General features: G+C 37.9%; 5 protein-coding genes across 5 annotated transcripts; all 5 read right to left on the reverse strand.

Moving 5' to 3' along the window:
• Positions 1-2,953: 2,953 nt before the first annotated feature.
• LOC142098539 (gamma-crystallin 2-like) lies at positions 2,954-5,540 on the reverse strand. Its single transcript, XM_075181375.1, has 3 exons — positions 5,532-5,540; positions 3,580-3,885; positions 2,954-3,233 (listed from the first exon to the last, which is right to left on the reverse strand). The coding sequence occupies exons 1-3, from the start codon at positions 5,538-5,540 to the stop codon at positions 2,958-2,960; spliced, it is 591 nt and encodes a 196-aa protein (XP_075037476.1). The 3' UTR covers positions 2,954-2,957.
• A 19,150-nt stretch (positions 5,541-24,690) lies between these two features.
• Positions 24,691-27,078, reverse strand: LOC142097010 (gamma-crystallin-3-like). The gene is made up of 3 exons (XM_075178622.1): positions 27,021-27,078; positions 25,345-25,587; positions 24,691-25,015 (listed from the first exon to the last, which is right to left on the reverse strand). The coding sequence occupies exons 1-3, from the start codon at positions 27,027-27,029 to the stop codon at positions 24,740-24,742; spliced, it is 528 nt and encodes a 175-aa protein (XP_075034723.1). The 5' UTR covers positions 27,030-27,078; the 3' UTR covers positions 24,691-24,739.
• Positions 27,079-35,806: 8,728 nt separating this feature from the next.
• LOC142097011 (gamma-crystallin-3-like) lies at positions 35,807-38,419 on the reverse strand. The gene is made up of 3 exons (XM_075178623.1): positions 38,386-38,419; positions 37,113-37,355; positions 35,807-36,122 (listed from the first exon to the last, which is right to left on the reverse strand). Exons 1-3 carry the CDS (start codon positions 38,392-38,394, stop codon positions 35,847-35,849), a joined length of 528 nt encoding a protein of 175 aa, XP_075034724.1. The 5' UTR covers positions 38,395-38,419; the 3' UTR covers positions 35,807-35,846.
• A 22,386-nt stretch (positions 38,420-60,805) lies between these two features.
• LOC142097012 (gamma-crystallin 2-like) lies at positions 60,806-62,655 on the reverse strand. Its single transcript, XM_075178624.1, has 3 exons — positions 62,647-62,655; positions 62,164-62,406; positions 60,806-61,081 (listed from the first exon to the last, which is right to left on the reverse strand). The coding sequence occupies exons 1-3, from the start codon at positions 62,653-62,655 to the stop codon at positions 60,806-60,808; spliced, it is 528 nt and encodes a 175-aa protein (XP_075034725.1).
• Positions 62,656-68,544: 5,889 nt separating this feature from the next.
• On the reverse strand, positions 68,545-70,445 carry LOC142097013 (gamma-crystallin 2). Its single transcript, XM_075178626.1, has 3 exons — positions 70,419-70,445; positions 69,823-70,065; positions 68,545-68,876 (listed from the first exon to the last, which is right to left on the reverse strand). The coding sequence occupies exons 1-3, from the start codon at positions 70,425-70,427 to the stop codon at positions 68,601-68,603; spliced, it is 528 nt and encodes a 175-aa protein (XP_075034727.1). The 5' UTR covers positions 70,428-70,445; the 3' UTR covers positions 68,545-68,600.
• Between the last annotated feature and the right edge of the window lie 1,644 nt (positions 70,446-72,089).

Raw genomic sequence — 72,089 nt, forward strand, 5'->3', positions numbered from 1 at the left:
CTCCATTGTGCCGCTGGCTAAAAGAGCTTACGCTCCACCTTTCTCTATTGTGCCGCTGGCTAAAGAACTCACACTTCAGCTGTCTCTATTGTACCGCTGGCTAAAAGGATTATATCTCTTTTGTCTCCATTTGTGCCGCTGGCTTAAGAGCTAACGCTCCATCTGATTCAATTATTCCATTTGGCATCTGGCCTTCTTTTCCTGCCTCCATACAGCATCTTATTCTACTATCTCCCAATAGCGTCTTGACTGACACTCCTGCGGACGGACACAGCTAAGCCAAAACCACCTTGCGGTGGTCCCTGGTGAAAACCATCTGTCCTTTAGACTCTGCGCCTTACTGGAAATAGTGCTAAGTTGGGCAGACCTAAGAATCCAGTTTACCAAATCATGACACAAGGTCTGGAGTTTACTTTTCAAAGCAGCCACCATGAATGAGGATCTGCTTTCTAAACTAGCCACCACAATTAGTGGTCTGCTGTACACTAGCCACTATGATTTTTTTGGGATGCTAAACACTAGCTTCCAGGATTGTGGATTTCCTTTCTAAACTAGCTACCAAGATTGGAGTTTACCACACTAGACACCAGAATTTGGAATCTTCTTTATCGTAGTCGCCAGGATTGGAGGTCTGCTTTTTATGCTTGCTTCCAGGATTTGGGGTCTACTTTCCATATTTTTGAGAGACTTTGGAGGTCTACTTTACAGTATTATCCAGGACTGATGCTCTGCTTTTGAAAATTAGTCACTAGGATTGGGGTCTGCTTTCCATATTATTATTATTATTATTATTATTATTATTATTATTATTATTTATTTATATAGTACCAGTATATTATGTAGATGTTTATAACTGGGAAATAACATAGTAATAAAATCAGTTGTTAACAGACAGACACAAAGGTAGAAGGCCCTGCTCAGAAGATTACAATCTAAAGGTGTTTGATACATGAGGTTAAGTGCCATAAATATTGCATATTATACCAGCCATTTTGCAAGGTTAAAACATGCTTTGTGGGGCTAAGTGATCCAGTCACACACCAATATTGGTCTATGGGTCAGAGGGTTCATTGAGTATAGAAAGATAACACATTGTTAACATCAGGCACCTCTGTCTGCCGAGCCGGTTGCTTACTAACAGCAATTGACTTTTCAGACCTATCAGGAGACAGCAGGCTCTGTCTTGATCTGAGCTGATTGCCAAATAATTGCAATCACCACCTTCCTATATGTATTACCAGCATCTAGCTTATCCTTTTCATTACAGTCTGCTGCACTGGTTCAGCTAATTAGGCCAATCTGTTCTCATTGTTCCCTCTATAAATAAAACCCCCTTCCTGTCTATCACTGTATTGGTGATAATATATTCTGATCTAGTGTGCTGTGAATACTAATCTGAATTGACCTATTGATGTGACCTGGAGGTACATTGGATTTCGCTGTTTTCTTCTAACTTTGACCATTGCCAGTTTTCTGGATCTTCCATTAACCTCTTTCTGCCCTGGCCTGTTAACTGGATTTAGCTCTAAATTATATTGAATGCAGCCAGCTCTGACCTAAGCTAGTAATTGACCTTGCTTTAGAACTCTGGCAGCCATGACCCTATGTTTATAATTTGGACTGTATCCTGTATCTTGCTGCTGTCTGCTACCTCCTTCCATGTCCTGAACAGCTCATTAGTAATATAAAGTTTAATAAACCATTACTAAAAATTAGTTAAAACCTTGGAAAGGGGACTGCTATAGGTGCAGACCTTGTCAAAAAGCATCTTGTGGTTTATAATCCCTTCAAATATTGCTCTAATTAGCATGTAAGATTTGTGATTCATTGTTTAGAGGAATTGTAATCAAGTAGAATAGCCGAGGTAGGTTAGGTGGATAATTTGGGAAGGTGGTAAGCTTGCCTGAAGAGGTGAGTTTTCATGGAACATTTAAGGGTTTTGAGGCCAGACGAAAGTCTTGTTGTGCAAGTGAGGGCATTTTACAAACTAGGTACATGCCCCCAAAAATTCTGTAACTGGAAGTGAGAGCAGGTGATGACAGATATAGATCTTTTGCAGAGAGGAGGAGTCAAGTTGGAGATAATTTGTAACAAGTTAAAGAGATGTATTTTGGTGTAGTGTTGTGTATGACTTTATATGTTAGTAGAAGCATTTTATATTGTTTTCAGGAAAATACAAGAAACCAATGTATGGAACTGACATAGCAGAGCAGATGATGAAGAATGTTTCACAAAGAAGATTAGTCAAGCAATTGCTTTCAAAATAGATTGCAATGGTGAGAGTTTGGTATGGGGATGACCAGTAAGTATAGAATATCAAAAATCAATACTTGATAGCTTATTTATACACTGAAATTTAAAGTTGATATTTGTGTGCTACATGAAAAAACAGTCAGTATTTAACTTATGTGCAAAACAGAATGCTAATTTGCACCCCTTCATTGTAACTTGGTTTTGTCCAGGAGACTGAAATAAGAAGTTTCTCAAGTTAAGATCCTTAATGAATCAGGCCCCATGTTTTTAATGGATCTGACTATTGCCAGTTACTCATTTAGCTTGCCCGTTGATACTATACTAGAGATCTGCTCTCTGGATACACAATTGCATCCAATGTAAAAGCAAGGTAGATCTGTGTTATGAAAATAAGAAACTCTTTTGGATCATTTATAAATTCCTTGCTGAAATGTATACAAGCTACCAGACAAACAAAGTAATGAATTTAGCATAGGTTGCAGAATGGCATACATAGGTCAATAAGCTGAAGTTGGGGGGGAAGTATAAAAACCCTTTAAAACAATACATGCGCCTATCTTAATAATCCAATGAGCCCAAAATACAGTAAAACAAATTTCTTTCGAATTATATTCTTTTTATTTGAGCTTCTTATCCGTAAAGCAAAAATAAAATATTTGAATATGTTCCATAAGCATAAGCGAAGTTTTGCAGCATGAACATCATCAGTATAAATCTGTGGCTCTCCTAAAAGAACCAACACGACTATTCATGGCTCCCCAGTCATTGTATCTCTTGTACTCTCCAGGTCTCAGGTAATATTGACGTCCCCTGTAGTTGGGCTCTTCATAGAAGATCCAGTAACCCTCAAGGACATGACAGGAGTGGATGTCATTGTAATGGAATTGCTCATGCACATATGGACAGTCCTCACTGAACTCCATCATCTGACCTCTGAAATCCTCTCTTTCATAAATTCTTAGTTTATATGATCCTCGGTGCTAAGAAGTACACAAAAATAAATAAATAACAAAAACTTGTTGGCCAGAGTACATGCATATGGCTTAACCTACTTAGAATTAAAAATACAGAAATACAGCATTAATAAAATAAATAGTAACTACAAGAAGACTTGCTAGGTATAGTAATTGCATCACATTTGTTAATTATGGGCAAATATTAAAGAAAGCTCAGAATAGCTCCTAAATTGTATTTAATTAAACCCCTTTATGGATATCTGCAGTTCCTTAGATAACTATGTTTCTCTTCATTATCTACATTCAAATAATAATAGTAATAATAATAATCATAATAATCCCATATGTCACCCTAAGTGGAAGAACTCACTTGAGGAGTTAAACGACAAGATCTGACGGAGTCATTAAAACCCATCCATTGCTGGAAATCAGGATATTCCCCCTTTCTCAGGAAGTATTGGTGTCCCTTGTAATTGGGGAATTCATACAGCATCCAGTTTCCATTCTCCACACGGATGGAATTGCACCGGCTAAAGTATGAGTGTAGGTCAGAACAATCAGCGCTGCACTCATAGAAGCGGCCCTGGAAGTTTTTGTCTTCATAGAAGATGATCTGAAATAATAGAAACAGGTCAAATACAGAGTTGAAAATACAATCTAGTTGGGTCACAATATTCTAAAAATAAAGTTAATATATTTACATTTACTAAGTAGTGAAAAATGATGCTGCTCGAAAACAGTAAAAACCCTACTAGTGTTATTTTAAATCACATTTACTTGATACAACAATATTTAGAATATCTGAAGAACATTTAGAGATATTGATGAACTCAATGATGTTTAGAAAACCTTACTATGTAGAAGAACTTAATTTGGTTTGATAAACAATTTCCAAGCATAGACCAAGTGCACTTACACATGCTTCGCACTCTGTTTGTAAACACATGGGAGCAAAGATGGAATAGTGGACACTGTAGAACAGGGTGCACAGATATTGGCAAAGAAAGAGCTATATGAACTGTCCAGATTATCTGCATTGATTAAGAGAACACTATCATCAAGTGTGTTGCAATAGGAATAAAAAGTTCAGTGTATACTTATTTTGGTAAGATGTTGATAAACATTTCTCATTTCTTGTTTTTAAATAGTCCACATGTATTACAATGATAAAATGATCCTCAAATCAGTATGTCTTGTAAATCTCCTTAGATAATAGTCATAAGTTGTCAATAAATTTGTAAACTACCTTTCTATTTTCTGTCCTGCACGTGTTACTTGATGAACAGTAGATTTCGGTAGATAGCAATGTCAGCAGGAATAGCCACAGATTATGTGATAGCAATGTCAGCAGGAATAGCCACAGATTATGTGATAGCAATGTCAGCAGGAATAGCAACAGGTTATGAGGACTACAATTAATTAAAATATTCATGCTGAGACCTATCAGCCACCTTGTCTATGCCAGAATTTCTCACTAGTTTAGAGTGCTGTGTGGAGCAGCTGAATCATAGGCCGTAGTAAGCTTGTTGGTAGTGGCACTCTGAGATGATACAAAGCATGTACTAAACAAACAAGAAACAGAAATATAATTGGTCTTCTTTATAAACCCTACTTACATTAATTACACTTATCTGTTAAACCTGCCAGGACACTGATGCTGTTCATGTGCCTCAATTACCATGAAATAATCAGAATTCTACACAAATATGTTACAGACATGAATTTCTCATAAATACAGAAAACAAAAGTAAGTCAGGAAGAATGGAAAATATCTGCATTGTACTTTGTTAACTTTTGTGGGGCCAAACTAAACAAACTTAAGAAAGTTAAAAAAAAGTCAATGTATGCTGATAGTTTTGAAAGCTAATTATGCAATTTTATATCTAGTTAGCTGCAAATCTTACCATGTTTAGATTTCTGATACTGATAAATATCTGATATTTGGGATTGTTATAATGTGCAGTCAGGTGATAACTATTTCACATCACCTGTCCTCACTTTTTGTACTCTATAGAATCCACTCACTCTTTCTAAGTGACGAACATCCGTACCTGTCCAATGTAGCTAAACACATGTGGAAATATAGTCATACTGTTGACCCAGCCCGTTGAACACCTTTATTTGGTTACTAAAGGATTTAGGTCCATATTTATATTTGGCACTTCTTAAAGAACAACAAATGGTTTGTGGAATAACATGCAATTTTAAGTTAATCAGCTAAAAAAATAGACCAAATATCATACTTCATTCTGGATTACATTAAATTTATATATTAGCATTTTATAATATATCTACATATGAGTATTTAAAACTCAACCTTACCTTTCCCATTTTGGCTCAGGACAGGTACACTGGAGCTGTAAAGTTTGTGCTGTGTGTTGTTCATGTATTCTGCAGCTGGATTTATATAGGTCCTCCAATGCTGTGTTTTGCAAATGTTAACTGTAAATACAGTATTTTTGCTAACAAAGACAAAACAATGATTAGGTCTATTCACTTGTGGTTCACATTGTTGATTTTGTAAAATGGTCATTGTCCTATTTGTGCACAGTATGGGTTTTCTATCGACCATTCTATCAGCACATCTTGAACAGAATGTATGTACCATTTTTATCTCAATGTGTGTATAAAACTATACTTTAGAAAAATACTGTATGAGAGACAAACTTTAATTTTGCTTGCACATGAAATAGTTTAAATCATTTTAAGTGCAAATCTGAAGTAAAAACATAAGTAAGAACTACTTTAGATAGAACGAAATATCATTTTTAATAAAATAACTATAAATTTTAGGTATTTGTATGTGAAGGGTTGCTATATTTTGTGGATGTCTTGTGACAATCCTCTTTGTCCTCCAAAAATCTTTAACCCACATTGATTATGTTCCCATCACTTACAGTAGTCTCCTGGTGCACCCAAATTACTCAAAAATAAGTGTGGATATTTTCCTATAACTGTTTTACATTTGGAACCTAATCGGATCCATGGGTTGATTGTATGGCCTGAACAAAGTTTAAGCTACCTAGGTGTCCCAGGATTTATTTATCAAATAATAAGATACATATATGACAGTGTTTTATTAGCCAACACATCCTAAATGCAATACTCTAGGTCCCAACCAGTTTGGTGTAGTGATACACTTCTGATACACGTCATGGTTTTTCTTGTGGTTATACATTTCTGGCATATGCCACAATGTTAAACTATTGTAATACTTGAAACAAAATCATGAATTAATAAAACATTAAAACGAAAAGAATTACAACTAATGTTTTTCATCTATAGTTAAATATGCTTCACAAATAATCCCAGTTTTAAATATTCAAATTATTTTGAGTGTTTTCCAAAGCAAGTAAAGTTAAACAAAAAATTACAGTATTCCCCATTTTGCTTTGCGATCCTGTGAAATAACTATTATGCACTGTATTTTTAAACTCCACATTTTGCGGAATTTATAGTCTCTAAATAAAGGTGGAATGACAACAATGTCATTTCATTCTCCTGTTATGTTCTTTGGATTTCAGGCAGGACAAAAAAATAGGATTCTGAATGGAACATTCAAAGAATGAGGTGAATATTCCGTAGAACAATTTTGTATCTTTCACACATCTCTAGTAACAAACAAGGTTGAATGCAATAAGATGCAGCATGTGTGCTGTTTAATTCCTCCTTGTAAGTTGAATCTCCCTGTATGTATGTTCATGTATAGAATACAATATGGTGTTTAGCACAATGTTTGGAGAGTGTTAATTTGTTTAAATGGTTTTGTTACACCTTTAACACTTTCTGGTATACAGGTGGCTGCCAATTCCCAATATGCCAGATGGTATCGCCGTAAAAAATCTGAGAAGAAGAGAAATGGGATAGGGCGCCAAAATAATGTAGTAGTTAAAGACGTAATCCAAAAAGTAAGGTGTTATTAATTAAGTGTACCATATTTCAACATCTTTCAGGCATGTCAGTGCATCACTTCAGAGCTTCCAGACCTGTTATCAGGCTCTGTGACACACAACAAGATAAAACAGAGAAAGACCAGATAGTGTAAAACCATTTAAGTGAACCAGATATATATGTGCACACCATTCCCATTCAAAAGTGCATATGCATACCAGATATGAATAAAGATGCGCTTATCTGTATATATTCCAGGTGTAGTTGTGCCTTTTATACTTGCTGGATACTTCCCAGGTATAGGGGCTTCCATCTAGCAAAGGTTGTATATGTATAGCGTAGGAGTACCTACAATCAGCATCATCTTCTTTCCTTGATCCAAAATAACAAAAATGATACAATTGCTAAATAAAGATAAAAACCCCTTTAAATACAGCCAGTTAACCCTCAAAAAGAACCTCATACAGAATCAAGCAATGATATATAGACCCTTTGTCTAGTATTCAGTTAGCCTAAGGTGTCAAATATTATCCAGGTCCCCACAGCTCAGGGAGGCTTTGAAGAGCCTCTAGCTTATCCTCACAGCCAAATGAGCATAGTGCAGTGTCCACGGCCTTATCATTGCAGTGTTAATGTTGTTTCAATGCATAGCAATGGTGTTTTATTTGCACAGTGATGGGATTGGGCCACACGGCCAAGATAACATCTTCCACCGACCTGTCAATTTGTAGAGTTACATGAACTGTCACCCCAGGACCAGTTCTTAAATTTAACTGGCGGATAGGGGGTTGACTTAATGCAGACACATAGGAGAATAATAAGGAAGGGACAGGAAGTAAGGGACAGTTAGATGCCCTGACATGTACCAAAAGTGTGAAAGAGGTTAATTTCAGGAGGGACTGGATTCTATCTAAGATTTGGAGGTGGAGAAAGCAAAGGATTACCCATTGTCTCCATCTCACCCACACCTCCAGACCTGAAGGCAGACAAGGAGGTGGGGTTGGACTACTTCTCTCCCCACAGTGCACATACACAGTTCTACCAAATGTCCCATCACTCACGTTCACATCTTTTGAAGTACATGCTATTCGCATTTTTAATCCATTCTCCCTACGTGTTGCGGTGATCTATCGTCCCCCTGGAGCACACCAACAATTTATTGAGGATTTCTCTGCATGGCTCCCTCACTTCTTATCTTCAGACATCCCCACCATCATCATGGGTGACTTCAACATCCCCATTGATAACCCACCTTCCAAAGCTGCTTCCAAACTACTCTCTCTAACTGTCCCGTAAAGCAGAACGTCACTGCGTAAATCTCGAAGCTCTAATGACTTCTTCACATATACTTCTGTCTACCACTCCTATCGAAATGCTCTGGACACTGCAAAACAAACATACTTTCAATCTCTTATCTATGCTCAGGCTTCTAACCCCAAACGCCTTTTCAATACATTTAATCATCTTCTCAATCCTCCCACCCCGAACCCTCCATCTACTATCAGTGCTCAGGATCTTGCTTCCTACTTCAAGGACAAGATTGACAAGATCAGACTAGAAATGGTATCCTCTTCCTCAACAAGCCATCAGCTCATTTCCTTCCCACTACCCTCTGACACCCTTTCTTCATTTGACCCCACAAATGAAGAGGAAATTTCTACGCTCTTCTTATCTTCCTACTCTACCTCCTGTCCTCTTGATCCTATTCCCTCGCAAATTGGTAGATCCCTGTCTTCTGTGCTCATTTCACCTCTAACTCAAATCTGTAATCTCTCACTCTCTACTGGCATCTTTCCATCACTATACAAGCATGCAGTGATTACTCCTATTCTAAAAAAACAAAACTCCGACCCAAACTCTCTCTCAAATTACCGTCCCATCTCTCAGCTCCCTTGCCCCTCCAAGCTTCTAGAGAGACTTGCCTACACTCGCCTCACACGCTTTCTTTCCGCAAACAACCTGTTGGATCCTCTTCAATCTGGCTTTCGTTCTCAACACTCCACAGAGACTGCGCTGACCAAGGTTGTTAATGATCTGATCACTGCTAAGACTGAACGCCATTACTCTCTCCTAATTCTCCTTGATCTCTCGGCTGCATTTGACACCGTTGACCACTCTCTTCTCATACAAACGCTGCAATCCCTAGGTCTTCAAGACACAGTTCTATCCTGGTTCTCATCTTACCTCTCTAATCGCTCTTTCACTGTTAATTTCTCTGGAGCCACCTCTGCTCCGCTTCCCCTATCAGTTGGAGTACCACAAGGCTCGGTGCTAGGTCCTCTGCTGTTCTCTATCTATACCGCTTCTCTTGGAAATCTAATAAGTTCCTTTGGCTTTCAGTATCATCTCTATGCGGATGATACCCAAATCTATCTATCCTCTCCTGATATCTCGACATCTGTGTTGTCCCGTGTAACTGACTGTCTTTCTGCCATTTCATCTTGGATGTCCTCTCGTCAACTCAAACTTAATCTTTCTAAAACAGAGTTAATAATATTCCCACCCGCCAACAAGAGCATACCTGACATTTCTATCTCTGTTGATAACATGACCATAAATCCCACCCCACAAGCTCGCTGCCTAGGTGTAATCCTTGATTCACGCCTATCCTTTGTTCCCCACATTGACTCTATATCTAAATCATGTTACATACATCTAAAGAACATTTCCAGAATCCGCACATATCTCACACAAGACACTGCTAAAACCTTAATTCATGCACTAATCATCTCCCGCATTGACTATTGCAATTCCCTCCTTACTGGTCTTCCCAAAAACAGACTCAAACCCCTAAAATCTATTTTGCATGCTTCGGCAAGACTGATTTTCCTTGCAAATAGCTATTCCTCTGTTGAATCACTCTGTATGTCTCTACACTGGCTGCCTGTCTTCTACCGAATCCAATATAAAATACTTTTACTAACCTACAAGGCCATCAACAAAGCTGCACCAACATACATCTCCTCTCTTGTCTCAAAATATCTCCCAACTCGGCAACTCCGTTCTGCAAAAGATCTGCGTCTCTCATCCACCCTCATTACATCCTCCCATTCCCGGTTACAGGACTTTTTTCGGGCTGCACCCACTCTATGGAACTCTCTCCCTCACACAATAAGACTCTCCTCTGTTCTACAAACTTTCAAGCGTTCTCTGAAAACCTACCTATTCAGACAAGCTTATAATATTCCTCAACCACCATCTTAACCTTACTACCTTTAGCCTGTTACACAATTTCACACAAGACAACTACCCCCGGACCAACATTGTTGTGTGACAGGATCATTTAGCTTATGAGTCACCTTACCTTTGCAGTCTGGCTGGACCAAGATGCAAAATGTATACTTAACCTCATGTGTCAATCTCCCATTGTCCCATAGATTGTAAGCTTGCGAGCAGGGCCTTCTCACCTCTTTATCTGTTTTACCCAGTTTGTTTATTATCTTATTACGTTTGTCCCCAATTGTAAAGCGCTACGGAATATGTTGGCGCTATATAAATAAATGATGATGATGATGATGATGATTGTCTTCTACATGACTGGCATGGACACAGCAGGCGTCGCCACTGTGGAAGGCTGACTCTTCTCCACTCCCACTCGAAACCCCTGGTCCAGCACCCACCAATGTTTACGAAGGAGTGACCCAGGGGAAGGAAAAACATTGTTGGAACCTCTGGAGCCATAATAATGACCCACCCTTCCCCCTGAGGGGGGGGGCGTTCTGAGGATTGATTTCCTGGAAGGTGCAGGGTTGACTGGTATTTATGTGCTCTAGCATTATCATGTGATCATCACTATCCTATGTCTTGGGAAGGAGGATGTTACTCCATCTGGGGACCTGTCATCACCTCACTCTATTGGGAGATACCTGCCAGGTTCTGTGTAAAATGATGCACCCACAGTAGTGGGGAGAGCGATACCTGGATCCCCATCATGCCGGTGGAGAGTTGGCCAAGTGGGAAAAGCAGTACTTCCTGAACCTCCTGTTGACAGACTTTTTTGCCCGTGGAACTGTTGTATGACTAAGGTGGATTGGGAACTTTGCTGGGACTCCTATTGACACTGGTGATACATTGACCTATTGTTTAAAGTGTACAGACTCATGCGATGTTGTGTTACTGTAGAAAAGGTAAAGAGAGTGTTGTATCTTTCGTTCTCCTCCTTGTCTGTATGATTATTGAACCTAAGAGGGTAGGGTAACCTAGCAATCGTCGGTTCAAAATACCTGATATCCTCACATTTTGGTAGTAGAGAGGGATCACTCAGTCCCAAGGTTGGGTAGAGTGCAGGGACTCATATTCTGGTACAATCAGTCTCTACGAGGACAATAGGCAACAGTATCGATAAAGGAACTAGTATGGATTCCCGCAGAGAGGGCCATGGAGTATGACATAAGCAGGGTTGCTGAGAGGAAGACAATGTCTGCAGGGATTGTGCAAGAGGTAAGTTATCACCTATGAAGACTCTGAAAACCGAGAGGTGCTGGTGGCCCGATTAATGGAGTGAAAGAGAGAAACCAGGCGGAGATGAAGAGTTAGGGGGAGGAGGAGGAATCGCTGACAGTGTAGTGACTGAAAAAACTACAGTCACTACACCCAGAGTGCCAAAAGATAGCCCAGCAGTATTTCAGAATTGGCTGTGAGTGCTGGGGGAAGGAGCAACCTCACAGGAAAGATCAGGAATCATACAGGTGGTGCTGGGGGTCTCAATCAGAGTGCCCCGAAGAGTGCAGGTGATGAGCCATGAGAAGATCCAGAAACGGCCTCAGCTGGGATATAGAGGTGTCCCAACCTTTTGTTTACAGCAAGATAGAAATTGACTCCCATCTGTAGGTCTTTGAGAACCTGATGAGTGTCCATGAGACTGTGAAAGGTGAATGGTCCAGGTATTTGGGACCGAGTCTGACTGGAAAAGCGCTGGATGCCTACCAGATATAGATACAGAGCGAGTAGCCCAGGTCCTTGTGCACATCTTGGATACAATCAGGAGGTAGTCACAGACCAGAAAAAACAATTCCAAGAGGATCTCGTCCAGATCCTGAGATAAAAACTACCTTTATCAGAATCTCCTATCATACAATTATTGTAATTTATTAACTTTGATACTTATATTCTCTGAAATCCCACCTCTTCAGAAAAACCTTCTTAACCTTCCTACGGTCACCTATTACCATCCTATTACTATCCCTTTACATAGTTCACACAAGACAACAACCTTCCTACCCCCTGACCAACCTTGTTGTGTGAGATTATATAGCCCACTGAGTACTTTTTACCTTTCCAATCTGGCTTTACCAATATGCAGCACTTGACCTCATGTATCGAACTCCTATTGACCTATAGATTGTAAACTTGTAAGCAGGACCCTCTAACCACTGTCAGTTTGTAATACCCAGTCTCATTTTGTTACTATGAATGTTCCCAATTGTAAATCGCTATGAAATATGTTGGCATTATATAAAAAATGTTAATAATAATAAAAATAATAATATGGACCAGTGATCTACAATGGTGCCTATTTTTATATATTAGCACACTCACAAATGATTGCCCCTTTCTATATTTATCTCAATATTGCAAATGGGGCATACACACTTTTATACACCTCATCTTCAACTGTAGAATGTCATTATATATGATGTATGATGACTTGCCTCATTTCTTCTGGGTCATGTACAGACTCCTCAGCTGTCCTTGATGTTGGCATATCTGAAATAAAATTTTAATTTACTTACTGTGGTATTTCATTAACTGCTTACACTTCAATAATAAATATAATTCAATTACCTCTTGAAGTTAGATTGGACTTCTTCCTCATGCTTCTGCTGCTAACCCTTTATTTTACTGCAGTAGCTAAAGAAAATTAAATAAAAAATAGATGTAATTATTTTCAAAACCCAAGAGAGAGTAAGGTTTTTAACAATTACATACATGTGGTGGGCTAAAGAATATACCTAAAAGAACCACCAAAAAATGTTTTTATGAAATACATTTGTATTACAATTGAAACAAGGCCATATTCCATAAGGAAGACAAGGGCAAAAGGGATAATTAAATTTACAGCATGGCAAAAATATGTTTTATTTCAGTATAAAGTGTATTTTACAGTTGGATTTACATTTGGGTTAAGGAATGTGCTAGATGGACTAGAAGTGTGAGTGTTAACATACAGTTAACAAGTTTTTTGTGTAATGCGAAGAAAATAGTATTTCTTATGTGTATAACAATAAAGATTTTAGCCACACTTGCATTTTAAAATGTGGTGTCTTGCACTGTATCCCTGTCTGACCCACCCTGCCAGGGGCAGACTGGGCTGGGGGGGCAGGTGGGCATCTGTCCCTCTGGGCCGGTCCCATAGTTGGCTACCTTGGTCTGGATCACTGTGCCACCTGCATTTTTTTTCCTTTAATATAGGCTGTTGAGTCGAGTCTTGCCCCGCGGGCTAATATTTGCCAGCCCTCTCCCATGACATTTTCTTTTCTATTTCTGTACCATTAAGATTTTAAATTGTAAATATAAATACTTATAGAAAATATATATGTCTTGTAGGAATGAAGCTGATTATTTTTTAACTAGTTTTTATAACATATGGAAAGCATGCTTAGCAATTTTAATTTAATTCATTAAAAGATTACCATGAGACTTGGGCTTTACTTTGGAGGTTTTCACTGGCAAAAGATCTTCATCAGATGTGTTGAGGTCATCACGCAACTTCTCCTGTCATTGGTTGAAGTGGACCTTGGGTCTCTTCTTACCGACGGACACTCGGCTGTCTTCAAATTTTCAACTTGGTGCTCTTCCGGCAGTCACAGAAACATTTCTTTGCTCTGAGGGGTGCAATGGACTGCAGAAACCGCTTTGGCGATGGAACTCTAGATCTTTGTTCTCTCGTGGCAGCTGGTCTTCATGCTCTTTTTGCCAAGCATCTTGTCCTTGACTCGCAGAACCTATATCAATTAATTAACAAAATTATAAAAGCAATAATAAAAGCAGGATTATTATTTTTTTATATACTGTATGCAGGATTTCCCCATTGCAGATAGGACTTTAAAACAACGTTTTTTCCAGTGGACAAAAGTTAATAGGATCAAGTGTAGTAGAGGCTCCATTGTTTTAAGAGATTACAGATATCAACAAAGTGTTTTGGGGTTAAAAAAAGGGTTTAACAGTTTAAAATAACACTTTAGTTAAGCAAGTATATAACAAGTCTGAACAACATATAGGGCCTGATTGAAAGAGGAAAGTAAAGCAAAAAAATGAGTAACTTTGCACCTTGGCAAAACCATGTTGCATTGGAGGGGGAGATACATTTTAAAATGTGGGGGCAGATTCATAGATAAGGAAGGGCATGTCCTAGATCAACTTTAATTTTCACTGTACAAATAAATCTATCAAGTGTTTGTGTGCTACATAAAAAAGCCAGTAATTAACTTATATGCCAAATAATAAACTACTATGCACCCATTGCATTGTCACACAGTTTTGTCCAGGAGAATTTTTTTTTAATTTTTTGCCTTACTTTTCTTAATTAATCAGGGCCATAATGTTTTATAATGACATAAAAATAAGATGATTACATTTTTTTAAAAGGAGCGAAAAAATTTGGTTTACTATTGAAAAAGTCAGAAGCAAATAAACGTATGTTTTAAAAATAAAAATATATCATATATGTTTAGAAAAAGTTGTGTATTACAGAGCAGAAAACATTTTGGACTGTTACTTGATAAAATAAACACAAAATAACATTTTCATATACAATCAACATGGCCATTAAACTATAGATAAGTGTTCATTAATAATTACTAGTGACTACAAGTATGGGTTTTGAAATGATAATTTTTAAAATATAAGTGACTTTTTATATAAACAAGATTAATGGAGAGTGGGAAAATATTTTTTTAAAGTACCTGCAAAACTAATATTTTATTTTCAGTCTCTGTAAAGCTAAGCCCATAATTGGAAACACTTGTTCCCTCATCTGGATCTTCCTCGGTGGAATCCTAGTCACCCATGTTCTGCTCCTCTTCTTCATCAGGAATGGCACCTGTTGCTGTAGCCGGTACAACTTTTTTCCCGGGGACAACCTATTCTTCCTCACTGGAATGTTGAACTTTTCACTCTTCCTCGGTCGGGTCCTGTGGGGAAACAAACCTCCTGCGCTCCCTAGACATACTGTATATTAAACAGTTAATGTAAAAAAATACAAATATTTGCTTTGAAAAAAGCAGTTGTGTATATGGGAAATCCTGTTGCGATTTAAGTTCAAACCAAAAAACGAATCAACACCAGGGAAGGACAATTCCTAGAACCAGGAACCGGGTCAACAAAGCCAGCACAATAGCCAGCAAGCCTGGCAAAATCATAGAAATGACAGCATGCAGATTCACGCCTAACATTTTTATAGGAGCTGGTCAGAGGAGCAAAATGTATCGATATTATGCTAATCGTTATCATCTCATAGGATACCATTAATATATTCCTATTTCAGTGGCGACATCAATGTGTTAGTACCACAACTACCTAGTCATCTTTTTACAGCTATTAATGTTCTTGAAAAAATATATAATTGTAATCAATTTTGAAAATTTTACTTATATTAAAAATTTTGCAAACAATTATTGTGATTTATACGTGGGTTTAATAACAATAAAAAAATAACATGTAATTGATTTGCTATCTTTAAGTAATATAAGGGAGTTGTATGAAAAAAATGGCTGCGATATTAGTATTTGGTTATGTGACACATCTGCAAACTGTTTAAGCATGACTATTGGACATCTATGCATTTTATAAATAATTTTAAAGTGGGGGTATAGATTACGATTTGTCAGTATTTATATTTGTAGGCAATGAAATAGTCTATTTTTTTGTAGGAACAATCTGTGTTGGGAATGTTGGTATGTCTGTTTTAAAATATGTAGGTATTTTTTTGGTTGTCTATATTTTTCAAGTCTATGTTATTGTGTTGTAGGAATTATAGGTGTTGCGATGTTATGTATGTCTTTTTTATGAACATTTCTGTATTTATAGTGTCGCTATGTATTGTGTCCATTTTTTAAATTTTGTAGGTATTGTGTTTGACTGAATTAATTAATGTCAGTGATATTTTCTTGTCTATTTTTTTGATGTCCTGATTTTTTTCTGGTCTCAAATATGGCATTCTGTAGTTTTGTTTCTGTATTTGTAACGTCGGAATTATCAGCGTCGGAATTATGACTACCACCGGATGTCACTTCCACCAATCACACATAGCATACATCTATATACATCAACTCATGTGATGTCCTCTTTGGCCAGGTATCTATCATGCTTCAATGCATAAAACTGGAAATCACAGCTATGGAGACCGGAATGTGATGAAAACATAAGATGTTTATTGAACAGGTTTAAATCAGAGAATATAGGGAATGGTGCAAATTGAATGCTGCAGGAACTTAACACGGATTTCATAGTGAAGCTGAAAGTAGCAAAAAATAATACAGCATATGCAGGTGGAATGGCTGAGTAGAGATAAATCCGGTGCAGAGATGTCAGAAGCAGCAGCATGTAAAAGTCCCAGAGCACAGGAGAAGCAGGAGAACACAATAATGCGGAACAGCAACATAACAACAATGACCAGCACAGGTAGCAGAGAGAGGTTAGTATAAATTTGGACACAAAAACAAAAAAACAGCGCTGAATACAGGAACCACTAGACTCTCAATAATACGGACATAGGACTGAAAATAAGTAAAAAAGCACAATTTATTAATTAAAACATCAATAAAATAAGATAAGACAAATAATATTTATATCCTAACAAAGTATACACCAGCTGATGACAATCTGTATCAGACCCAACACAATAAGCATAGACAAAAATAAAAAATAATTAAGACAACTTAGATCGTTGTTAATGAAGATCACTATAAGGTCTGTGGATACTAAATGATTGTGTTAAATCCGATGATAATTCTTTGAATGAATATAGAAACACTGTGTCTAAAAGTGTTCAGTAAATGCGATGGTAATTAAGAAAGTATGGAGCTCCATAATTGTAGAACAGTGTGTCTCTCAGCGTATAACTGTTCCAATAAAAGAGCTTCAGATTGTCAATGCTCCTACTAATAGTGAAGGGATCTCTGCCCAGCGGGACTCGATGTATATAGCAAACAATGCACATGATTGCTGTAGATGAATCGATTCCGTAATATCAATCCTGCTCCGCCAAGTGGGTGTGGCCACACTCCGAGATTCAGGGATATGAATCCGTATAATAGTCAATGAGAAATAGGTGTGCTGACAAGAATCACAGTCCAGATTGCGCTGTCTGCTGGCTCTCACAAGGAAGATGAGACTGCAGAGGCAATATAGCGATGTTCGGAAACACACAAGCTCTATAGTAGGCACAGCCGACATGAGTCTCCAATATCAGCTCAAAAGTGAATAGTATCAGCTGGTCACATGACTGACGTGTTTCATCACCAATCGGTGATTTCATCAGAGGAAGTGTATAGTATAAATATTGAGCCACCAGGTGCAGGTGATTAATTACTGCAACAGGTTAGAAAGAAGAAGCAAGGCACAATAGCAGCACCTCTGGTGGATTAGAAGTATTGCTAAATAATACATTCAATGTAAGTCCAAAAACAGTCCTGGAGGCAGGAACTGCCAATACAAAACAGCATGCAGATGCAATGCAACAGTACAAGTGGAGGCAGATTGTGACAGTATTCCCTGCTGAGCCTCCTGGCTTAATACATTAAATGGTGTTATTTGGGATATCAATCCTCTTTGGACAATTATTTTCCACCCATTTGATATAATTATGCCTACATGTTTACCACCTTTGGATATTTTGATCTCATATTCATCATCATCATCATCATTTATTTATATAGCGCCAACATATTCCGTAGCGCTTTACAATTGGGGACAAACGTAATAAACTAATAAACAAACTGGGTAAAACAGACAAAGAGGTGAGAAGGCCCTGCTCGCAAGCTTACAATCTATGGGACAATGGGAGATTGACACATGAGGTTAAGTATACATTTTGCATCTTGGCCCAGCCAGACTGCAAAGGTAGGGTGACTCATAAGCTAAATGATCCTGTCACACAACAATGTTATTCCGGGGGTAGTTGTCTTGTGTGAAATTGTGTAACAGGCTAAAGGTAGTGAGGTTAAGATGGTGGTTGAGGAATATTATAAGCTTGTCTGAATAGGTAGGTTTTCAGAGAACGCTTGAAAGTTTGTAGAACAGAGGAGAGTCTTATTGTGCGAGGGAGAGAGTTCCATAGAGTGGGTGCAGCCCGAAAAAAGTCCTGTAACCGGGAATGGGAGGATGTAATGAGGGTGGATGAGAGACGCAGATCTTTTGCAGAACGGAGTTGCCGAGTTGGGAGATATTTTGAGATAAGAGAGGAGATGTATGTTGGTGCAGCTTTGTTGATGGCCTTGTAGGTTAGTAAAAGTATTTTATATTGGATTCGGTAGAAGACAGGCAGCCAGTGTAGAGACATACAGAGTGATTCAACAGAGGAATAGCTATTTGCAAGGAAAATCAGTCTTGCCGAAGCATGTAAAATAGATTTTAGGGGTTTGAGTCTGTTTTTGGGAAGACCAGTAAGGAGGGAATTGCAATAGTCAATGCGGGAGATGATTAGTGCATGAATTAAGGTTTTAGCAGTGTCTTGTGTGAGATATGTGCGGATTCTGGAAATGTTCTTTAGATGTATGTAACATGATTTAGATATAGAGTCAATGTGGGGAACAAAGGATAGGCGTGAATCAAGGATTACACCTAGGCAGCGAGCTTGTGGGGTGGGATTTATGGTCATGTTATCAACAGAGATAGAAATGTCAGGTATGCTCTTGTTGGCGGGTGGGAATATTATTAACTCTGTTTTAGAAAGATTAAGTTTGAGTTGACGAGAGGACATCCAAGATGAAATGGCAGAAAGACAGTCAGTTACACGGGACAACACAGATGTCGAGATATCAGGAGAGGATAGATAGATTTGGGTATCATCCGCATAGAGATGATACTGAAAGCCAAAGGAACTTATTAGATTTCCAAGAGAAGCGGTATAGATAGAGAACAGCAGAGGACCTAGCACCGAGCCTTGTGGTACTCCAACTGATAGGGGAAGCGGAGCAGAGGTGGCTCCAGAGAAATTAACAGTGAAAGAGCGATTAGAGAGGTAAGATGAGAACCAGGATAGAACTGTGTCTTGAAGACCTAGGGATTGCAGCGTTTGTATGAGAAGAGAGTGGTCAACGGTGTCAAATGCAGCCGAGAGATCAAGGAGAATTAGGAGAGAGTAATGGCGTTCAGTCTTAGCAGTGATCAGATCATTAACAACCTTGGTCAGCGCAGTCTCTGTGGAGTGTTGAGAACGAAAGCCAGACTGAAGAGGATCCAACAGGTTGTTTGCGGAAAGAAAGCGTGTGAGGCGAGTGTAGGCAAGTCTCTCTAGAAGCTTGGAGGGGCAAGGGAGCTGAGAGATGGGACGGTAATTTGAGAGAGAGTTTGGGTCGGAGTTTTGTTTTTTTAGAATAGGAGTAATCACTGCATGCTTGTATAGTGATGGAAAGATGCCAGTAGAGAGTGAGAGATTACAGATTTGAGTTAGAGGTGAAATGAGCACAGAAGACAGGGATCTACCAATTTGCGAGGGAATAGGATCAAGAGGACAGGAGGTAGAGTAGGAAGATAAGAAGAGCGTAGAAATTTCCTCTTCATTTGTGGGGTCAAATGAAGAAAGGGTGTCAGAGGGTAGTGGGAAGGAAATGAGCTGATGGCTTGTTGAGGAAGAGGATACCATTTCTAGTCTGATCTTGTCAATCTTGTCCTTGAAGTAGGAAGCAAGATCCTGAGCACTGATAGTAGATGGAGGGTTCGGGGTGGGAGGATTGAGAAGATGATTAAATGTATTGAAAAGGCGTTTGGGGTTAGAAGCCTGAGCATAGATAAGAGATTGAAAGTATGTTTGTTTTGCAGTGTCCAGAGCATTTCGATAGGAGTGGTAGACAGAAGTATATGTGAAGAAGTCATTAGAGCTTCGAGATTTACGCCAGTGACGTTCTGCTTTACGGGACAGTTTTTGAAGATTTCGTGTTGCTTTGGTGTGCCACGGTTGACATCGAAGTCGACGTGTAGTATGAAGTGTCGCTGGAGCCACTTGATCAAGGGCCGTTGCTAAGGTTAGGTGAAAATGAGGTACTGCCATCTCAGGGGATGAGAATGTAGAGATAGGGGAGAGAAGGTGTTGGAGAGAGGTGGAAAATTGTTGAAGATTAATAGAATTCAGATTTCTACGAGTATGAGGAGGCTTGGTTGAGTCAGACAGTAGAGAGGTTAGAGCAGTGGGGGTGAGAGTGTAGCTGATAAGGTGATGATCCGCGAGGGGGAAGGGTGTATTAATAAAATTAGAAACTGAGCATAGTCTAGAGAAAACAAGATCAAGGCAGTGGCCATCCTTATGAGTAGATGATTCAATCCACTGGGAGAGGTCAAGTGAGGATGTTAGAGAGAGTAGTTTGGAAGCAGCTTTGGAAGGTGGGTTATCAATGGGGATGTTGAAGTCACCCATGATGATGGTGGGGATGTCTGAAGATAAGAAGTGAGGGAGCCATGCAGAGAAATCCTCAATAAATTGTTGGTGTGCTCCAGGGGGACGATAGATCACCGCAACACGTAGGGAGAATGGATTAAAAATGCGAATAGCATGTACTTCAAAAGATGTGAACGTGAGTGATGGGACATTTGGTAGAACTGTGTATGTGCACTGTGGGGAGAGAAGTAGTCCAACCCCACCCCCTTGTCTGCCTTCAGGTCTGGAGGTGTGGGTGAGATGGAGGCCACCATGTGAAAGTGCTGCAGGTGAGGCAGTGTCTGATTGCATAAGCCATGTTTCTGTTATTGCCAGAAGGTTGAGGTTTTTTGAGAGGAAGAGATCATGAACGGAGGTAAGTTTGTTACAAACAGAGCGTGCATTCCAAAGGGCACATTTAAAGGACTTGGGAAGAGAGGGGAGACAGGTGATGTGTTTGAGGTTTGCTATAGAACGGTAGTGTTCTGATGTATGTGTGTGTGAGGAGTGTGGGGGACCTGGATTAGGTGATATATCACCAGCTAATAGAAGCAGAGTGAGCGAAAGATAGGCAAGGGGATTGTAAGATGTGTGGCCTTTTATTTTCTGGCGACAGGTGGAGGCTGTACTTGTTAGAGATAATAAATAGGACAACAGTTCATGGGTGTTAAATAGAGGTGAGTGGAGTAATGCAGGTGCAATATGAACAAATTTGTGTGTTGGTGGAGGGGTGAAAGATGACACAGTCCTAAAGATCATGCCATGAAATGAGACTAAGAAAAGCAATTTGTGAAACATTGTGATAAAAGGGGTAAAAGCAAAAAGCAAGGGTATTTTAAGAATTACCTCTTAGCAGTATTCCATATAAATAGACAAGTAGTGCTGAAATAGGCTGTGGCAGATGTTGCTTATTGATGGGAGTAAAAGCAAGTCAAATGTAGTCCAATGTTTGTCCAACTGTGTTGTCTAACTGTGCATTTTCGTCCACTTTGTGAGAAAATCCCACTTAGTGCAGAAATCACACACGTCTAACCCCACATACGTCTCCCCATAGAATGAAGCTAAGATGTAGTCAGTCTAATTTAGGAATACACTACAGATGTGCTAATTGGTCAGCTAATCAAAGGAAAAGAAAACATTTGTGGGAAAGGATAGAGGCCAGATACCTATCATAAATTAGGCAGCAATAAAAGACTGTGCCAACCTAAGTTTAAACAGTTTAATCAGTTTTTCTTTGTACTGTACAAATCTGATTGAGGAACTCAGAACAAAAAAATTACTAAACAGGCAATGTTTGAAATAAGCTGTTAATGTTTTTTAAAATTATGGTCAGAAATATGAAATATCATCCCACATTCCCACCTGAATTGGAATAGGGGGTGGATTGGTCTTAGGCCTTAGGGACTTTCCCAGTAGGCTGCTAGACTTATGTGGCCACCTGAAAACTGCCTTATGTGTTTATATTTTAACTGTGGGGAGTAAAGGGGGGCTAGGCAGCCAGACTCATCAAAGCCAATCCTGACTAAAGGAAGCAGCCCCGGCAGTGAACATGCACTAACAGGCAGCGTAGCAATTTATCAGAATGAGAAAGCTGCATAATGATTTGCTGTCACACTGTCTCTTGTGGCTTAACCTTTAGTCTTGTGAAATGAGACAAACCTTATTTGGGTAGCACAGTGGCTTAGTGGTTAGCACTTCTGCCTCATCGCATCGGCGTCATGAGTTCAATTTCCGACCATGGACTTATCTGTGTGGAGTTTGTATGTTCTTTCCGTGTTTGCGTGGGTTTCCTCCTGGTTCTCCGTTTTTTTCCCACACTCCAAAAACATACTAGTAGATTAATTGGCTGCTATAAAATTGACTCTAGTCTCTCTTTAATGGGGCAGGCACTGATGTGAGTGAGTTCTCTGTGCAGCACTGCGGAATTAGTGATGCTGTATAAATAGCTGCTGCTGATGATGATGACAATGATGATGATTTTGCAAGATTAACAGTAAGATCCGACTTCATGCTCAAAATTCTACTCTGATGTACCATGACAATGCTCTCAGCAGCACAGGTACCTTGTAGGTATATGCATAACATGGAAGAGTATATACAGGTGTGGGATAGGGGCCATAATATGGGGGGGACATTAACACAGAGGATACATGGTATGGAGAGATACGGGAAAAGTCCATAAAGAGAGGACATGATATGAAGGAGAATGAATGCAGGGCTGTCATGATATGGGGAGAATCATTGCAGATATGGTAGTGCATGATTTGGAGATAATCAATATGGGGGCATGAAATAGAGAAGAAATAATTCATGTTGAGCATAATATAGAAAACATCAATCTGGGGTGCTATGATAAAAGAACCACAGAGCTGGAATTCCATAAGGGAAAAATAATTCAGGTCAGCATGACATGGGGGAGAATCAATACGGGGGAGAATCAATATGGGAGGGACAAGATATGGGGGGAATCAAAATGGGGGTTATGATCTGGGGGAGCATACATACAGGGGATCACAGATACAATGTATAACACGGAAAGGTTTGGGAGAATCCAAGCTTTCTGTAGTCTTTGTATTGGATGACATTCACTAGAATGCTTTTTGCATTGTGGGGCCATTACTAGAATGCTATTTGCATTGTATGGCTGTCAGAAGAATGCTCTCTGTATTGTATTGTGGTCACAAGAATGCACACTGCATTGTATGGCAGTCACTAGTATGCTCTCTGTATTGAAGATTGGCTACTAGTGTGCTAAATTACAGTAGGCAGATGCAATGTAATTTATTAGTTTTCTTTTATACTACAAGGAATACTTTAGAACTGATGAGAAATTGACAATGGATGAAGTCCCAGCTATCTGATGGTGGCCAGATATCATGCAATACCAAAGCCTTCCCTGACCCAACTACTATCATTTTAAACGTAACCCTGGGAATTCTCTATTGCTGTTTGAAGCTGCACCACTCACGTTACTACTCAATGTACTCTACCCACTGGTGTGCTGACTCTGTCTACTTGTGTTTGCACCTGCTACTAGTGCAATGTTTTGCCTACTTGAATGTTAGTTCCTACTGTGACATTCTTCATCTACCATTGTTGCATTGGCTTTGCCTACCACTGATAAGGCTCTGACTAACAGTGTGTTAACCCCACTTACTTTTGTGTTGGCCCTGCCTGCAGTTGATTTGTCTCTAACTACATGAAGCCACTTTTAGTGTTTTCTCCAGTACCTCTTTAAGTTCCAAATCTGTCAATATTTAATGGTCATAGATTACATTGCAAGATGAATTGTACTATAGCAAAATAACAAAGGAATGCTACTTTTTTTTTACTTTATGACATAAACTTGAAAATAATGGTAAATCAAGCTCTATCATAAAAGTGGATTGGAGATATCAGTCAAAGGACATGTCAATGAATATTATGCTATGGACAAATATCATACTATGAAACTGGAGAAACAAGTAAGGTTAAATTAAACGAATAGGGGCATATTCAATTGTTCGCGGGATGAGCGAAAATCCCGCGGACCGCTCAGGATTACCGTTATTACGGTAATCCTGCACGGAAAAAAACGTTAATTTAGTCGCTGGATTTCAGCTTGCAGCTCCCTGAAATCCAGCGAGAGATTACCGTATTAACGGTAATATTTTTTGAGCGCTCAAACTTTGGGACAATTGAATATGCCCCATAGAATATTAATTGATTTTTTTTACATATTTCACAAAACTTTGGGAACAATTATTGACACTAGACAGCAGTGGTGTTTAGTAACTATCTTCAGCAAAAAGTTGCTTAGCAGATTGAGAGAGAATACCCTGCGCAGACAACATATAGTGAAGATGCTTTTTCAAATTGATGTTATATGTGTACTCAAATCAAGTCATCGGCGGTAATCACTGGGTTTCTAAAAAACTTTTAAAAAAACATTATTACTTTAACTAGCAATACAGTTATTTTATTTGTACCTAATGATTAAAGGAAAAACAAATCAAACACATTTTTATGACATTGATGATTTTATTTATTGCAGCCATAACATTTTTTCTATGTTAAGTTAAAGGCATCAATAGAACTCCAGAACTCTCCTGAAGGAGCCAACTCTGGGGCTGCTTGCACCCCAATCAGAATATCTCCTATACTCGCCAGATCTCAGGTAGTATTGACGTCCTCTGTAGTTGGGTTCTTCATAAAAGACCCATTGGCCTTCAGGGATGCTGCAAGAGTGAATGTCATTGTAGCGGAACTGCTCATAGACATGTGGACAGTCTTCTGTGAATTCCATCATGTGACCTCCAAAATCTTCCTTCTCATAAACCCTGATTCTGAAGGTTCCACGGTGCTAGAAGACAGAATAACTTGTGCATTATTTCTGCATGTTCTTGAATGTATATTAAATGGACTGTTCTATTTACTGCTATAGGCTGCATAGGCTAGAGTGATCATTTTATTACAGTTATTTTCAAACCAACTGCCCATATATTTCTAATATCAAATAGTTTTTATTATTTGTGTACTTCTATTTTCTTGTTTAATAGATACATTTGTGCTTGGTCATCTCTACCTATTTAATATACAGTATGTTCCATCTTTTAAACTATGCAGAGCACAGATGCTAGTCATTCATACTAAATGCTTTGTTATATTTGCTATAGCAGAAAGATATCCTACTTGTGGGGTCAAACGACATGACTTGATGGAGTCATTGAAACCCAACCACTGTTGGAAGTCAGGGTATTCCCCTTTCTTCAGGAAGTACTGATGTCCTTTGTAGTTGGGATGTTCATAGATCATCCAATTTCCATTCTCCACACGAATGGAATTGCAGCGGTTAAAGAAGGAGTGCAAATCAGCAGAGTCACAGTTGCACTCATATGAGCGGCCCTGAAAGTTTTTGTCCTCGTAAAAGATGATCTGTAATGAGAAGTTAATTGTAATTTTAATATTACAAGGAAAATTTCAGTTTGAAGGCAATATACTAATTTATATCTATGTTACTACTACTACTAATATAAAGTATATAGCACAATTTGCAAAACAAAGTACACTACATGGTAAGATAATACTACCAGGGGTAAGCTGGCAAACCACCCCCACCCTCAACCCTTAACACACATACACTCTCATATCTTTAGTAATCTTTTTGGTAGCGATACTTTGGGAATTCCACCAGTATCTGCAATACAGGATTCAGTGCTAAGTATTGGCAGGAGATTTGTTTCAAATCTTTCAGGTCAGGTAATATTGGAGAGAGCCACAGTAATCTCATAAAAAGCTAAGTTTACACATTACTTCTGTCCATATTTAAGAGTGGCAATATAAGAGTGGGCCACCACCACATTGTTACGCAGAAGTGGGAACTTCTTTAAAGCAGTGGGAGTATCCCCTCTACTTTAATCCATCACCTGTCAGAGCTCTATAATTAATTAAATATCTCCAATTAATTCTTATTATTCATTTTTTAAATAATATTTTCTTCTGTACATATATTTATTATTATTATTATTAATTTTTATTTATAGGGCACCACAAAGTATCCGTAGCGCCGTACAAGGACAAACAATGGCACAGTACAAGGTGAAACAGCACAGTACAAGTAACAGTAAGCACTATAACTCTGGGGGCTCAGGCACAGCATGAAAGAGAGGGAGGGAGGGGAAAAGTGAGTACAGGCAGGTAACTATGGCCCAAGAGGGCGGGCACGGATGACAGGTTGAGACTCACTGAGGGGAGCGGAGAGAAGCGAGAGGAGACAGAGGGCAGAGGGACTGAGGATATTTAGAATAATGTAAATCACTGTACTATATGGTATCACTGTAATATATGCAGCATACTTGTCTTTGCCTTCTAAATTTAGATGCCAATCCATTTCTAATGTGTCTACGGTAATTCTTTTCATTACAAAAAAGAGTTAGGAAAAACATATTTTATTTTAAGGAATTGATGGGAAACATTTTTAAAGAATATTACTGGCTATAGGATAAAATAGAATGTTACTTCACAACATCATTTAGTTATAGTATTGTAAGGTGTATTAATAACTTAATTATCAGGAAGTACAGATTAATGCTCTGTTCATAGATAATTATCTAATATAGTTTCCCAAAATGTCTCATTGTAATAATAAATGTGAATACAGGATAAAAAGAATCCCTCTTCTTAATGCAGCAATGTTTAAGTAAACAATATGACAGATTAAATCTATATTTAGAGACACAATTATGCAGAGAAAATTACTATGTGCACAATATACAATACTTTTAAGTTGTATTTTATTTTATTTAAGCTAGAAGAAATAAATATAAAAGTGCACTTTTTAGACTACATGATTGTTTTCTTTTACTCACCTTCCCCATTTTGGATGGATTTCACAGACTGACCACAGTGCATCTGTGAATGTTCTCTGCTTCTATTTAAATGTACAACCACAAAGCAAGGATTTGCATATATTAGCAATTGTCAATAGTTTTCTTTTTTGGAATAGAATATACAGTATTTAGATATATATTTTTTTAGCTTGTTGTGTTTCTATACTACTATTGTTAAATTTGCTTGTGACAGCATCCCTAGCTTGTAATTGTTTGATAGGCCAATTAAATCCCAGTTGAAACTTTGTATAGTAAATCCTTCAAAAGAAAAAATTGCAAGCACATTCACTGTATACTGGATTGCAGTCTTTTCTACTGTTACAATGATACGTTATAATTTCATTGGGCTCTATTGAACTTGTTCTGTTGTACTAGACAGAAAATGCATGCACTGAAAGTGACCAGACCTTTCAGAAGGTCACATCAGGATAAATTCTATTAATTAGACAGCCTTAGTCAATAAAAAAACATTATTTCCTACATGTTGCAATGCATTTTTCATATATTATTTTATTAGTTATTATATTGAATAATGATTTATTATATATATGGTAGAAATTAGCAAAGTTCCTGCACTTTGCTCCATTAATTAATTAGAGTTTAATTAATTTATAACTCAATGATTATATTTTGGTTGAATCATTGAATCAATGGGGTGCAAGTTAGAAAATCACGTTTTTATGTCACCTCTTTTTTTATTTAATTTAAAGAAATGCTCAACACACATACACAAACATCTCAATGATCAGGATTTCAGGACATAGGATGCTACAATATATTTTACAGAGATGAAAACTTCTGAAATGTATTTAAAAAAAGTAATTTTTAAAATGGTTCCCCCTCATCTCTTCAAAATAGTGATTTAATTACATAAAACATGTGATTACATTTTGACATAAATATGTCCTTTTAAAAAAATATAATAGGACAAATTTATGGTTTGGTTATCACTGACAATTACAGCAACAATGGCAGTTATCACTTACTTGTACTGAGCAAAGCCCTATCGCTAGTGAAAACATCTGATTTTGTTGGCAATAGGGTCCTTTGTCAGGGGCAGTCAAGAGTAAGATGGGTACAGTAACAATGTGTTCACGTAAATGTAGACTGCACCCTTAAGATCCAACCTAATGAAACTTTGACACATCCCTAGATATGCTTCTTAGGATGCACAACTTTGTGGGTACAGAAGGCCTGGTGTAAATATACATGGTAATGATGATGATGACGACACTATCTACACTATTTAGCTGCTTCTGAATCGCTGCTTATGCATTGACCCCTCCAGTGGGCAGTATTTAATTAATCAGGGTCGTGGCTATGTTATATGAGGTTGTGTCTGTCAATTAAGACTTTAAGAAGATTGTGCGATTTTTATATTTAATTGCATTTTATATGGAAATTGTGAATTTCATATTTATTAATAACATTATCAAAACTTAATTCTCTCTTGTGTATAGGACACTTCATTACATTATATTGTGTATCGAAAGCAGGAGAGGGCTGACAAAGTTTAGCCCAGAGGGCAAGACTTGAAAAAACGTAAAAGAAATGCAGGTGGCGCTCTGACAAAGCCCAAGGTAGCCTACTGTGGGACCAGCACGGGAAGTAGATATCCCCCAGCCTCCCTGCCCAGCTTACCCCTGATTGATAGGGTAATGGGACTTTCCCACTTACTACTTAAAATGTCAAGCCTTGGTACACTGTCTGTCTGTCTGTCTGTCTGTGTGTGTGTTAGAGAATTTAGACTGTAAGCTCCAATGGGGCAGGGACTGATGTGAATGAGTTCTCAGTACAGCGCTGCGGAATCAGAGGCGCTATATAAATAAATGATGATGATTATGATGATGATGATGATATATTTATAACAATAAGAATTAACTGACAGAGTACTTTTGGCTTGCAAAACTGCAAAGTCTTAGGGATATCACTCTTATTGAAGATTAGTATTTAGTCATCATCAATGACATATTGGCCCAATTCTTAAAAGGCACTCCTCTTTTTCAAGATATCTGCCGTCCTTTAACCAAACTTTTCTAAATAGGTCATCTTTTAAATCCAAATCTCTTTAGTGTATACCGCACCACTCATTTTGAACACAGAACATTATATAAAATTGCAACAGGGTGTTGTTATAGCTTAGTTTGTACCAATCAGTCTCAAGTCAGAGTCACAAGCCAAAAGATCCAAATGTTTGTTTCATATATATATATATATATATATTATTATTACCATTTATTTATATAGCGCCACTAATTCCGCAGCGCTGTACAGAGAACTCACTCGCATCAGTCCCTGCCCCATTTGGGTTTACAGTCTAAATTCCCTAACACACACACACACACACACACACACAGACAGAGACAAACACAGACTAGGGTCAATTTGTCAGCAGCTAATAAACCTATCAGTTTGCTTTTGGAGTGTGGGAGGAAAGTGGAACATCTGTAGGAAACCCACACAAACATGGGGAGAACATACAAACTCCTCACAGATAAGGCCATGGTCGGGAATTAAACTCATGACCCCAGTGCTGTAAGGTAGAAGTGCTAACCACTTAGCTACCGTGCTGCTACCGTGCTGTCAATATATCTACTATATAAATGCCTAGTGGCGTGTGTGAAAAAAACAACAAGCTGCAGCGCCACCTGCTGGGCAGAGTTATACACTGACCTATATATTTCTTGAAGGAGAAGTGACAGTTGGGAGTGGTTGGTGGTTGCCGGGGGTGACAGTGGGGAGTTTTTAACACCTTAAGTAGCTTGATGAAGGATGTGGCGATTAAGATGAAGGATGAGGTGATGGAGAAAAATGATGAGGTGGTGACATGTGGACAAAACCACGTTAAAAAAGGACGCTTGCGTCGGGAAGTAACGCTCTTCCCCTGAGGACGCCTGGGCTAGGCCCAAATGCATGACAAGAACCTTTTTAACACCTTAAGTAGCTTGATTTGACTAGAATGCATGAGTATCATGCACGGGTTAACTTGTATATATATATATATATATATATATATATATATATATATATATATATAGTGACAGAGGCGCTGGGAAAGAAGTGAATGGCAGGTATATAAGTCCTGTCCTGGTGTTTTATATGGATAGAGTAGGATGGGCTCCATATGAAAGGCCTAGTCTGGGTCTTCTGGTCTGCAGGCTCATAGCAGACTAATTAGGAGCTGCTCCTGAGGGGTGTCTGTAAAAGGTTGCAGCTCTGCCTCAATCAGTCTCTCACTGTTTGGGAAGGAGGTCAGATGGGTCCCAAAGAAACTATAACTTTGTCTTTTGAGTTCCATTTGTTTGATTTAAATGAGGGACACTAGGCTCCTCACTCTAGACAGGGAATACCTTTGTATAAGCTAGTAGCTGGATGGCTAGAATGTTGTTTATGTTTTTGTTCTGTTTGCAAGCTGGTAAATAAACTTAGTTGAGGTTATTGAACCCGAAACACTGGAATTGTTTGATTTTCTGGCTGAAGTGCAACCGTCCACCCCAGAGGACGGCATCTACAATATGATTTTATCACATATGGTGGAGAATGCAAGCATTGCACTTTAATTTCAACCAAAAAAAAAACTGTGTGAAAATAAAAAGAGACAGGCACCATATATATATCACAAAACGTATGTACCTAATCCTGGATGTCATCACCTGATTTAAAAGGCCTAATGCTGCACATTTCTTGTACTAGGAGATATCATAGAAGATAAAGTCAAAGTGTTGATGCAAACTTCTGCGGTCCAGCAGGAAACCGGCAACAGCAGCCAGCTAATGCAGCTCAGCAGGAAGATAGATACCTGGGTGAGGCTACTAGCTATTGAAGAGACCGAGCGGAAACAACAGGCAGCCATTGAGGAGTCCCAGAGGCGACAACAGGGAGCCATGGAGAAGTCCCAAAGACAACCTCACCAAGAGCAAAACCATATTCCTATTTTTCGAACTACCCCTGTGAAAATGCTCTGTGCACCCTTTTTGGCTTTTTAGGTCCAAATGGTAATGTTACAGTCTAATTCCTTAAAACATACACACACACTGACAGAGACAGATGGACACACAGACTAGGGTCAATTTGTTAGCAGCCAATTAACCTACCAGTATGTTTTTGGAGTGTGGGAGGAAACCGGAGCACCCGGAGGAAACCTACGCAAACACGGAGAGAACACACAAACTCCTCACATGGTCGGGAATTGAACTCATGACCCCAGTGCTGTAAGGCAGAAGTGCTAACCACTTAGCCACCATGATGCCCATAATTACATGTCGCTATAATACATTTCATTGTTTATATTACAATGTTAGAACTACTGTTAGACGTGTGTCGGGAAGGTGTAAATGGTGTCCAATGTTTTGTATAAGCTAAGGCCTAGTTATACATTTCCAGTGAGATGTAAAAATGAAAGCAGAAACAAATAAGGCTCTGTGGCCACTTACAAACCTGGTAACATCATTTAAATGCACCCTCTACCAGGTTTTGTAAAATAAAATCTGTATGCGAAGGCCAATTCATTTATGAATATCCCTGATACTCCTAGCCCCTTCTATGAGAACATGCTAAAATCTGTGCACCCTCAGAAGCTGCCATTCTGGCAAGTAAACTTTACTTGCTTTGCATAAAAATAAGCACATTCATGCAAAAATAGACACAAAATGGTATTTGTCCAGTGTCTTTTAATATATTGTTTATTAAAATGTTATTAAATTAAATTGTCTTCATTAAATTATACATTTGCAACTACATTTTAGCCACAGCTGTTTCGATATCTGCATCAGAGAACAGTGAGAGAGTGTTTTTTTTACAAAGTGTTTTCACTTTAATTCGGCTTTCACACAGAATATCTTAATTAAGTGAACTTGTACGGGTGTGATACATATGTTCGACAGCTACATCATCGACATTGATATGGTCGACACCATACTATAGACAGGGTTGGAAAGCCAATAATAATGACATAGACAGTATTATTAAATCAACAATTAAAATGTAGACAGTATTATTAGGTCGACAATTCAAAGGTAGACAGTATTATTAGGTCAGAAATAATATCCTCAACCCTAACCCTTACCCTATCCCTAACACTAGCCATATAATACTGTCTACATTTGAATCATCGTTTTCTAGCTTCCATCTGTGTTTTTCACCAAAGACTTTAGGCCTGATTCATTAAGTTATGCAAAACAAAAATGTAAATTGCATTTTTTTAAAAAAAATGCATATAATCCAGGCATACGCTCATCTGTACTCACCAGCGAAAGGTTCTGAAAAAATGTCTCTTGTTGAATACAGGTCTAGGTGCTCTCTTCTCTGAAAGACAACACACTGCAGGATACTTGCAATACATATGTGAAGTATAAAGTCCTGACAGAATGCACAGAAAAAAAATACAGTTAATGTCATCGGTTAATAATATAGTCACTAATAACAAAACATTAAGTAAAACAAAACTTTTTTTTTCATATTTTTCCTCATAAAATACATTTATTAGGTTAAAAATGTCTACTGTACATAAAATTCATTTTTACAATTGATCTTGATGGAAATACATGGGGCATGATTCATTAAGGAAAGTAAGTAAAAAAAATGAGTAAGTTTTCCTGGACAAAACCATGTCACAATGCAAGGGGTGCAAATGAGTTTTTCATTTTCCACATAAGATATATATATATATATATATATATATATATATATATACTGTATATTTTTTCATGTAGCACACAAAATATTGATAGCTTATTTGCACACTGAAATTTAAAGTTGATCTAGGACATGCTCTACCCCAATTATAAATCTGTTCTCATATTTTAAATTGACCTCCCCCTCCAAAGCAACAAGGTTTTGCCAAGGTTCAAAGTTACTCAATTTTTTTGCTTTACTTTCCTTAATGAATCAGGCCCATGGTCTAGTTAGCATACGTGACTGTCATGGATATCAGCCATGGCAGTCTTGAATCTGGCCTGATGCTGGTTCAAGTGATAAAACAGAAAAACACGTCCATTTGAGATGCTAAACCTTGATTCGGACAATTAAGTTAGGCACGCACTTACAGAACATTTACTATGTTTATACGCCCAGTCCCCTCCCCGTTCTACCCATGAAATCATAGGCAGTCGTAAGGGTACTTTGCACTCAAAAATTAATTGGATTTTTCTGCATTCACTGGCGTATGGTTTGGTTCTGGGCATGCGCAGAGCAATTTTATTCAAAAAATGGCACATATCGACATTTATGTTCCATAATGAATCAGACCCTTTAAATCTACTACAGTTGCTAATTTTGAATTCCCTTTGGATAGAGTATAGTTCAGCTCTGCTCTGAGCATTGTGTCTATACTCTATGATTGATTATATTTAATACAAAGGTAACTTTTATTGCAGAAAAAGTTGCTGGAAATTAATATCTAATCATACATATAGTACACGTGCTAATTTAGATTTCTTACCCTTGAATATTACACACTTCAACTCTGCTCTGTGCATTGGATATGGATATATCCACAAAACCGATTTTTTTAACCCAATGGCATCTTCTGGTACTGTAAAAATTCTACAGGTAGGTATTCAATCATAAAGCACAAATTTAACACATTATTACATGTAATATATCCAGACCTAGTATTTTGCGTAATGAAAATAAACATTTTATAATTCTGTATATAAACAACCAGATAGATTCAATCTGAAGCTACTGTATTTCTGGTAGAGCCATTTCTTCTATGTGCAACAGATTTTCATGTCTGTAAACTTTTTAGAGAACTCCACAGGGAGTTATTTATGGTCTAAATTTGAAATCTGTAAAAGAGCATGTGCTGATCTGGATTGTGATATTACATACAATGTTAAATTCATTTAAGTGATGCTACGATAGGGCATTCATTTTGGGGTAAACATATGTCCTTAGTGTCCAGTGTTATTTCATGCATGATGTGAGCAACATTTCACTCCTAGAATTTCAGTCAGAGCACAAAAGAACAAGAATGTTGGAAGGAGTGCATGGACACAAGGCGTATGCACACACAACACAATGAAAATGCAGCATCTAAATAACTTGTACTAGCGCAGACAAATTGACAGAAAAAGGATGCTGATTTTACCTAAAAGACAAAAAGCTAAATAACAGGCCTGGATAGGGTATGTTTATTGTAAAATCACTCACTTCTAATACAAAAATTCCATTCTGCTTAAACTAGTTGGAAACATAAAGGGCCTGTTTCATCAAGGGACATATCTGGCCATTTTGTGTGAATCACAAGCAAAATTACTCTGCCAATGATCAGATCCGGCTTATACACCAGTGAACACAGCCACGTCCTATTCATCCTACTATAGCCTACGATATTTGGAGGAAACAGGGTGGGGAAGGGGCGTTCGCTCAAGGTCAATGTACAGTAAGCTTGGGTGAAATCTCAAGCACACGCAGCCAAGTCCGAATCAAGCTCTGGGCATCTCAAAGTTACTTGTTTTCTGCCGTTACTCTTGTTCCAGCTCCAGTGCTAGTATAATTCCTAATTACTAGTGATGACAGTCTCGTATGCATGCCATAACATGTATTTGCAATCAGGAGCAACTGTAAACATGTATTTTATGTTCTGTAGACATTTAAGAACATCCTAGTAAATGTAATTCATGGAGAGAAAAAATATAAAAAAAAACAATAATGCCCATATTACCAGGTGATATTCATTGAATAGGTTTTTTTCTGTGCGTTCTTTTAAGAATTTATATTCCACATAGGCATTGAATAATCCTGCAGTGTCTTGTGTAGTAAAGCAGAGCTGACCTTTACCCAAATTCATCAGGGAACGTATCTTCGGATCCATTCCTTGTTGAATTCAGACCTGAATCTGTGCGTTCTGAAACAAACGCACAATGGGCCTGATTCATTGAAGAAAGGAAAGCAAAGAAAATGAGTAACATTGCACCTTGGCAAAACCATGTTGTATTGGAGGGGGAGCTAAATTTAAATTGTATGAACAGATTTATAGTTGGGATAGGGCATGTCCTAGATCAACTTTAAATTTCAGTATAAAATATAAAGCTATCAAATATGTGTGTGCTACATGAAAAATCAGCCAGTATTTAACTTATGTGCTAAATAATAAACTAATTTGCACCCCTTGCATTGTAACATGGTTTTGTCCAGGAGAAAACTACCTCATTTTTTTTAGTTTACTTTCCTTAATAAATCAGGCCCCATGTGTTAACAGTTGCATGGTCAATTGACAATTTTACTGGGCTTCTAGATTACAATTATTATTTGAAATATTCAATAACCTTCTATTTAAAACAAATATTTATAAAGTAAATATATTTTAATCTTTTTTCTGAATGTGTATTTGGACAAAAAATGTTGCATGGTAATACTAAGAAAATATGTTACCATTTTCATGATAATTTAACTGGTATGAACACTTTCATTAGAATCTCATTTATATTTAATAGAAATTAAAAAGAAATTAACATTATATATGGAGCATACCATATACAAGGTATTTGACTGGGGATAAAAATCATACATTATATGTATATAAGCCTTGGTTCAAAATTAGTAATGGTTGTCTTTAAAGATTTAGAACACTCCCCTGCATTAAATTCATATCATATTCCACTCTCTATGGGCAGATAACAACGTTAAAAAAACAATAGGTGCCTCCATACTTTTAATGATAGTACAATGTGCATGCTATTGTGTTTTAGGAACAAAGAAATATGTGTTATTTAACTAATAAGTGTAAAGCAAAATTCACAAAAAATTTAATAGTGTTTCAATTGTTTATTTGCTTATATGCCAAAGGCAAAAGATCAGTGTTTAATAGAATTCCTGGACGCGTCTAAAGGAGCCGACTCTGGAGTTAGATGCTCCCCATTCACTGTATCTCCTGTACTCTCCAGGTCTCAGGTAATACTGGCGCCCTCTGTAGTTGGGCTCGTCATAGAAGATCCATTGACCTTCCAGAACATTGCAGGAGTGTATGTCAGGATGTCTGAATTCTTCATGCACATGGGGGCAGTCTTCAGTAAACTCCAACATTGCACCAATGAAGTCTTCCTTTTCATAGATTTTGATTCTAAATGTACCACGGTGCTGAAAAGAATAACAATACTTTTCATTTCTTGCATTAAGTCTCACACTACTTTGTTTAAAAAAACTTCTTAATACTGTAAATACTCAAATTTATATTTTATGTAATTGTTTTTCAGTCATGAACATATGACTATAAAATGACTTTTACAATATTGTTCCACCGTCCAATTGTTTGCTGTGTTGTCCAGCTATTACGCCTGGAGAATATACATTTTTTAAGGCTGATTAAAAGGTAGATGTATCATACCTTCTAAAAATGGAACGTAGAGGTGTTGTCCATAGCAACCAATCAGATTCTAGCTAGCATTTATCCAGTACATGCCAGAAAATGAGAGCTAGAATCTGATTGGTCGCTATGGGCAACACCTCCACTTTTCATTTTTAGAAGGTTTTATAAATCTACCCCGATGTGGCTGTAAGGATTACTTACCCTAGTCCTTTGCTGCTCTGTTAGTTAAAGAAGGGATTTTCATGCAAAAGGAAATTAGTTATCTTTTAAAAGTATCTGACGTATTCTGACAATTCTACTAAGCAAAAATAATTCACATGAATTGCACATTTATTCATGTAAAATAATAGATATCTCAAATTATTACTTTTTTGTTACTGATACATATGATTCATCTTACTAAAATTATCTCTATGTAACTTTATGTTGGATCTAGCAATTTTGCTTACTATTCTAGTCTTGACTATATAAAAGTATTCATTATCACTTACAGATCACAGACCTCATTTAACCCAAACTATCAAATTGAGCAAGTCAATCAGGTGCAGTGGCTGTAGGGATCCATTTCTATAAACCATGCGAATTCTGGTACACTTAATTAACAATGTTTTGTTTTGCTTCAACAAAATCGAGATGAGGGATGACTTAGGAAAGAAATAGGGAGATAAAGAAGAAAAAAATAAGAAAATCCTCCTCTGTACAACAGTTGACTAAACAATGTAGACTGCACTAACACCTGCCAAATAGTATCAAAAAGCTACCTGTGGAATTATGCGACAAGATCTTATGGAGTCATTGTGACTTGTCCAGTGAGAGAAGTCAGGATACTCTCCCCTTTTCAAAAAGTACTGGTTCCCTCTGTAGTTAGGGTGCTCATACAGCATCCAGTTTCCATTCTCCACACGAATGGAGTTGCAGCGACTAAAGAAGGAGTTCAGTTCAGAACAATCAGAGCTGCACTCGTAGGAGCGGCCCTGAAAGTTCCTGTCCTCGTAGAAGATAATCTAGAATGGAAGCAACAATAGACATAAATTAAATAACAATGCAGCAATAAAACAAAGTTCATTCCTATGTATCAAATGAGTTGGTAAGCTTGTTTTTTTTCGTTTGTGTTGTGTAAAAAATGGATTGGACTGAAATGTTCATTATTAAAGCCTCACAATTTATTTCAAATATATTAAATCCACTTGACTAGTTCATTTAGTTAGGTAACATTTGCTTCTCATTTTTTTAATTTATATATCCAGTATAAATACTATAAACATATAAAATGTAAATTACACTGTAGCTGGAAAGGGCAGCAGCAATGTTGCCTACTAATAAAGTACTACAAGTGTTAATCTTTGCAATAAGCTTCTGGCACAACTAGCAATTTTACAAATGTTTCAGTTATTGATAATGAATGGGATAAATGGGGCAAATAACCAAATAATTACAGACCTAATATCAGTTTGTTCCTTATATGGATTAATTAGAAATAACATTTTAACTTTCCATAGTTATAAGTCAGAATAAGCAATTTTGCACGAGATATTCACTAAAGACTAATTAGGAAAGCTGTTGCCACAATGAATACAACATTTTTTCATGTAGAAATAGGCTTTAATGAGCCAAATACACCTCGGGCCTGATTCATTAAGGAAAGTAAAGCAAAAAAAAGAGTAACGTTGCACCTTTGCAAAACCATGTTGCATTGGAGGGGGATGTAAATTTAAAATGTAATGGCAGATTTATAGTTGGGTTGGGGCACGTCCTAGATGAATTTAAAATTTCAGTGTACAAATAAGCTATCAAGTATTTGTGTGCTACATGAAAAACAGCTAGTATTTAATGTATGTGCAAAATAATAAACTAATTTGCATCCCTTGCATTGTAATATGGTTTTGTCCAGGAGAAAACTTTTGTTTTCCTTACTTTCCTTAATGAATCAGGCTCCTCCCATTTAAGTCTTGCTGTATCTCTTTAATTTTTTGAATTTTTGCACCCAGACTAAGTATGTATATGTGTGTATGTATGTGTATATATATTACTTACCTTGCCCATGGTGGTTTATAGTTAGGATTCTAAACCAAAGTGCAACAAATTGGAAGCTGAATCTTTCTTTATATAGTGATTTCTAATTTAATTATGAACCTACAGAATTTGCATAACAATGTGTGCTGATTGGTTCAATAAAGAAACTGTATATTCTGCTGTTTCGTTGCTGAACTAGGGTTGTGCTGACAACGTTTATTTCCTGTATTGAATGTACTGAGCCAGACAGCAAAGCCAATTTCACACAAGAGATAACATAAAGTGTAAGAAGCATATAAAGGAAATGCAATTGTAATACTTTGTGATTTTGCATGTTTCAGCTGTTTGTGTGACATAAAGAAAATATACTCATTAAAATTAATGAGTATACGTTTGATTGATTCATTTGAAATATAACATAATATAATGGTAATTGAATAAAATGTTTAAAATTTTTAAAAGTTGTTTAATTACAGCTTCTTCAGATATATTCTAAAATTAGAACTTTGATTAGAAATTAACAACTGTCACGTGTTCCAGATTTTCCAATTAATCTATATGAAAATATTTTATTTCTCTCTCAAAATAAAAAAAGATATTTGAAGACATTTGGGGGTAAATGTATCAAGCTGCGATTTTGCATTTCCAGAGATTTTCTCGGGCAAGTTTAAAATCACCGATTTATTAATCAGCGATTTGATGTAAAATCGCCAAAGATGTGTTTCTTTCAAAAGCGCCATTTTCAAAATCGCTACAAATCACAGTCCTGATTTTTTGCCACTCTAGGTATACAAGTCGCCAAATGTTTGAAGCTGCAATTTTGTAATCTTGCCCAAGTTTGAATTCAAAATCACCAGATAAAACACATTGCTTTCTATAAGCGAGATTGGCAAACACATCACTGTTACACTGCAGGGTAATGTTAATATAACAGGAGGCACAATGGGAGCTTCAATAAACCATTTATTTTGTTGTAAAGGGGCAAAAATGATTATGAATTTTCTTACGGGTGGGAAAATTTTTTACTAATATATTAGTGGCCCAAATGTAATTATAGATTAAATGCAAGTGTTGTTTTTTATAACAATGACTTTCTATTTCATCAGCAGTGGGGCAATATGTATATTTTTATGATATGTCAACACTTAAAACTTGTGAAAAGTATGATCAACATATTTTGAGGAACTTGTTTGCTTTTTTCTAAAAAGCCTGGGTTATCTGTGCTCAATTTAATAATTTACCACTGCCTACTGATGCCCAACTAGTACATTTAACTCTTAATTAAGCAGCATTATCCAAAATTTTATTTCACTCTCTCACACACCCATAGGCAAACCGAGGGGGGGTTTCCTAGTGCCTGTATACCCCCTCCCAGCATGTGGCACTGTATGCTTGAGGTGGCTTGCCCAGTGTATATGATGGGGATAGAATTGCCTGTGTATATGATGTGGATAGGAAGAGTTGGAGAGCAGTCAAGCATTGTCTAAAACTATAGCCACGCCCCCATGCATGCTGGTCACGCCCACCCATGGTGCAGCGTGGAAACCCCTCTCTACAAATCCTGCGTTTGCCCCTGACACCCTTCCTTTTTTCTTTTCCTTTTTCTTTTCTTCTACTTCTCCCCTTTTTTTTTTTCTTTCTCCCTCCTCTATATTAACCTTTCCCTTTCTTGTGAATTAAAATAAGAAACAGATATTAAAATTTTCCTTTCTTTTTTGTGCATTTACACTCATATATATCAGTGTATTGTAACAAACATTATCTTAACTTCTTAACTTCAATGATCGTCTGCGCAGTATGTTTATATTTGTTTTGATTGCATTTCTTTAATTCTGTTATTCATATTGTGATTCCTATTAAAAACATCTCTTTTTAAAACTGCTGAATGGTTGAAGGTAATTTGTAGTGATTGACAGGTCAGAAACCACTCTGTATGGATCTTGGTCCAACCACTGAGCCCAATAGCTGTCATTGACAAAGTTTCGGTCTTGGTTTACAAGCGATCCTGTTGGTAAACAACCACTATTTTGTCATGCCATTTATGAAGGCACTAGATATTAAGGCTCAAGCTTCTCTGCCATATATATATATATATATATATATATATATATATATATATATATATATTCATGCACATATCTGTCCAAAAAGGAAACACAAACTTTAATAAAAAATGAAAAAATTGTCGTTTTAAAGCTATAAATCTAAGTGTCGGGCTGTTCAGTGACGTCAATAAGAAAGGCGGCATTATGCTCCATTGCACTAAATACAAAGGTTGCTGGATATACTGTGTGCCTGTGTTGTAGTAAGTCTGTCTTCTATACATGTCTGACTTGTCACGATCATCATTTTTCTGTAGGCATATTTACTGTATTTGTTATTGTGGCCGGAAAAACGTACCCAACCCATTCAACCGGGTGCATCCTCTGCAGTTTGGAAGGATGTCTGATTGCACCTTAACTGATTACTAATTGCCCTGCTAGAACAGTGGGTCACACTCCGCTAAGCAGACCCCTGCCAGAACAGTGTGTAGCCTAGGTGAGTGTGTGGGGGAAGGCGGTTGGCACGGTAACCCATATGAAGGTAAACAACCCTTAAAACCTTGGAGGCTCATAGTTCATCAGGCATGATCCGAGGAACAAATTGGGAAAATCCACCATGCCCTCTCTAAATGTGACAAACAGCATAGACCTGGGTTACCGGGAGTCGGAAGGCTAGCTTGAGCAATGCACTAAGGCTTGTGCCTAATGCATTCCCATACAAAAGGGGGAAAAGGGATGACCATTCTAATGTCCTCCTCATCAGTCACCTGAGGTCCCTGTTTCCTGGAAAGAGGACTAATCATGGGCTAGACAGTGTCTATAGTCCCAGTACACATATGAGTGGCCCGTTATCCAAATCCAAGTTTTACAGTCAGGGATACATGGGTCAAAGAAAATAATGGGAAAAATGGTGGGTTCATGTGTATGCTAGGAGGGAGGGTACAAGATGGAAGAAAAAGTGGGGGCTGCGAGTAGGATGAGGGGATGAGGGGTGGTGCGGGGGAACAAGGGAAAGGCAAATTGGCCACCAGCTATGATGGCAGGGACACAATAGAGCTCTAAGGAAGGTGGCAGCTCTCATCCATTAAGCCGGCCCCTGCCAGAACAATGGGTTGTATAATCATAAGCATACCCCTGTCAGAACAGTGGGTGGTGCAGCATTAAGCGAACCCCTGCCAGAAGAGTGGGTTATACCCCATTAAGGGTAAGTCATAGCCATACACGCTATAATCGGCCACCGCTATAGCAGTGGGCCGTGTCGTCAATAAGCAGATCCTTCCAGAACATTGGATTGCACACTTATAAGTACAACCCTGCCAGAACAGTGGATGGTGCATTGTGAATTATACCCATGCCAGAACAGTGGGTAGCAGACCATTAAGCGAGCAATTACCAGAACAGTGGGTTGTATACTAATAAGCACATTTCTACCAGAACAGTGGGTAGCGCACCACTAAGCAGACCTCTGCCAGAACTGTGGTACACCTAGGTATGTCGGTGGGTATAACCCATATGAAGATAAAAAAAACATAAGCATCTTACAATATACATTAGATAGGTTTGTGGTGACAGAATATATGTGTCCATTATCTGGTGTATATGAGATATGAAACTGTGTCTTGGCCATGGTGGTATAGTTTTGACGGGAATGACATTCTACATATAGATGCTTTCCATCAGAGTCTCTTTTTCTTATATATAGTTTGTGTATTGGTCTGTGTACCTTTCATTAGTGAGGACCAGATCTCATAAGATGTATTATTGGCATTCCTACTGTGATGTGTTAATTTGCTTTTTGTTTCTACATGTTTTTTTATATGATTCAATATGTGTTTTTATAGGTTTTTATTGAAGTATTGCATACTCTTTATTAATGTCCACTTTTTATTTTTTATTTCATTTTTATGTGACATCGTTTCCCCATGTCCGGATGTGCATGATTTATAAAATTATTCACAACTAGATCTTGGTTGCAACAGAGGGCGGTGACGATCTGTAGCTTGGTGTTTAAGACACTGCTATTTCCTCATGCCAAGATGTCCGTTGTCCATAAAGTTTTTCTCATCCAAACCTCGTTTTGAATAAATGGTGGAGATGATCAGCTGTCCACGCTGGGAGGGACTTGTCAGCGTTGGGGAGTGATCAGATGGGGTTTGTGCATTATTTAAACCTGCACTTCAATGTGAAGAGTCATGCCTTGATAAAGACCCAGGATATTGGGTTGAAACGCGTTGGTGATGACCCGATGATCAAATGCCCAGGTGACATTATCGTGTACTTTGGACCTGAACTGCAGCAGTGTTTTATTGTATACAGGCACTTTTATCTTGGACATTTGGTATGGGGCCATTTTTATTGATTCTAATCATATTCATTGATTTTACTAGTTGCACTGTTTTATCAGGAATAAATGTATTTGTGAGATAATGCACCAGTGTGGTTGCTTTGTTTCCTTCTTTTGTATATTTCTATATGTTTGGAGTGGAGTGTGACAACACACGTGCTGAGACGTCTGTAAGGAAACGGAGAATTATTCTACAGGCCTATATTTGACTTCCTGAATGTAAGCTCATACCCTGAGGGGGAGGAAATTGGAGGAAGGATCACGGGTGCTGTATTGAAACTTATTATCATCACCAAGTTTTGAACACTCCATACATGCCCATAGTGGTGGTGGACTATACTTGATGTTTTACGTTATTATGCTATGTTGGTTTCTTTCTTTTTTATTATGTACCTCACATGATGAGAGGATTGAGGGAGTGTATCTCTCTGATTTAGAAGTTCTCTGTGTTTCAAGAACGGGAGCGCCAGTGTACGTACCATTTTGTGTATTACAATAAGACCTCGGAGGCTCATAGCTAATCAGGCCTAAAAGCAACAAAGAGCATAGACCTGGGTTCCCAAGGGAAGGGGGGGGTTTCGTAGCCTGAGCGTTACAGTAAGGCTTGGGTTTAATGCATTTTTTGTAAGCACCCCTTTAAGCTGCAGCAGTAGTTGCCCCAATCCAAAAGAAGATGGACACCATATAGGGATGGGTCTAGACCAAATACAAATCCAAGGAGACCTTGAACTGCTCATTAAGTTGAAATTTGGTGAGGTCCAACATCCTGGGCCAACCAACCATGTGTCAGCCCATGTGGGTCGAACCCCACCCATTTGAGAACACTGTGTCAATGGGGCAGACGGCAGGGTCGTCTGGATCCCTAAACTCCCAGCCAGGTGTTGGTTTTATCTACATCTGCCATCCATCGCCCTAGAAACCTAATTGCTGCGATAGATGAGCCCTTTTCAGCAGCAGCAGTAACCGCCCCAATCAAAGCAGAATGGGTGCCATAGAGAGCTGGGTCTAGACAGCATGGGAAAGCCCCCTACTGTTTAAATAAATCTTGTGTCTGTTAATATTTCATTCTGCAGTGGTTGATATTCCATTGAAAATCATAGTGTGGCCATTCTTAATGTTTTTTTTATTTTGCCAAGACGAATCATTTGGATTATTTTGGGGTCTTTTAGACTGAAGAAAAGAAGATTATTTTCAAGAACCCTTGGAATATATTTTGGGGTTAATTTTTTTTGGACTACAGAACCTTGGATTGTTTTTTGTTGGACACCTACAGGACCTGTGGAATATTATGTTTTTGTATGGTTGGTTTCAAGCATTATTGAATTAAAAACTATAAAATTGGATTGTTTACAGATGAAGACATCAGATGGTAAGTATATGGGTATTTATTATTTTTAATAAATATATATGGTTTTAACAAGGTATGTGGTTTCCTTTAGGGGTTTTATTATTTTTATTAAACTAATGGGGTTTAAAAGAGGGTTGTGTGATTTATTAACATTTTACTTTGTGGGACTACATGACTCTGCAGGCCATGGGTGCCAGGGCATGTTGGCATTTGTGGTTATCCAAGCACCAGCATGTCCAGATTGTTAATGGCAGTCTGGGCTGGCTGGGACTTGAACTTCCAGAAGGTAAAATAGTGTTTTCTACTTTTTCTTTATTTTTTTAAATTTTAATACTGTACACCCACCACCTCATGGGTGTAGGAAAAGTACTAGAGCTTTTAGCATGGGGCTCAGTATTCATAGAGAGGGGGGGTCTGCACATTTTTTCTGTGGACCCCACTCCATAGGGAATCCAGCCCTGTGCTGAACTGCATTGGTTTGGTTTGTCATTATAGCAGGGGGATCCCCTGCTGCTGCGTGTCCCACTGCTATAGTGTCACCAACCCCGGCTGGTTTGCCTAGTGCTGGTTTTCTTGAAATCACGGGGACCCAACGCTTCCCTCTTGCCCTGATTTTGTAGCAACCAGCATTATGCTGATAGCACTAGATGTAATAGCATTAGTAGGGGGGGACCCCACACATTTTTTTTTTAACTATGTTTTACAAGTGTATATTTTTTACAACTTGTACTTAGCCTTGCACCAATGCTAGAACAAGAGATACGGGCGAAAAACAAGTTTTCTTTCTTGACCTTAGAGCTTGCTACGGCCGTGGATTCGTGCACTCGAGTTTACACCCAATTGATCCACCCACAATTCCAGCAGACGGATCTGAAAATAAACTCTTAATATTTGTGCACTAAACTCACAGCTATTGCAATAAAAATTGTCTCCTTAACCCTGTCCAAACTTCTACAAACAATTTTCTGAGCACAGAATTGCAGCAAACTTTCTACCCACATACTAGATCACTTCTAACATTTTAGTTGAGAAAAGGGGGGGAGCTATATATAGAAGATATTGATCAAAAACTTGTGAGATCCCCTATCTTACCAGAAATGTAATTTTGCCTCAATTTCAGATCCAGATTTGGCATGAGAAACCGAGTCTTGACTCGGTTCACCTCAGAACTCCAAAATTCAAAAAGTTTTGTTGGATTTTTTCAAATCCAAACCACTCATCTCTATTTATTATGTATTTTTTTTTTGTAATAAAATTGTGTTTTATCTGTGTGTTTTAAAATTCATTTATTTCCTGATGTACTACAGGTCCCAGTGGAAGCTGGGTGCCAGGGTATGCTGGAACTTGTGTCAGCATGCCCAGGCAGCCATAGGTCTGCTGGGACTATAGTATATCATGGACAAAACATTTTTTTCATCTTTTTTTTATACTAATACCACACATCATAGTGCTTCTCAGCACAGGGCTGTTTATACCTGGGGGGACAGAGGCTGCATTTTTTTTTTTTGTGGATCTGACCTTCCTAGATTTTCCAGCCCTGTACTGAATGGTCTAGGTTTGGTTTGACAGTATAGCAGGGGGCTCCATGTTACAGGTTTCCCTGCCATAGAGCTGCTAGTCCTGGCTGCAAAACTGGCAAATTTATTGATACTAGTAAATTCAGGGGGACCCTATGCGTTTTGTCCCCCCCGATTTTGCTAGTACCAGCCTAGGCTGGCAGTACCAGGGATGGTTAAGTTGTCTGGAGCGGATATTCTGTTTTTTTATTATTTATTTATCGGCCTTACAAACCTGCGGCGAATGATCAGCTTAAAATGTTTCTGACACTGATAACGGATGATACACTTTAACCTTATCTACTGAAACTAATGCAATTTGTGTATTATTCTGAGTCACACATATCTTTTTAAATCTCAAAAGCTCAGAACTCTAAGCAAGTTACAGGATGCAATTTGCGTTTATGCTGTAAGCATAAATTGCATCCAACCCTACATGAGGCCCTGTATTTGTACATTTGAATATCAAGGAATTTATAGTTTATAAATTAAGCTAGGGCAACAACGGGCAATTCCTTATACTTGAGTGCTGTATTTAAGGTAGAATTAGCTTAATCCAGAATGAAAAATTTAAATCATATATAATCTACATGAAATTTATTGTTCACCTTAAATATTTTATTAATCTAGTATGTATAATTATCCCACTATTAAAAACAATAAATAACTTCACCTCCATGGTGGTCTTAAAATCAAGGCTTTATATATGATAGGAAAGATTTTCACTTGTGTGGGAAATCCTTGAACTTTGTTCTTTATTTCGTGTATTAAATTTACTCATTTGGTTTTGATCATAAAAAAATCTTGCTTTTGAGGCTTAGACCAGAGCACAAATACAAGTAGATTGTTATGCATAAAGAATCTTCTTATGGCCGGTGGTGGCGATATTGAAGACGCTGAATATGTCAACACTTATATTATCCACACCAAACTGGTGACAACTAGGCTGTGCCAGCCATGACTGGGACACTATAGCAGGGAATCCTTGTGTGCTGATTATGTATTATTGTTATTTTCCCGTAATATTCCTGTATGACAATGTATGATATTGTATGTAACCTTTCAAAGTTTGCTTTGCTGACTTACCTAAGTGGCCTGTGCAATTGACAAAAGTCTTTTTGAAATTAGCCAGGCCCAGGGACAGATAAGTATCTATAAGGAGTTTGTGTATACAGAAGATGTGGACCTGACCAGCCGGGCAGAATGAGTAGAGGTAAGAATCATGCCCTCTGAGATGCCAGACATATCTCAGGGATAGATAACTCTCTTTGAAAGCCCTGTGTCACTCTGGAAATCAATCTGTCCTGAAAATTTATTTTGCTATTAAAGGCACCATTTTGTGTTCATGTACTACAGGAGCCAGCAAGCCCATGCTGCCATTAGCAGCTTGGGCATGATGGTACTCATAGTACTAAAAACACCAACATACCTGTGGAGATGTGCACTGCTGTGCCCACGAAGAAGGCGAAGAAAGAAGGAGAGGAAAGTCACTCACCGATCCAGCGTTCCAGCGGTGAGTATTTCTTCCTACCTGCAGATTTTGGCAACAGAGGGTGGGTGAGCCAATCAGGGCTCACCTTCCCCTGCTGGCCAATAGGCGGCTGGATGAGTGAGCCAATCCTGGCTCACCTCCGGCTGTTTAAATTATTGGCGCTGCAGCGAGCCAATCAGCGCTCGTGGCGGCGCCTAGTGATGCCGTTGCGCTGGCGGTTATTTAAGCCGCTGGGCGACGCCATCTTGTCAGAAGTTCGCCGGCGGAGAGAAAAGAGGACGTCGTGGGACGTCTTTAGTGCTGGATCAAGAAAAAGACGGTGGAAGTGGCAGGGTGCCCTTGTCAGGGCAAAGACTACCCTGCCACTGAAAGAAAGCAGCGGAGACATCGGTGGGGAGCCCTTTCAAGGGTTAAGAGCTTCTCTGCCCAGAGAGCCGTCGGAAACCCCGCACTAAACAGGAGAAGCGGTGCCGCCGGCTGGAGGGTCTGGATACAGCAGCAAGTCTTAATCTTCCTGTGTGGTGAATACTGTATTGTGCGTTGTATTTGGTTGTGCTGTGTGTGTTTGTTTACAGGTGCAAGACGTAAGGCCCCCATTAAAGGTAGGCTTTTATTTCCTTACTGTTTACCTGTTAATAACCTGTGTCTGTGGGGACAAGGAGTAGTTAGGAGCACACACATACAGGTAGGGAAAAACACACTGTAGTCTTCCCGTCCCGTAGGTCCCTGGGGTTACACTGGTTTCCAGAGGCAATGATTGGGCAACTCACTGGCAGTGCAGCACAGCCCATTTGAGTTCCAGGGGGTGTCCCGTGATTCTATTTGGGTGTTCCAGTCTAAGTTTCAGCAGGGTCCCTGGCGGTTCCGGATTGGGGCGGTGTTCTGCTTGTGTGAAGGCGGCCGTTTCGAGTTCCGGTAGTGACTACTGGCATTTCCGTATGGAAGCTGACACTCCGGTGGTGCGTTGCTCCAGTGAGCCTCAGTCATGCCACGTGCGACTGGTCCTTGGGATTCCGTGTTTGACCCCATAGTGAATAGATAGTCTTCTCGGAACAGCCCTCCGGAGTAGAACGTGAACACCTGCTGGTGTTCCCCGTAGGTAGAAGGAGGAGGCTTATGAAGTACACTACCCCCAGTTTATAGTAAAGTTGCGTTCCTGACCATTAGTTAGTTTGTGTTAGGGTCGGGTCGTCTGTTATTAGTTAGTGTCATTGTGTAGGTTGTACATACTAGCCTCACTTGTAGAGCAGAAGGAGGCTGTGTTGTGTCTGTCTTCCACAGGTGACGGAGAGGAGCAGGAGAGCAGAGACCGGAAATTGGAGTGCCCGGTGAGTATAACACTCTATTCCTACTTCTGGTTAGGCCCTCACTGAGCGGTGAGTGGAGTATTTGGGGCGGGATTGTTCCTGGTCCCATGTACTCGTAGTCCAGCGCCCTTGGCAAGAACAAATCAAGGTGGTGGCAAGCGAGATTGATCTGAGTGTCTCTGCCGTGGTCTCAGACAGTCCTTAACTGGTAGACACTGCCTTAATTTCTGTTTCTTCCGTAGAGGGAAGTGTAGTGAGGTGACAGAGGTTCGGTTGCTGGTCTGCTGGGATAGGACAGCGGCTGGGGTGGCTCAGAAACAGACGGGAGGTGGCCATCATTTGAGAGGTTATTTATCTGTGTGCGTCTGTCCTGTTCCCCGCAGGTGTTGCATACCCATGGCTGCCATAGCATGCTGGCATTTGGTGAACCACATGTACCAGCATGCCCTGGCACCCAGAGCCTGCAGTGTCCCGTAGACGACCAACACAAAATGTAAATAAACCACACACCTCGTTTCACCAATAAATGTATTCATCTTTTAGAAAGCAATCTCTTAAAATTAAAATAAAAAATCCTAATAAAGGTAATCCCAATGATCCGTTGTTATCCATAAAAAACTAATAAAATTAATCCCAGGTTGGGAAAAAAAATCTTGTTTTCTTCCCGCTTGATAAACCGAAATACTTTACCGAAACATGCTTGTCAACATCAAAAACCCAATTCAGACGACACATACTAGCTTCTGACTGCAGGAGCTCCTGACACAGTCAGGAGCTAGCATTTGCCATCTGTGAGGGGTTTTTTTTATGTTGATAAGCATGTTCTAGTAGATTATTTGGGTTATTTAAGCTGGAAGAAAAGAATATTTTTTTTGCCAACCTGAAATTAATTGTATTGGGTGTTTATTTTGTGGACAACAACGGACCATTGGGATTGCTTTTATTAAGTATTTTTTTTTACAGCTTAAAAGATTAGAATTCTTACAGATGAAGAACCTGGTGATTGGTGAGTATTACTGTTTTTTTTTAAAAATAAATATATTGGTAAAGCGAAGTTTGTGATTTATTTACATTTTGTGTTGGTGCACTACTGGTCCCAGCGGACCCTGGGTGCCAGGTCATGCTGGCAGTTGCAGATCCCCAAATGCCAGCTTGTCCTGGCAGCCATAGATATGCTGGTGTTTGTAGTACTACAAGCAGCAAAATGCCTAAACTGTTAATGTCAGCCTGGGCTTGCTGGGACCTATAGTGCACCAACACAAAATGATGTCTTTAATATCAAAATATATTTTATTACCTCACATCCCTTGCCCCGGGGGTGTGGGAAGAGCCCTAGAGCTTTCAGCAGTTATGTTTTAACCCTTTGTGTGCCGGCAGCTGGCGAGTTTTGCAGCTGTATTGCTGCCAGGGCCGGACTGGGACTAAAAATCAGCCCTGGCATTTAAAGCACACAGGCCCACCTCTGTTGATAAGCTGGAAAAAAAAATGTGTGCCGCAGTGCAGTGGCGGTGCCGTCAAAGGCGTAGCTACATTATGTTGGGGGCGTGGTCAAAATGGTGCATTGATACATACATTATAATAAAACATTACATTTATCAGACCCTCCCCATCCACATTACGCCACCCCCCCAGATACATTATGACACCCCCAGCCAACTGTACTTATCTATGCTTCTGATGCTGCTGACATTCCTGTAGAGTGAGCAGGGAAGCTCTTAGTCTCATGAGATTAATAAATCTCGTGAGACTTAGAGCTCCGCTGCTTGCTCTGCAGGCTGTGCCCTGTCCGGGACGGAGCACAGATCCTCCTGCTGACCAACTGGATTAAGGCTCGGGGGGCCCGGGCACTTAAGTCAGGGGGGCTCCTATGATGCAATTTGGCTATTAGACAAATTTTTGACAAATACAAAGGCAATACAGTGTGCACTACTGTTAGGTGCACGCAGTTCTGCCTTAACAAGCAGTACAGTGTGAAGCAGGACATATCTCCCAACTGTCCTTGTAGTCAGACCAAATCCTGACTAAGTGGGACAGTCACCCATCAAATTCAGAACAGTTGGCAGACTGTCCTGGTCTCTCCTACCTGTCTTGTCATGGTCGCCACTTGTGGCTGCTGGTGTCTTTAGATCAGTTGCTGCTTGTCTGGATCCTGGAATGTTGGATGCCCTATTTGGAGAAAAAAATTAGCAGATGAAATTTAGCCCTGGTGTTAAATCAATATAGCATCCATGTTTTAAAATTAGGCCTCACTGCAGCCACAACATTAAAGTACTAGTATTCACATTTGATAAATACATCTATTTCCCTCCAACTAGCCCTGACATTAAATAGTATTCCCATTTAATAAATAAAACTATTTCCCTCTCTCCAAAGCACCCCAGCATTAAATTAAAAATCCAATCACCCGATCTGAAATTGATAAGCCCCACTATTAAATTGCCCCCATCTTCACCCCACAAATTGAATAGCACTGTCACACAAATAGATAGATACCCTGTCACACAAATAAATAGATACCCTGTCACACAAATAAATAGATACCCTGTCACACAAAAAAATAGATACCCTGTCACACAAATAAATAGATACCCTGTCACACAAATAAATAGATACCCTGTCACACATATAGATCCCCAGTCACACATATAGATCCCCAGTCACACATATAGATCCCCAGTCACACATATAGCTCCCCTGTCACACATATAGCTCCCCTGTCACACATATAGCTCCCCTGTCACACATATAGCTCCCCTGTCCACAAATAGCTCCCCTGTCCACATATAGCTCCCCTGTCACACATATAGCTTCCCTGTCACACATATAGCTCCCCTGTCACACATATAGCTCCCCTGTCACACATATAGCTCCCCTGTCCACATATAGCTCCCCTGTCCACATATAGCTCCCCTGTCCACATATAGCTTCCCTGTCCACATATAGCTCCTCTGTCCACATATAGCTTCCCTGTCACACATATAGCTTCCCTGTCACACATATAGCTCCCCTGTCCACATATAGCTCCCCTGTCACACATATAGCTCCCCTGTCACACATATAGCTCCCCTGTCACACATATAGCTCCCCTGTCCACATATAGCTCCCCTGTCACACATATAGCTCCCCTGTCACACATATAGCTCCCCTGTCACACATATAGCTCCCCTGTCCACATATAGCTCCCCTGTCACACATATAGCTCCCTTGTCCACATATAGCTCCCCTGTCACACATATAGCTCCCCTGTCCACATATAGCTCCCCTGTCGCACATATAGCTCCCCTGTCACACATATAGCTCCCCTGTCCACATATAGCTCCCCTGTCACACATATAGCTCCCCTGTCACACATATAGCTCCCCTGTCACACATATAGCTCCCCTGTCCACATATAGCTCCCCTGTCACACATATAGCTCCCCTGTCACACATATAGCTCCCCTGTCCACATATAGCTCCCCTGTCACACATATAGCTCCCCTGTCACACATATAGCTCCCCTGTCCACATATAGCTCCCCTGTCACACATATAGCTCCCCTGTCCACATGGCTCCTCACAGTGCTGCCGCGTCCAAGGCTCCTCACAGTGCTGCTGCGTCCGAGGCTCCTCCTACCACTGTCCAGTTCAAGCTGTGTGCCCAGTCCGGGCCTTCGGATGTATGTACTCAATCTGAGTTCTCCAAGCTCTGTGCCCAGTCCGGGCCTTCTGAGTCGGGTGCCCAGTACGAGGAAACAGCTGCTAACCCACATCCAAAGTCTTCAGAGTGCCCAGCCATAGATTCCTGTGCTATAATTGCCAAGGCTACCGCCTGTAACCTTCCCGTGTTTCAGCCTCTGCCTTTTGATGGGGACCTGGATCAATTTTGTGCTCTTACACGGCAGTGTTTCAATAATTTCCGTTTTAATCCTACTTATTATGCCAATAGCTTTAATCAAGTAGCTACCATACTAATGGGTTTTAAAGGAAAGGCTCTGGAGTGGGCGCTGTCCTTGATAGAATCTGATCACCCCATTCTCTATCATACCAGTATCTTCATCGGTGCAGTGGCAAAGAAATTTGGACCACCCTCTCTTTTTGACCCACCCTCTGATATCATAGAAACTTCTATGTCTTCACCGGAACCAACATTATCTCTAATGCAAGCTCCAGCATCTGCCGATATTTCAGATCCTGAAGCAGCTATATGCTCAGTTCCAGTCGGGAGATCTGCATCTGAAAAGAAAAATCATTGTTCCAAAGCCCGTAAGAAGAAAAAATCTGCTGTCTAGGTTGAGGAGAGAAAAAGAAAAAAGTGTCTGGAATCCGCTTTGTTTAAGGGGGCGTACTGTTATGGCCTGATGCTTTTCTGCACTAAGTCCCTACAGGTGCAGTTCTGCATTTTCACCACTAGTGGCCGCTATGTGGATTGTGTGTCCTCACTCAGCTGTTCAGTGTTATGCTGATCACCAGACCATAAAGACTGAACCGTGGCAATCATTCCCTGCTGGTTCATTGTTTGTGTTACTGCTCTGGATATCTGCATGTGTTTCAGCTCTGGAACCCTGTTTATGTTACAACTCTGGATTTTGCTATTTATAATTACCTGGACTTTGGACTCTGATTTCACTCTGACTTCACTCTGCATCTCTGGAGCCTGGCAAGTTTAAAAGACTTTTGTTTTGCATATTATTTCTGGACATTTTTGTTTCATCCCTTGCCTGGCCCTTCAGCCACTGAGATCCACCCCTGCCTGTATCCACAATAAATATTTAAGTTTACCAGCATCATTGTTTCTGTACATTAATATTGTGGAATATACCTGAGAGCCGTGACACACATCCTCCAAATACATCACAGTGTCTTCAGTACTTCCATTCTCAAGTACTTCCTAGACTAAAAGTCTTCCTCTCTTAGCTGATCAAAGACAAGAAATATTATTATTTAGGAATTGAAATTTGTGGCAGAACATGTAATTACATTACAAATTTCACAATAGCCTGTACTACTTTTAATACCTTGCACAGATAAAACTGAAGAACCAGACAATTCTTTATATCCAATGAGTTCCCTATTTTCTTCTGAGTCATGGACAGACTCCTCAATAATCATTGAAGTTGGCGTATCTGAAATTATATATTGTTTTGCTTGGAGGGTATTCAATTAACAGATTACAGATAAATAATAAATAAGGTACAATTACCCATTGAAATACACGTGCACTTATTCCTCATGCTTCTGCTGCAAACCCTTGACTTTCATTTTTTGTCTGCAAGAAATTAAAGAAGAAAAAAAAGCATTAATTGGAGGAAAATATTGTGAGTACTATGTTAAAGGTTGACAAACATGCTGAGGAGAACAGTAAGCCTAAATGTACCACAATAAATAAGATTTTGGCACATGAATAGTTGTTTTTACATAATATTCACACTAAGCAATATTTAGTAAGGGAAATAAATCCAATCTTGAGAATTACATTTGCAGATTGTGAAAAGTAGGTTATATGATCTGTATTTCTTCAACAGGTGGATATGGATTATATTTGTGGGCATGTCCAAGATGTACTGTAAATGTGAATGTAAAAATAGCATTGGTGCTAAAATAAAATATTTTAGAAAACAAAGCTGCATGAAACTGAAAATATTAGGAAATATTGCATTGTCATATGTGGTTTTATAAATAAATATAATATATTTTAAGACATTGCGTTACTTACTTTCCCTCATAGATAATGTATGTTTATCACTTTAAATGAAAGCAAGAAAAAGCTTACCATGAGACTGCAGTTTTCCTTTTGGAGTCTTCACAGGAGATATATCTTCATCCGCTGTGTTCAGGTGATCATGCAACTTCTCCTGCCATTGGTTCAAGGTGAGCTTGTGTCTCTCCTTACCATGGGAAACTCCGGATGTCTTCGCAATCTTGGACTTGGTAATCTTCCTACAATTACGGAACTTCATATTACAAGTTTCCTCAGTTCTATGGCTGCCATTGACCGTAGAAACTGCTTTGGGGATGGATCTCCAGATCTTGCTCTTCACATGATAGCTGGTCTTCATACCGTCTTTGCCAAGGATCTTCTTAAAACGCAAAACCAATAAAAAAGAAATTATATAAAGCAATTATTAATTTTTATTTTTTAAATAATGTAGGATTATACATTATTACACAACACTTATCTTCATTATTACTTTGTGAATGAGACTTAAGGTCTTTTATTTTGAGGGGGGTAAATTTAAGTACATTTAATAAGACAGTTGTTGTATTTACAAAGCCACAGGTAAAGTTCAAACACTCAAGATTAAGTAGATAGATGTGGGGGGAATTGACACTTGACTGAACAGATACAAGATGCAAAATAGGTCTATTGTAATCAGAATGGAAAAGCCATAAAGAACGTATTCAGCACAGCTAGAATTTATAAAGACCAGACTAAATAAATATATGTAATCTCCAGATTTTTATTTTGCGATAATTAGTTTAAATAAAAAGCCATTAACATGGCAAACCCCCAAAAACTTAATATATATATATAAATATATATATATTTATATATATATATATATATATATATATATATATATATATATATATATATATAAACAAAACATTTGTATTTCATTTAATGTATAAGTATGGTGACATAAAAAAACAGTCTACTTTAGGAAAGTTTGGTATTTAAAATGTCATAGGGCAGTATATGATAGGAGTATAAATAGAAGTAAAATCATAGGTGGTGAAATAATAGTGTTTAAGGCTTAGTTAGATATGGTTCACAAGCCAGCCCTTGCTACATGCAAGCCCCTATACCTGGGAGGTGAGCGCATCTGATTGTAACTTCATTTTAATGTTTTTTTAAAGGATGCTGAAATATAATTTGCATATATAGTGTACATGGATAGTAAAGTTTAATGAAAGTAAACATATGTGAGCGTTAATTCTGAGGTAAATTAAATTGAAGATTTTTCAAGGAAATTTTTAATATTAAATCTGACTGTTTATATGAACATTGGCAATGGTGTGTGTGCGGGGTAGGGTGGGGGGTGTTTAGGGGAATAAAAAAATATATCACTTTCTTACCTGGGAAACCAAAACTTTATTTTCAGAGTCTGCAATTTGATGTGCTGGGCCCCTCGCCAACATCATCATCCTTGGTCGAATCCTGATCACCCATGTCCTGTTCCTCATCTGGCTCAGGAATGGCGGTTGTTGATGGAGCTGGAAAAAGTTCGGGACTCAGGACCATTGCTTCCTCATCACTGGAGTCTTCAAGTTGTCGATCTTAATCGGCCTTTTCCTGTGAAGAACCACACCCCATACGCTCCCTAGACAAACTACAAAATAAGAAATTAGCTTTGCTTTGAAAAAAGCAGTTTTTGTGCTCAGGAATACGGTCTCGAATGAACCGCTATACAAACGGAAACTCTGCAACACGATTTCAGGAACCTGCAACGGGTCAGCAAAGCCAGGTCCACCACAACAGCCAGCAAGCTTGTTAGAATCATAGAAAGAGCAGAGTGCATATTCGCGCCAAAGATTTTTATAGTAGGGGCGTGAAATGTATCAATTTTATGTTAATCATATGCATCTGATAGGATGGCATTAATATATTCATATTTCTGTGACGTCCTCTGTGTATTAGGAATACAAGTACCTGTTGATTTATTTGAACAAATGTGACTTTATTGAAAAAAAAAATTAAATGGTGTGTTTCACTAATAATTGTGTTTCTAAATAAAAATTAAGTTAACTAAGAAAATGAGACTTATTTTATTGAATTATTAAAAAAATGGCGGCAATGTTTATTTTGACTTTTGGTTATACTGTTTCAAGATTTACGTGTGTAGGTATTTAATATTTCGGTATATTCTATATGTCATTTTTAATGTCTGTAATTTTTTGGGTGATGTCTGCTTTATTTGTGTCAATATTTATGTATGTCATGTTAATAAATATTTCGGTATTTGTGTAGTTAATTTGGTCTGGTAGGAATTAGCTAGCTCGTGATTTGTATTAGTAAGTATTTTGATGTTTTTGAAAAAAAAAAGTGTTGTTTTGTGTAGGTGTTTTACTTGTGTAGTGAATATATGTGTTGTCATTTTCATTGTAGACGTGTTTAAATGTCAGTGTTTTAATAGTGTCTCCGTTGACTGGGTCGGCTAATATATCGTGTCTAAATTTTAGCAATCGGTATTTTTGCATCTAAATTACTGACATTAGATTAATCAGCATTGCAAATATGACTACCACCACTCAAAAATACTATCTTTACTAACTGTGTCTTTCCCTAGACCTAGGCAAAGTTTGCCATTCCACAAGTGTCTGACATCTGTAACAAAAGTGCTTTCTTGTAGCACTTTTGACGCCATCTGACACCACTTGTTGCAAGAGCACCCTGCAGACATCAGCAACACGGACAACTTCTTGTTGCAAATCAAAATGGTGCATTATTGTTAAATCACAATATTGCATCAAACGTCAGGACGACACCAACTTCCATCTGGCTATACAGCAGTTTCCCTCTCAACCAGCTGGCCACTAACTGGAATCGGTTGCCATGCACACATGAATCACACAGTCTTTTATATTTGAGGCTCCTCCCACAGGCTTAGCTTGACAAAAATGCGACACTCTCATCTTGCCTTTAAAGGGAATTTCCTGCAGATGATCTGTAACCATGCACCAAGTTGAACCTTTGCAGAGATTTTCACTTAATGTTCCACCTCTGAACTCTGCAAAGCTTGAAAAATATATGAACAAATCACATCCATAGAGCTAAGATATGTTTACAAACTTTCATAAGATTGCGATTGTAAAAGAATGGTTTTGTTTTTTTCCCAGGTGACGAACAAATACCACTTGCCCTCTGTTGATCGAAAACAATCAAGAAATAAAATGTTGAAATCTTGCAAAAATAATATTTTACTTTTGATTTTGTGTTATTTAAATTTATTATAAAAAAATGTATATATAAAAAAATTGTGTCTGTATATTTTATTTTTGTAAAGAAAATGTGTACCAATGTACATTTGTACATTAGAGGTATGTTGCATATTCATTTTTTCCATCAGGCAATATTCAAGCAGCATATATACTGCATCAGACAAAGCGTTAATAAGCAGGGTTAGTATGGTAATTATGAAAATAACTATGATAATAAAACATGAGTGCAAGGAAGAAATTGCACACCTGTTTATGTTCTAAACTGAACATGGACGTGCGAATGCCTGATGTACATGCATTTTTTTTAAAAAACGTACAATTCATTTGTTTTGCGTTCCTTGATGAAACAGGCCAGAGACTGTAAGAAAAAAATAAAAATGTACTCTACTTTACGTCTTTTTGTAATGTTAGTGCTGTTGGACCACCTCATCCATCATGATTTATAGTTGCCTCAGAGTTCTTTCCTATAAGCTTTTCTTTTCTGTGACTGAAGACTTATCATTAAGTGTAGGACACAGGGCTCTCCAAACATATTCCATGCCTGAAAGATATAGAATCCAGCAACCCTCTGCCTGACATGTTTAATCTGCAGCCAGCCATCACCTGGAGTCTCTGAGGACCTCACAGAAGTGGTTGCACAATCCAGTTCTTTTCCACTCCAGCTCAGTTATTGGTTGTGCAGAGTGCAGACACCTCACGACCCAGAATCACACGTAGTTAGTGATTGCCAGGACGGTGCAGTGCATGTGCCGCCCCAGATGCACTATCAGTAACTGCAACATTAATTGCAGGGAGCCAAATTTTCACAAATCTTAAACAATTTTCGTGACCAACCAACACTATTTATTTAGTATTGTTTGGTTTATTATTGATGAAGTTATGTTGAAGTATACATTCGTGACTGGTATTTCTGCAGTGTCTCATAATGTTTCTACGGGGTCCTTTTTGTGGTAGTCATCATAATAATGCGGTGTAACATAGTTCAAGGTTAATAAGTTGCAATACCTATCTCTTCTCAAACTTCAGAGAAGTATTGTCCCAACTGTTGATTACCAAGTTCCTGAATAAGATCAAACTCTATGTTCAAGTTTCTGCCATAAGAGGCTAATCTGTCTTACCCCTTTTCTTTATCTTAAAGCTGTGTAATAGAGTCAGTGTATTCTAATTAACTCAGTATCAGTTTGTCAGACCTTTGTGTAATAAGAATGACAACAAGATGTATCTTTTCGCAGAATAGAGAGGACAGATAAAGCAATCTTTCTGAAGTCTAATGTTGTACCTAACACCTTTGCATTCTTATAGAATCTCTGTAGTTATAGTTTGTATCTGTGTTTGTATACCAGTCAAATTCTTATCTTATTGGCAGGAATAATGCTTTTGCTCCCATTATCACTTGTGAATATACCCTAGAGGATAAAGTTAAAATAGGCACTTGAACAATCATTAAGCCTCTCTCATACACTGGTCTCTCCCTCCTGCCTTAGGCTAGGTACACATTGGATAATTTTCCGACCAATCTGTTATCTACAACGATTGTACCTACGACTGAAGGTTCGACTGGTTGGGCGATTCATGCATACACACTACACACGATTTACCTTCAGAGCTGTGCTCTTCATCTGGTCTTATAGTCATTTAGAGAATGACAGCATAATATGCATTCATTCATTCATTGCTATTACACTGTTCAACCGCCTTGTTATAGCTATTCAAAATGTCCAAACGAATTTTGTTAGCTTCTGTGCCTCTGAAACAAAATAATTAGTCTCAGAACGAACTAACAAATTGTTCCTTCTACAGCACTCTCTACAATTAGTCACTATGACATTGTGGAAGTCAAATAATTGGATGAAGTAGGCAAAATTGATTAATACTGTTTTACCGTGGGATTGCGATTAGTATGCTACGTCATAACAGGGTGAATAACGCAATTGCCCGGTTGAACATCACACACTCACATTCACACTTACATTTTATAAATAGTAAACATTTTTAAAGTTCCAATCCACATTCATTTATTAGTAAATGTATTAGAGATTATTTATACATAGATAATACTACAGTAAATGTAACTATGGTTCAGATCCACAGAAATGGGTGGAGTTTGGACTCATATTAATCTATATTTTACTAGCTGAAATCTGGTGTCAATAGGGAAGTGATTGCATATTGCGATCACAAGTTATGAATTGTATTAGATTAATACTCAAAAGCACTTTGTTTAAACTGGTTTTTCGGTGGGAAGACACATAGGCAACAGTTGGAGTAAGTTGCCCCCTCCTTTGGAGAGAGATCAAATGAACTGACCTATGACCAGCAGTCTACTGAAACACCGTTAATTCTGGACCAATGAAGACCTCACTTAGAGTTATTTGTGTATTTTCGTGACATCATCACTGTTTATGGAAACTCAAATTGTATATAAGCACGCCCTGGGTCAGTATTAAATTCTATATGACTGCAGACTACAAGACTAAACCTGGGCCTAAGCCCAGAGAGCACTTGCGTAACGTATTCGGTTGTACTTTCCTAAATTATGTTATACCATTTTATGCATCATCATGGTTTGCTGTAATTCTGCTATCTTTTGGTATTAAATCTCTTTGTGCGTTGGAACCACATTAATCGAATTGGACAGTATTTATTGGAAATGACAAGATGAACATTACAACATGTTCATTGCCAGCATCGGCTGAAAATACCATGATTCTGTAAACTCTATGGAGATCGTGATCATGAATGCATACACACTACATGATCGGGAGGTGATTGGAAAGAGATTATTAAACAGTATGACCAACCAAATGAAACGACAATTGGCACTTTGGAACGACTGTCGTTCATTGTGTAAGTATACACACTAATGCGAAATATAGCTGCGCGGTCATTTATCGGGTGATTGTTCCGATAATTGATGAAAAACCTCCAGTGTGTACCTAGTGTTAGCTAATGATTGATTATAAATCTGTACCTGAGAATTGATAACATCACACATACTATACATTCAGGTATGTTTGGGATTTTTTAGGTTACTAAAAATGCATCTGTGGAATAGTGTTCAAGAGTATGACTCTAATATGTCCTGTTACCCCACAGTTGATAAATGTAAATAAGCAGTATATATGTGTTTGGGTGTATTAAGATTTGTATAAAATGTGTAGGGTTAGTAATTGAAAATGTGGTGGTGATTTCATTTGTGTGGGGAATAAGGGTTTGACTTCAATTTATAATTCACATATAATTCACATCAGGCAGCAAAATGGGTCAAATCTGCCCTGGCCTACATTAGAAATAACAGTGCTGTCAAATATTTCTAATTATAAGTTCCAACATTGTACTCTTCCAATAAATGAACAACCATTACAAATTGTTAATTAAGCAAATTTTTATTCACTTGTTTGTACTATAAGCATATATACTTTCCACCATTATCTAGAGGAAATTTATGACACGACGGAAAGAGCTCACTCTGCCATTTAATCCACCCCAGTCAATGTATCTCCTGTACTCTCCAGGTTTTAGGTAATACTGGCGTCCTCTGTAGTTGGGCTGCTCATAAAATATCCAGTATCCTTCCAGCACATTGCAGGAGTAAATGTCATGGTGATGGAATTTTTCAAACACATGAGGGCAGTCTTCACTGAACTCCATCATCTCACCTTTGAAGGTTTCCTTTTCGTGTAGCCTGATCCTGTAAGAATCATGATACTAAAACAAAAAAAATAAAAATGCAATAATTCAAATGGATGTTAGAATAAAGAAAATCCAAATTATTGATTAATACCAGACCTATTATAAAAAGATAATGAAATACATTTTATTATTAATATCCTCCATTTAATATACAAAGCATAGCCGTGCATTGGTAATTAACACGTTCTGCACTAAAAATAAACTTTCTTATCCCATTCTGCAGTTCTAAAAAATAAAAAAAAATAAAAAAAACCTTTGACCCTGTGTCTTACAACTTGTGGCTTGTGACTCCCTGAAACACTTTTGTAAATTGAAAGTGCCAGTTATGTAAAACAACATGCGTGAGTTTCATATTGGTAGTATTAGTGAACTAACACTCTACTTTGCAGTTTAGCTAGCTTGCTTTTTAGGTTACTCTATACCATTTCTATATTATACTATACTGTACTATATAGTCTATACTCTTGCATATTTACTTTATATATTTTATGGTGTACTATAGGGATAGGTGTAACAAGATTTCACTGCCAAATACAATGTTATGAAAACAATGAAACTGTAATTTAGCCAAAAGATAAATAGGTTAAATTGCAATATTTTAATACCATAAGTAAATTGTATTTTTTAAAAGGCATCCTCAAATAAACATTTTTATGATTAACCTTTTGTTAATTCAACCCCTCAAGTAGTCATAATTTGTCAATATTAATAATATTAATATATTAATATTAATATTCATTTTAATATTAATATTAAAATGAATAGAGCATAATAACATAATAATTTTGCTTGTAGTGCATTTCAATGCTCAGCATACATTGGGCTGGAGTAGGGTCAATAGTTTCATAAACATTTTCTTAACAGCCTAATTGATATTAGATTACATATGTTTCATAAGTTACTAAATTGTTGCAATTAATAGGGGGCTAATATTTTTTCATAACTTACATATATTCTCTTCCTCTTTATGTTAGAAATAAAAACAGTTAGAATATGCTCGCATACCAAATTCTTGAGATAAATCAATGTTATTTTTAATAGAACACAATATATATATAAATATACAAAAAAAATGAAAAATAATTTCCATATCATACCTGTGGGATTATGCGGCAGGACTTAATAGAGTCACTGTAACCCATCCAATTTTGGTAGTCTGGGTAATCGCCTCGTTTCAGGTAATACTGAAAACCTGTGTAACCTGCACGCTCATAAATTATCCAACAACCATTTAAAACTCGAGCTGAATTACATCGACTAAAGTAAGACCTTAAATCACTATGGTCACTGCTGCAGTCGTAGGAACGTCCTTGAAAGTCCCTCTCTTCATAGAAGATTATCTAAAATGTAAGAAATAATTTTGATTAAATGTGAGATTATTATACATAAATCTAATTATACTAAGTACCACCAATCTTCTCAGTTACTCCAGTTATCAGAGGCACAGATTATACTACATCAGTACATGAACATTTTCCATTGTTCATATCTATTAAATTTTCTGGTCTGGAATTGTGAAACGGGAATGAAAGGTGATCAATTTATATATTACACATATTATAATAAGAAAAAAAAATTACCTTCCCCATTTTTCTCAGTAACGTAACACCTCAGTGTTTGGAGTAAACTGGCCTGGCAGCCACTTTATATATCTCATGGACTGCCAAAGCTGCATAAACCAAACAAAACTTTCTGCTCAGTAAGGATAATGTATAGTTCTTTTCATTCTATAGTGTATTATCATTGTTTACTATTTTTGTTGTTACTGTTTTTTTTGTTTGTGTGTCATTGATAATACATGGTGCCAGGGTGCCAGTTTGTAGGGTACCAGTTTGAATAGAATTCTGTTTACCTTCCAATGAAATGCAATGATGACAGTGGTATAAATAGTTAGCATAATATAGGCTAGGATGAGATATCAGCAAAAAAAACAAGTTTGTTGGTCTGGAAACAGAAAAAACAGTTATATAAAGTAAGTTCTATTGTTTACTTGATGCTTTTATTGTTTACTAAGAAAAAAGCATAGCAAACTTACTGCACTGTATAGCTATGTTTTCAAGCTAGAGGTCTTGCATTTTAACGGTGCTCTGGATTTGCAATAAACAGGCATACTATTTTTTTGCTCAAATATACTAATGTAATAAATATATTGGAGCACGCAGATATAACACATAAGAGATATTGTGTGAAACAGTGACTTGTCTACTCATCATCATCATAATTTATTTATATGGTGCAACAGAATCCACAGCACTGCACAATTAGCAAACAATAAGCAGAAAAACTACAAACAGGTAAGGAACAAGAGAAAAAATGGAATCAATAGAAATAAATACAAGAGACTTTCGTGGAAACAGCTACACAAGAAGATATAACTAAAGATACTAACAAAGAAAACATTACAGAGAGAATGAGGAAATACGAGGTAGAGAGGGCCAAACTTGTGAGAGTTAACATTAAGAGGACTAGGGTAGTAAACAGAGACAATAAAGTAAAATGAAAGGGGCAGGTGCAGCATACAGAGGGATTAGTCTTATTATGGGCCCAGGTAGGCAAGTGAAATAGTGGGTTTTGATGGAGCTTATGAAAGATTCGAATTTAGGAATGAGTATTATTGGGCGTGGTCTCCTTCCACCCAATTAGCCCCAGTATTTAATTGGTAGAATTCACATTTAATAAATATGCCTAGTAATAGCACTCATATTAGTCCTTTCTCCTAAGCAGCCTGACAACTTTATAGTGTTTACATTTAATAAATAAACCTCTTTCCTCCCAACCAGCCCTAACATTAAATTTATAGCATTCCCTTCTAATAAACCAAACATATTCCCCTGCCACCAGCTCCTGTACTCTCCAGGTTTTAGGTAATACTGGCGTCCTCTGTAGTTGGGCTGCTCATAAAATATCCAGTATCCTTCCAGCACATTGCAGGAGTAAATGTCATGGTTATGGTCATGGTTATATTAAATTGCTTATGTGTTATAGTATTTATGTAGCATATATTTATGTACCACAAAGAAAATTCCCCTTTTTCTCCAACCACCAGCCCCATGAATTCCCCCATGTTCTCTCTAGCCCCTCTTTCCCCGCTTGTTCTCTCCATCCCCTATCACTCCCTTGTTCTTTCCAACCTACTATCCCCCATTTTCTCTCCAGCCACATCTCCCCCGTTTTCTCCTGCCATTTCCACCCCCTTTTATACAGCCATGTCTACCCCTAATTTCCCCCAGCCCCCTCTCACCCATTTTCTTCAGCCCCCTCTCTTCTCTATTTTATCCAACCAAGTCTCCCCAGCCACATCTCCTTGCTCTTCTCTTCAGTCAATTCCCCCCCCATTCTCATTGATGTAATATAATACATTTTCTACTTTTCTCTTCTTGCCTGCTTCCCTGCTTCTACTTTCTTCTTTGCCTCCTTTCTGCCTTCCTGGCTTCTCTTGGCCCCTCTTCACTGACAGTGTTGTGTCGTCACAAAGCTGCAGGGAGCCAGGAGCTGGCCCTTTCATTTGTTGTCTGTCAGGTGCTGAATTGTGGTGCTGCTAAGTTGCACCACCATATTCTGATGCCCCTAAGGTCTGAAGTATGGGCGAATGTTGACCCCCTCGGGTTAGCACTCTGGGTAATCTCACTGTTTGTCCTTGTTATGGCAGAGCAGCAGATCTACAGCTTTTGCAGATTAGGAGCTACAAAGATTCCTTCATTCAAAGTGGTCTATATAGCACTAGATATATCCTGAAAGCAAACAACAGTTTGCTATATGAGACTTGCTCTGCTCTGATTGTCTATTTTCAAATAGTGTAGTATAATAAAAAGGAGGTTGTTGCTGTCAACTGGTGTTTTATTTTTAATCAATGACAACAGTCATGGCCAAAAGTTTTGAGAATGGCACAAATATTATTTTTCACAAAGTCTGCTGCCTCAATTTTTGGCAATTTGCATATCATCCAAAATGTCATGAGTGATCAAATGAGTTACAATTAATTTCAAAGTCCCTCTTTGCCATGACAATGAACTTTATCCCAAAAACAACAATTCCACTGCATTTCAGTCCTGCCACAAAAGGACCAGCTGACATCAGGTCAATGATTCTCTCGTTTACACAGGTGAGAGTGTTGACAAGGACAAGGCTGGAGATCACTCTGTCATGCTGATTGAGTTAGAACAACAGACTGGAAGCTTTAAAAGGAGGATAGTGCTTGAAATCATTGTTCTTCCTCTGTTAACCATGGTTATTTGCAAGGAAACATGTGCAGTCATCATTGCTTTGCACAAAATGGGCTTCACAATCAAGGATATTGCAGCTAGCAAGATTGCACCTAAATCAACCATTTATTGGATCATCAAGAACTTCAAGGAGAGAGGTTGAATAGTTGTGAAGAAGGCGTCAGGATGCTCAAAAACGTCCAGCAAGCACCAGAACCATCTCCTAAAGTTGATTCAGCTGCGGGTTTGGGACTCCCCAGTGCAGTGTTTGCTCAGTAATGGCAGCAGACAGGTGTGAGTGCATCTGCGTGCACAGTGAAGTGAAGACTTTTGGAGGATGGCCTAGTGTCAATAAGATCAGCAAAGAAGCCACTTCTCTCCAGGAAAAACATCAGGGACAGACTGATAGTCTGCAAAAGGTACAGGGATTGGACTGCTGAGAACTGGGCTAAAGTAATTTTCTCTGATGAATCCCCTTTCAGATTGTTTGGGGCATCTGGAAAAACACTTGTCCAGAGAAAGTTGAGCACTACTATCAGTACAGTGTTATGCTAACAGTAAAGCATCCTGAGACCATTCATGTGTGGGGTTGTTTCTCAGCCAAGGGACTGGGATCACTCACAATTTTGCCTAAGAACACAGCCATGAGTAAAGAATGGCACCAAACCATCGTCCAAGAGTAACTTCTCTTAACCATCAAAGAACAATTTGGTGACAAACAAATCCTTTTCCAGTAAGATGAAGCCGTAAGGAAAAAGTTATAACTACGTGGCTCGAGGATCAAAACATCAAAATTTAGGGTCCATAGCCAGGAAACTCCCCAGACCTTAATCCTATTGAGAACTTGTGGTCAATCCTCAAGAGGCAGGTGGTCAACCAAAAATTCACAAATTTTGACAAACTCCAAGCATTGATTAGGCAAGAATGGGCGGCCATCAGTCAGTATGTGGCCCAGAAGTTGATTGACAGCATGCCAGGGTGAATTGCAGAGGTCATCAAAAATAAGTGTAAACACTGCAAATATTGACTGTTTGCATAAACTTAATGTAATTGCCAATAAAAGCCTTTGACACTTATCAAATGCTTGTTATTTTACTTCAGTATCCCATAGCAACATACGACAAAAAGGTCTAACAACACTGAAGCAGAAAACTTTGTTAAAATCAATACTAGTGTCATTCTGAAAAAACCTTAGACCATGACTGTACACACTCACATAAATAAGGCAGCATTCACTGATTAAGTTATGTATTTATTTTTTTTGGGAGTAAACACCTCTGTTCTGTCATTCAAGCAAGTCAGACAAATAATTCTTCAACTACTTGACTTTTATTTAGGTGGAGTATCACTTTTTTTATTTTAAGAGAAACAAATGTTTAATCATTATACCAACTTTTTAAAACTGTTTTACTTTAAACTAGTTGTGCTATGATAGTTTATTTGTAATCAGTTGACTCATGTAAATACACTTCAATGACTGAAAATTCACTGTGAAAGCCATGATCATCAGGGCAATGTTGAATAAATGCTCAATCCTTACCCAAAAAAACAAGAAGAGCAGATTGTATAAGCAATAATACCTTAAAAATGTGAAATAAAGTCTGTTTCTCATACTAAAAAACTTATTATGGGAACTAGTGTATTTATTTATTTTTACTAGTTGTTGTTTCCTTAAAATTTACACTTGAACCCTCTGTTTAAATGACAAGCATGAATAATGATTTGATCCTTTGTTATTGTTATTGATAAATAATACTGCTACACAGATTTTTATGTTCCTTTATATTAACCTTACACTTCCATTCACTGCTAGTAGACTAGAGATTCACCCTAATATACTCCACGTTGTGATATAAACCCTACTTTAATATATTATTGTTCTGTAAATTGCAGAAACTATATGTCATAGATATTACTGATATATTGGGTCCTCAGGTGGCCAATGATTGGACAGAAATTATCACTTAATCATTATTTTAGGCCATTGTGTCTTTGTTCATTATTCATTTTGTTAAGAATCCTGTGTGCATTTTCAATCTGGTTCTTCAGACTGATCTCTATTCACTATGATACGGATCAAACTCCGCTTTGTTCATCTTCCATGTTCCTCATTCCTTGCAATCTCAAATATCCAAACATTTCTAGTGTGATTACATGAATTTGAAGAATCAGAAGATAGCAGAAGATAATAGGCACTTACTTGTTCTCTAGTCATCACATAGAAACTAGCAGTGGAAACATGGGGTTGTATTATTTTAGTCTTAATGGAAAGCACCGTATTTATTTTTGGAAAATAAATTTCTTCATGTGAATTTTGAGATCTATATCAATGGAAATGAATGTGTTGGTCATGTGACTACAGTATGATATCTAATTTATAACACTCTCTATTTTAGCTATGCTTTTCCTCTAAAAGGATAGCTACCTAAATAAAGTATACGTACTATTATAGGCTTGATCGCTTGATACTTGATCACAAATGCTATTATTTGTTAAATGAAATAATTTGATCTATATCCTCATTCAAAGGGCATGGTCAAATATGCAGAGTCTTACAACTGCAATGTCACTCATGAATACAAGGTAAACATTTTAGATTGTGTATATCGACTTGTTTGTACATTCTATTATCATAGATTGCTGTAACACATATTATTGATTTTGGGGAGGGAGGAAGAAATGGCAAATAACATTATACTGATAATGGTTAGGCACTCATTGACTATATGTTATTAAAAAGCTGTGTAATAAATGTACCCTGTCAATGACTTTATGAAATTTAGGTGAATTTATAATATTGTATAAAATAAATAATTATAATTTTATAACATGATGTATGGGGTATGTTAAACCTAAAAAAATGGATAGATATTATCGGTAGCAAAAAGGGTTATGTGAGTGGAACAATATGCAGAAATGTGTAAGACAGTTTAGATACACGTGAGATAGGTTTGAAGAAAGTGTTAACACTTTACAGTTGTAGAAAAGCAGATTGAATTCAATTGTGTAAAGGGAAAACTGTAAAGCTGAAATCACTATAAAGGACAAAAATTTGATTTTGTTACTGTTAAACATGAGTTATAGTGAGATTACATAATTGCTATTTTATTACTAATACGATTGTAATATTTCTGTTGTTTCCCTTCATTCTCAGAACCATGGCATATAAAACAGTTGTCAAGGTTTAGTGCCATAATAGTGGAAGCCTTAAAGATTAATTACTCTCCCAGTATGTAAATTAGACAACAGACATTCTGAATCTGATCAATTGCTTCAATTATTTATTATGTCATGAAGAGGAAAACATTATCTCTCTTTTAATGTCAGTCCATTTAACAGACATCCTGGACTCTTCTGATGGAACTCACTCTTGCATTGAGGGCTTCCCAGTCACTGAAGCGCCTGTATTCTCCAGGCTTCAGGAAGTACTGTCTTCCACGGTAGTTGGGCTGCTCATAGAAGATCCAATGACCTTCAACCACTTTGCAGGAGTTGATATCATGGTATTTAAAGAGCTCAAAGACAGAGGGACAATCTTCCAAAATCTCCAGCATTTGACCTCTGAATTCTTCTTTTTCATAGATCATCATTTTGTGGGGACCTCTTTGCTATATTATCAAAAATACAAAGTTAAACATTGAAATAATACTTAGAAATAAAATTGAACCTTATATGCTAGATGCCATTTTTATGAACATTTTACTAAATTAAATAGGTATAATATGGTCCTATTACCCTCAATTCAAAACACCTAATAGTAGCTACTTTAAAGCTGTATAGTCAACTAAATGCAAAAATTATAATCAGTATGAAAAGCAGAAACATTTAACTTGTCAAAAGAAGATATTCTACATAAACTAAGCAAATAAACACATCTCAACTATGTAGATGGCTATATTTTACTATTTTTAATAAACAAAAAATAACAAAATTATCATAAGCAGCATTAGTAAAAAATCAAAATAGTCATATATTGATTAACTCTCCATATATGATCTATCAGTGCGATCCTTTTAAACATGGCAAATGGGAGCTTTATATTTCTAAAATCACAGTTTTTTCTGATTTAAGTTGCAATGATGAGCTCTCACAAACTTAATGGTGTGGCATCAAAAGTCAAATAAATAAAATAAATTAATAAATAAATTAATTAAAATATAATTTTTTTGTGTGTTTGTGTGTTTGTTATATGAGGAGATATAAGCAGCAGCAAATGTCAGTTACAAGTGCAGAAGGTTCCTCATCAGAAGAACATGACTTGTTATGTAATATTGAATTGCTGAGAATATACTGACACTATTCCTACATGGATTATCTTTACAATTTTACAATTTCAGTTTAGATTTCTCTTTATTTGTGTAGTACTGTTGATATTCCCTGGTGTAAATAAATCATTAACAAGCTTTTAAAAACATTAAGTTTATAAAATTTAAAACATTGCATTCACCAACCTCAAAGTCCTAACAATAAAAAGACATGGTCCAAGTATGGAACAATTGTGAAGGATTCCTGATAAAAGTAGCTGTCATATTGCCTCAAAAATGTCTATCTCACCTGAGGGATAACTCTGCAAGACCTGATGGAATCACTGAATCCCATCCATTGCTGATAGTCAGGATATTCTCCCTTCTTTAGAAAATACTGGTGGCCCAGGTAATTAGGGCGTTCAAATAGCATCCAGCAGCCACTGTCAACTCGGATGGAATTACAGCGGCTGAAGTAGGAGTGGAGGTCAGCACAGTCACCACTGCATTCATAGCAGCGGCCTTGGAAGTTTCTGTCCTCGTAGAAGATGATCTAAGATGAAAACAGATTCTTTGAGTATGCAAAAAATCCCACCTAATCCTATCAAAAGCTGATGTCTATTAATGAAAACCCCACTAAGCTGTATTTACTTGTTGTTGTTATTTAATATCATTGTGGCTAAAAAGTATTGTGCATTATTCTTAAACTAAATCTCAGAAAGTGTTTTTGTACTAGCATTTCAAAATTGCAAAGAATTATAATAATTCAAATTATAGTGACACATAGTAGTACACTCCCACCAAAAATAACCACTAATAAATGTATTTACTATCAAAGCAATTGTACATTAATTGCGATTCTTACATACCAAGTATAAAACTATTTTTAAAACTGAATTTTTTTACCTTTCCCATTTTATCTGGACTGTGAGTGCAATTTCCCAGTACCTAATACACTGCCCAGTAGCTCTTATATACATCACTATCTATGCACGATCTGCAGAATTCTAACAAAAGAGAACATTTTCTGTCCAGTAAGGGATATTTTCTCAGAGCATTCTATTTTCACTGAACGGAGTAGAAACACTAGAATCAAATATGCTTTTTATATGTTAATTTTAATTTTAACCTTATTTTCCCTATAGCTGGCACTCACTCTATCTCTAAAAATGTTGAGCCAATCAAGATAACATACATATTGTTCCCTATTATGCAGTTGGGGTGTTATTATTGTTACTATTATTATTATTATTATGAAATTGATTGCATTTTTAATTTGTAGTTCATATGTAGTATAGCTAATTGCAGATTTAAAGAGTTAAATGGAACCCAAAGCGGTAGTGTTCCCAGGGGTGTCTCATTCAATTCCATAGTTACTAGAATGTTTGAAGAACACACAGAAAGGAATGTGTGGAACTGGCCATGCATGCTTTCATATTTTGCATAGCTTAATATATATATTACATAAGATATTGTTCAAGTCTCACAGCAAATCAAGACAAATTAATCACTGGGCATAATCCTAAAAAAAAAAATCAGTTGAATTTAACTATTTACCATCTTCACTCAACTAATATAATTTGTTAGATCATACAGAAATAATGGTATGGAAAAGGCAAGTTTAAATAACTCATCCAACAACACATATCTAATTGTTATGTGTGGAATATTAGGAGATTCATTTCTGCACCTATCCCATATTTAGCAATGAATGCTTCAATCCATCCAACCCCTCCCCCCAGAAAGAGCAACTTTTTGCACCACTGCAGTAACTGCTATCTTGACCCCCTGAACCATGAACTACTACTGCACACAAGAGCTCATAATCACACAAAAAAGTGCATAAGACTTAAAAATTTATCATTTATATGGCAGGCTCCCCTTTTGCCATTTTTTGCAGTTTCAGAAATTATTTATGCTGTAAACTCAGAGCTATGACAGTATTTCTCTGTACTAAAATTAACTTGAAAGTGAACTGAAAAGGTTTTACTAAATTTGTGGTGATGATCAATATTTTATTGAACATAGAGTCAAGGACTTTTGAGTGTTGAAAAAATTTGAGAGAGAGAGAGAGGCAGTAGATAACCAAACACACTGAATGGAAAACCAGAAAAGCGGGAGGTAGAGGGAGGGTCTATACATTATGGCTACCCAACTGCCATCTTAATACTGGTGAAAGCAATGGGGATTTCAAGTTTGATTCTCATTTCTGCTGTGAGCAGTATAGCTATAGTAATTCATGTATATAGTAATATCCCTAAATGAGCCCAGTGACACTAGATAGCATTGAGGCATCAGGAGGATGTTCAGGTTAGTGGTTTGGGGAGTAGGTGCAGGGAATTTGATGTGGAGTGGTGGGTCTCTGTGTGATAGGGTCTACAAGTTATAGTTGCCAAATAAAGTATTTTGTGCAATATATAGCTAGCAGCAAGACTTAGCTCTGTGCAATATATGGCTGGAAGTAGGGTATATTTGTGCAATATATAACTGCCAAAATGGAATATATGGATAGAATAGGGAATATCTTTATGACTGGTAATGTACATGTACAGTCAAGGTAAAAAAGTTTTGAGAATG

Source organism: Mixophyes fleayi, chromosome 7 (genome assembly GCF_038048845.1).
Source record: "Mixophyes fleayi isolate aMixFle1 chromosome 7, aMixFle1.hap1, whole genome shotgun sequence".
Lineage (NCBI taxonomy): Eukaryota > Metazoa > Chordata > Amphibia > Anura > Limnodynastidae > Mixophyes > Mixophyes fleayi.

Excerpts from the sequence above, each read along its gene's own strand:
- LOC142098539 (XM_075181375.1), bottom strand. Across the intron at positions 3,234-3,579 it reads CTTGTCGTTTAACTCCTCAA|CACCGAGGATCATATAAACT; the intron begins GTGAGTTCTTCC and ends TGTACTTCTTAG.
- LOC142097010 (XM_075178622.1), bottom strand. Across the intron at positions 25,016-25,344 it reads CATGTCGTTTGACCCCACAA|CACCGTGGAACCTTCAGAAT; the intron begins GTAGGATATCTT and ends TCTGTCTTCTAG.
- LOC142097011 (XM_075178623.1), bottom strand. Across the intron at positions 36,123-37,112 it reads CTTGTCGCATAATTCCACAG|CACCGTGGTACATTTAGAAT; the intron begins GTAGCTTTTTGA and ends TATTCTTTTCAG.
- LOC142097012 (XM_075178624.1), bottom strand. Across the intron at positions 61,082-62,163 it reads CCTGCCGCATAATCCCACAG|TATCATGATTCTTACAGGAT; the intron begins GTATGATATGGA and ends TTTTTGTTTTAG.
- LOC142097013 (XM_075178626.1), bottom strand. Across the intron at positions 68,877-69,822 it reads CTTGCAGAGTTATCCCTCAG|CAAAGAGGTCCCCACAAAAT; the intron begins GTGAGATAGACA and ends TTGATAATATAG.